General features: G+C 61.2%; 7 protein-coding genes and 1 long non-coding RNA gene across 8 annotated transcripts; 4 read left to right on the plus strand and 4 right to left on the minus strand.

Annotated features, from left to right (window-relative positions):
- Positions 1 to 8,155: 8,155 nt before the first annotated feature.
- On the minus strand, positions 8,156 to 9,805 carry LOC116496351. Its single transcript, XR_004254007.1, has 4 exons — positions 9,650 to 9,805; positions 9,198 to 9,227; positions 8,475 to 8,555; positions 8,156 to 8,175 (listed from the first exon to the last, which is right to left on the minus strand). It is a non-coding gene; the product is annotated as an uncharacterized LOC116496351 (long non-coding RNA).
- A 1,301-nt stretch (positions 9,806 to 11,106) lies between these two features.
- CRYBA4 (crystallin beta A4) lies at positions 11,107 to 12,199 on the minus strand. The gene is made up of 5 exons (XM_032199372.1): positions 12,159 to 12,199; positions 11,917 to 12,035; positions 11,612 to 11,753; positions 11,348 to 11,490; positions 11,107 to 11,254 (listed from the first exon to the last, which is right to left on the minus strand). Exons 1-5 carry the CDS (start codon positions 12,195 to 12,197, stop codon positions 11,107 to 11,109), a joined length of 591 nt encoding a protein of 196 aa, XP_032055263.1. The 5' UTR covers positions 12,198 to 12,199.
- A 1,988-nt stretch (positions 12,200 to 14,187) lies between these two features.
- On the plus strand, positions 14,188 to 16,549 carry CRYBB1 (crystallin beta B1). Its single transcript, XM_032199371.1, has 6 exons — positions 14,188 to 14,232; positions 14,807 to 14,945; positions 15,264 to 15,382; positions 15,735 to 15,867; positions 15,988 to 16,130; positions 16,369 to 16,549. Exons 2-6 carry the CDS (start codon positions 14,826 to 14,828, stop codon positions 16,547 to 16,549), a joined length of 696 nt encoding a protein of 231 aa, XP_032055262.1. The 5' UTR covers positions 14,188 to 14,232; positions 14,807 to 14,825.
- Positions 16,550 to 17,044: 495 nt separating this feature from the next.
- Positions 17,045 to 30,475, plus strand: TPST2 (tyrosylprotein sulfotransferase 2). The gene is made up of 7 exons (XM_032198993.1): positions 17,045 to 17,080; positions 22,781 to 22,853; positions 25,089 to 26,007; positions 27,380 to 27,578; positions 28,295 to 28,345; positions 29,390 to 29,438; positions 30,260 to 30,475. The coding sequence occupies exons 3-6, from the start codon at positions 25,172 to 25,174 to the stop codon at positions 29,417 to 29,419; spliced, it is 1,116 nt and encodes a 371-aa protein (XP_032054884.1). The 5' UTR covers positions 17,045 to 17,080; positions 22,781 to 22,853; positions 25,089 to 25,171; the 3' UTR covers positions 29,420 to 29,438; positions 30,260 to 30,475.
- Positions 30,476 to 30,764: 289 nt separating this feature from the next.
- On the plus strand, positions 30,765 to 38,624 carry TFIP11 (tuftelin interacting protein 11). The gene is made up of 12 exons (XM_032199368.1): positions 30,765 to 30,955; positions 31,081 to 31,234; positions 31,890 to 32,046; positions 32,549 to 32,676; positions 33,154 to 33,306; positions 33,930 to 34,439; positions 35,143 to 35,249; positions 35,469 to 35,637; positions 35,843 to 36,086; positions 36,819 to 36,961; positions 37,232 to 37,397; positions 38,185 to 38,624. The coding sequence occupies exons 1-12, from the start codon at positions 30,765 to 30,767 to the stop codon at positions 38,538 to 38,540; spliced, it is 2,478 nt and encodes an 825-aa protein (XP_032055259.1). The 3' UTR covers positions 38,541 to 38,624.
- Positions 38,625 to 39,476: 852 nt separating this feature from the next.
- On the minus strand, positions 39,477 to 41,661 carry SRRD (SRR1 domain containing). Its single transcript, XM_032199043.1, has 7 exons — positions 41,537 to 41,661; positions 41,406 to 41,446; positions 41,124 to 41,257; positions 40,623 to 40,721; positions 40,390 to 40,544; positions 40,139 to 40,184; positions 39,477 to 39,869 (listed from the first exon to the last, which is right to left on the minus strand). Exons 1-7 carry the CDS (start codon positions 41,659 to 41,661, stop codon positions 39,645 to 39,647), a joined length of 825 nt encoding a protein of 274 aa, XP_032054934.1. The 3' UTR covers positions 39,477 to 39,644.
- An 82-nt stretch (positions 41,662 to 41,743) lies between these two features.
- Positions 41,744 to 54,695, plus strand: HPS4 (HPS4 biogenesis of lysosomal organelles complex 3 subunit 2). The gene is made up of 13 exons (XM_032199044.1): positions 41,744 to 41,751; positions 41,887 to 41,977; positions 42,599 to 42,742; positions 43,421 to 43,528; positions 43,619 to 43,735; positions 43,853 to 43,947; positions 45,498 to 45,567; positions 46,280 to 46,313; positions 46,857 to 46,953; positions 47,407 to 48,310; positions 50,756 to 50,888; positions 51,660 to 51,768; positions 53,294 to 54,695. The coding sequence occupies exons 1-13, from the start codon at positions 41,744 to 41,746 to the stop codon at positions 53,463 to 53,465; spliced, it is 2,082 nt and encodes a 693-aa protein (XP_032054935.1). The 3' UTR covers positions 53,466 to 54,695.
- A 208-nt stretch (positions 54,696 to 54,903) lies between these two features.
- Positions 54,904 to 60,603, minus strand: ASPHD2 (aspartate beta-hydroxylase domain containing 2). The gene is made up of 3 exons (XM_032198964.1): positions 59,696 to 60,603; positions 57,340 to 57,453; positions 54,904 to 56,088 (listed from the first exon to the last, which is right to left on the minus strand). Exons 1-3 carry the CDS (start codon positions 60,573 to 60,575, stop codon positions 55,979 to 55,981), a joined length of 1,104 nt encoding a protein of 367 aa, XP_032054855.1. The 5' UTR covers positions 60,576 to 60,603; the 3' UTR covers positions 54,904 to 55,978.
- Between the last annotated feature and the right edge of the window lie 345 nt (positions 60,604 to 60,948).

Genomic DNA, 60,948 nt, shown 5'->3' on the forward strand with positions numbered 1-60,948 from the left:
CACCCGAGGGGTGTCCCCAGCTGTGACACTGAGGGGTGTCCCTGAGCAGGAGTTTTGGGACAGCCCCGGCAGCCCCATGGGCGGGTCGGGCAGTGGAGCTGCAGCCCAGCACGCTGCCCGCGGAGCAGTGCAATATTCATAGGGGAAGAATTTTTTTAATAGGGCCCCATGGAGACATCAGAGCAATTTTCAAGGAGGTTTGAAGCCACCAGGAAGCTTATTAGATCCGTTCTGCAGAGTTAATTTGATGTTGGTAATCAGTGAGCAAGTTAAGCAGTTAAGGAGGCAGTGGCTGCGAACAGTTCGGCTGCTCAGCCCGCTTGTAAGCAGCGGTTACTAATGAGCGCCTCATGAATATGAATGAGAGATGATTACAGTGTGGAAAGGGCAGTCAGCAAACCGTAAACTTAATTTTAATCTTTTTATTATCAAAGTCACGTTATTAATAATAGACTTTACATTAAGACCGGGCTTCATCAGCCAATTACCGCACTGCCCGGCACCCCGGCCCCACGCTGCGCCAGCACCGGGGCACCGGCCGCTTCCCTCAGCACCTGCCCACGGCCCCAACGGGGCTCACGGGGCCGTCGGGATGCACCCTGGGGCTCCCGGTGCCCGAGGATGGGGTGCAGGTGACCCGCACTCAGCGCCCTCCCTGCAGCACCCAGAGGTGCTCGCCGAGGGACCAGGCACCACAACAAGCTGTCCCCTCCCTTTGTAGCCAGCCAGGAGCATCCTGGTCACTGCCACCACACTGGCACACCACGGGTAACACAGCCCCTCACCCCCCATAAAAGGACGATCCTATTGTCCCGGTGTCTAATTAATTGTAATTATTTTCATATGACACCATCGATTCGGGCTGCTCCTGTAATGAGGCAGCAGTTCCGGTGTGAAATGCTGAAGCAAGGAATGTAGAACATGTTAAAAAATATTAATCTACAAATGAAAATGATTTTAATTGGATTCTGCCTTTGGGGTCGGGTCACTGTTACATTTTCAATCAGAGTTGTCCAGTCAGCAAAGCAGGCTGCACAGCCCCTTCAAATGGAAACGGCGAGTGGCTTGCAGAGGTTAATAGGAATGTTGGAAAATAAATAGGTTATTGATTGATAATAACAATAAGCTGACTCCAGTTCTACCTTGGTGACCTTCCCTCACCCAACTTAGAGAAAACTCAGTTAGCATCTAATTACGGAGCGCCTTACAATCCCACGTATTAATGAGAGCGTGCGGCAGCATGGGCCGGGAGCCCGGCCTGGATGGAGCAGGGATGTGGGGGGACACTGGGGGGACACCGCGGGACCCCGGCCCCAAGCCCTTCTGCTGCACGGAGCCGGCGCTACCCAGGGGCCGCTGATATTTCCTGGGTTGATAGGAATTGGGTTCTTGTCTAAATGGGCCTCTAACTTGTTAATAACCAGCCCGATCCATCACCGAGCATCGATTGCCTGGCCGGGTGACCAAGAGGCTTTTCTTCCCTGCGTAACCCTGCCAAAGGGGCACGAGTCCCCGCAGAGGTGGCCGCAGCTCTCCCAGCTGCTGTCAGCACAGCTCCGTGCCCCCGGCTGCTGGGGGGCTCAGTGCGGGGGCTGCTGCCCGGCCCAGGCAGAGCCACCGCCTCGCTCCGCATGGGTGGAGGAGAAATGCTGCTGGCTTTGCACACATGCAAGTTTGTCGCCGATGTTTTAATTGCTTCAAGATGTGCCAGGGATCTCCTGCCTGAAGCCTCGGCTCTATTCATTATTTCACACTCGGCTTTCGGCTCTGCTTGCTGTGAGATACGAAGCAGCCACAACCATCTGGAAAACAAGCGGGTTCCTCTCGGCCGGCACGGCACCCACAGACAAGCACCAACGCCCTGGGTGTAAATGCCCAGGCACTGATAACGTGCCCAAAGTGGTGTCTGTCCTCCTGCACCACCCAGCTTTTAACATTTTCAGAATATGAACTCGGTGCAGAATTAGTTGTGAGAAGGAGAAGTGGCCAGAAATAAATTATGCCGGGGAGAAGCAGAGTTTGGGACTTCATGATTGTAATTAGTATTACTTCCACCTTCCTAATGAGGTTAGGTCAGAGGCCGCCTGTGCAGTTGCATTTCATTCTGCACCACGACACTCGGGCCAGACAAAGTCTCCCCCTGGCACCCCGCGAGGTGCTGGGGGCTGCATCCGTGTGATGCTGCGCTCTGGGACTGCAGGAAAAGCCTCACGGGGGTCCCTGCGATGTGTGCTGTGAGCTTACAGCCCCTGGGCCTCCTGCCTCAGCCAGACACCTCCCGAGCCTGGGGGCGACACATCCCTGTGAGCACAGCTCTTGGAGCGCACATAGGGAGGGGAAAAGAGGATATTTTATTTATTTATCTTTTAATGTCATTTTCACAGACCTGGGACCAGAGACTCCAGACCCCTTCAGTCCCCCCGGTGCAGCTGGGACTCGCAGCAGAGCTGCAGGCACTGGGATGTTTCACAGCTCCCGACACTGAGCCACGTCCAGCCCAGCAGCTCCCCCGGGATGTGCAGCTCACAGCCACAGCGCCAGACCCTGGGCATCCGCAGGGACACCCGGGCAGCTCCAGGGACCCCTGGAAAGGTTGGGCAGGGCAGGAGAGGGCTGGGGAGGGGGGAACAGCCCAGGAGGCTGGGGAGTGGCGTGCCCAGCAGTGTCCTGCCTGCCTCCTCTGGTCCCTTGGCAGCTCCACAGCCAGCACCGGGGTGCTTTGGGACATTGGGGGGCACTCGGGGCGCCCACAACCCCTACAGGCTGAGTCCACCCTCGTGGGAGCCCTCGGTGGCTCCTGGCTCACGGTGCTGGAGGAACCTGCGGTACCTGCAGACGCGAGCAAAATGCCACATATCAATTTCACGGAATCACTTTGCAATTTGATGCAAATGAACAACATTTCTCCTGCTTGTACACATTTTCTGTCAACACGTGTTTGAGAGACTTGCTGTGACATGTCAAAATGCTGCTTACCGGGGGGAAAATAAACACGGCGCTTTGGTTTGGCTGCTTCCCTCCCGCGCTGCCTGCAGGGGAAGGGACGCACGGGGCTGGTCTGCACCCACAGCACCCAGCCCCGAGCCCCGGGGCAGCAGCACCCTGCCAGGAGGGGCCAGGAAAGCTCCTGGTCCTGCTCGCTGTGCCTGGCGTGCCCGAGCGGGAGCCGTTCCCCGTGGGCACTGCACGAAGCGGCTCCTCCGTGGGCGCGGGGATGTCCCCGTGCAGTGTGCGCTGCTTCTCCCTGCGGGCTCCAGCAGCTGCCCCACAGCTGGTGCCCCACACCAATTGTCCCACACCAGGTGCCCCATAGCAGGTGTCCCCAAACCAGATGTCCCACACCGTGTGCCCCGCACCGGGTGTCCCCGTGCCCCCCCCCCGCAGCTCCCGGCTCGGGGCTGGGCGCACCCCCAGGACCCCGCCGAGCCCCGGCCGCGCTCAGCCCCTGGGTGCCCCCCCCGCTGCCCGGCACGGCCGGGGGGCTGCGGGCTGGGTGCGGGCTGGGTGCGGGCTGGGTGCGTGCTGGGTGCGGGCTGGGTGCGTGCTCCCCGCGCTGGGTTCGCTGGAGCGCGAGCTCCACCTGCTGCCGCCCGCATCCCGCATCCCGCACCCCCGGGTGGGCTGTCCCTGGGCAGGCTCCCCCCGCACCCCGGCTCCCCCCGCACCTCCTGCGGCCCCCTCGGCTCCAAAAGCCGCGATCCGGGTGCCGGGGGGGGGCTCCTGGAGCAGGGCTCGGGGCTGCGCCCGCTGCCAGCTCCTGAAGCGCACCCGGCACGGGGCTGCCCGGGGGTGTTGGGGGGGCGCTGGGTGTGCTGGGGGTGTGCTGGGCTTGCTGGGGATGTGCTGGGGGTGCTGGGTGTCTCTTCGCTCCAGGTCCATCCTCTGTCGGTGCTGGGGGAGGTGACACCCTCTCATGCCCTGCCCCATTCACTGTGGGACAAAGCCTCTGTCCTGGGACACCCCCCAGTGCCCCCCAGGCATGCCCATCAGCCCAGCACCCCTTTTGCTCCCCATGGGGTGAGGGAGCTGCTGAGCACCCCTGGCCTGCGGCTGCAGCAGCTGGGGGCTGGCGCCTGCGCCCCCTGCCCAGGACCCCCAGGGGAGGGGTGGGAGGCAGAACATCCCCCCCCGGCATCCCCAGTCCCCCCCGCCCCACAAAGACACCACACACGAGGTGTTTGCACACTTGCCATGTTCACAGCAGACATTACAGGCAGTAAGGACATCCTCGGCCCCTCAGCCCTGACCCCGGAGCGCCCTTGCCCCATGCCAGCACCGAGAGCCGCGGCGCTGCAGGACCGTGGGGGACCCTGCGGCACCGAGGGGGGCTCTCAGGGATGTGTCCTGCCCCAGCACCCGGTGTCCCAGCCCCGGTGCTCTCCCACCCATGGGCCCTGCGAGGCACTGGGCACACCACAGCCCGGGCAGGAGGGAGGTGATGCAGGGGGTGAGGATCTCACACCCCGAGGCGAGGGGCAGCCCGCGGCCGGTGTGCTCTGGGCAGGCTGGGGCACCCCAGGGCCAGGCGCTGTAGCCAGGACCCCCGCCCCCATCCCTGCTGGGACCCCCTCTTGGTCACCACCCTTCTTCAGGAGGGTCTCAAACAGGGATGGACGGACAGACAGACAGACAGACAGACGGACAGACTTCTCCCAGCTGGGACAGGGACTCCTGAGGGGACAGGGCAGAGCGAAGGAGCCACGGGCTGCTCTGTGACACCCCTGTCACCCGCTGCCCTCCTCTGCTCAGGGGGTGGCCATGCAGGGGAGCAGCCCCCCAGCGGGCACCAGCAGCCCCGTCCCCTCAGGGGGGGCACAGCGGGCACTGGCTGCCCCTGTGGGTGTCCTCGGGGCCGTGCGGGTGGCGCAGCCTTTGGTCACCCACCCGGGAGGGTCTCTGGGCAGGGGTTGGGCTGGAGGGCTCTGGGAACCTGCTGGGGACCCCTGCCCTGTGCCGGACCCCGCTCCTCCTCCTGCCCTCCTCTGCCCCCTGCTCCTTCTCCATCCCCGCTCCTCTGTTCCACCTGCAGAGCCGACTCCTGAACCCCTCAGCACCACCCCCGGGTCCAGAAGGGGCAGGCACCCTCTTCAACTCAACACGTCGGCATCAGCCCAAAAATTCCTCCTGGCCCCAGTGTCGCTGAGGAGGGGAGGGGCACGGTTAGTGGGTTAATGGGGAGGCCGGCAGCCGCCTGCCCGAGGGTGCTTTGGCCACAAATTGTGCACCCGAGAGGCTGGGGCTACCTCTGAAGGTCACCAGCAGCGGGTCAGTGAGCACAAGCAAAAACCATTGGGGACGGAGAAAGGGAGCAGCTGCAGCTGGGTGCTGGCCCCTGCTGAGCGCATCCCCTCGGCCCAGCGCCGTGCCCCTGGTGTCCTGCAGGGCCGTGTCCTGCTGCACGGCGCTACCCCGCGTGCCCACCCAGGGGGGTCCTCAAGCCTCCACCTCAGCAGGACCTGTGCTCGTTCAGGAGTTTTACCTAATTACGGACCTATGGAAGCAAAGCGGGGGCTGCCGACCAGCCCCAGCATTAGCAGTACCCTCACCCTGCCAGGTGGAGAGCGGAGTGCCTCTGGCTGGCACTCCCTGTCCCACTCCCTGTCCCTGTCCCTGTCCCTGTCCCTGTCCCTGTCCCCATCCCTGTCCCTGTCCCCGTCCCTGTCCCTGTCCCTGTCCCTGTCCCTGCCTGTCCCCTGGCCGTGTCAGTGGCTGGGAGGATGCTCCAAGCACCAACCCGTGGCCAGCCCCGGCCCCGGCGCCTCATGTTAGTTAGGACCAGCTGCTGGCAACAGCTTCCCGCATGCAGCAAGGCAGGAGGCAAACTGTGGAGAGACAAAGGGGGTGAAGAGAGCTGGGGAGCACCTGCACCCGCTGCAGCGATGCAGGGCGGCAGCACGGGGCCGTTCCCGTGACAGCTGAACTGGTGCTGGGGGACTCGTGGCAATGGTGCTGCTGGGGGGCATCTCTGCAAACTGGGTTTGCTGCACTTCTATGGCCACTGCCAATTGTTAACAGCTTTGGCGTTTTTCTATTTGCACTCGACATCTTTTCTTCGTTTAACCAAGTGGTTTTCTCAGAAGACAGAAGGCCAATGGGGAAATTTGGGAAGCCCCACAGCCCGAGCACTGTCCTCCAGGAGGCACCGGGGCAGCAGCGCTGCTCGGCAGCACCGGCGGCCACGAGTCCCCTGGGCAGGCAGGAGGCCGCTGTTCATTTGCCAAGATGAACAGCACCAGAGTTAAAGTGCAAAGAACAGTTGTTAGTAGCAATAGGGAACAAGAACGGCAGGGTTAGTGCAGGCGGTTAGTAAGAGAAGCGTGGCATCGCCGGTCCTACTTAGAGAGCACACAAACTGCAAGAGAAACGAAGAGAAAAGCAGCGACGATTAGTTTGTTTAATCCAGTTCAGGAATGTGTTAGTGACAGAGAGATCCACTGGCTTAAAAAGGAACTGAAAAGCTTCTGCTGATAAAACCATTTTGGGCTGCCAGTCAGCAGCAGAACCCCCACGGGGCCCTGGGCATCGCCACCCCCCTGCGGCAGCGAGCGGCCCCTGTGGGCACCCTGCACTGCCCACCCTGCACTGCCCTGGGCTACCCTGCGCTGCCCACCCTGGGCTGCCCACCCTGTATTGCTCTGTGCTGCCCTGCTCTGCCCTGTGCTGCCCACCGGGGTGCCACGCTGCCCAGCCCTGCGTTCCCGCAGCCGTGCCGTGCCGCAGCACCCCGCAGCACCCCGCAGCACCCCGTACTTACCCAGCTTTTCCGTTCCCCTTTAAGGACAGCGCGGGCTGCCCGTGGTTAGTGGGAGGTGAGACAGGAGCGGTTAGTAGGGCATGCGCCGGGGCTGGTTAGTGGGTTAGTCACCGCGAGGGGCCGGGGGCCCTGGTTAGTGCGTTACCGACGCAGCAGGGCGCACGCATGCACAGCCAGGCCCGCTCAGTCCCCCATGGCCACGCAGTGCCCTGCGGGGTGACAGCGTCCTAGAGCAGGAGGCGTTTTGGGGCTTTGCCACCGGATCGAGGTTTGGGAGGGTGTCAGTGGGCGTTTCGGTCTGCGTGATGGAACCTTCCTGAACAAAGCGCTCTGCGGGACCTGCCGCTACCGCCCGACCCCCCCGAGCAGCGCTGCCCTGAGAGCCGTGCTGCCTGGCCCTGGCACCAGCAAGGATGAGACGGGCTCTGAGAAGGAGGCAGCCCCGGCAGTGCTGGGCCTGTGCCTCAGCATCGGGAGGCTCCAAGCAGGGGCAGCTCAAGGGCAGGGCTTCTGCAGAGGCATCCGCTGGGGCCTGCAGCGAGCCCACCAGCCCACGGAGGGAGGAGGAGAAGGGCTGGCAGAGAAAACCATGACTTGGGTGGGGGCAATGTGCCCTGGCACCGCGTCCCCTCCCCGTCAGAGGCCGCCTCTCCGTGGGGCCGGGTGCTGAGCCCGTGCTGAGCAGTGAGACAAGGCTGGGCAGGGGCTCCCAGGCACCCTCTGCCCCTTGTCGCCCCCAGGTGCCCTCATCCCACAGGGGCCGTGTGCCCCCTCGGGCCCTTCAGCAGCACGAATGCTGCAGCCACATATGGGACATGCCTGGTGCTGCCATCCCCGCACGGCCCCACGAGGGATGCGCTGAGCCCTGCTCCCCTTGAGGCTCCGGGCTGGTCCAGAAACCTGGCGTTTCCCCAAAATGCCCCCAGTGCAGAGCCAGGGTCTCACCAGGACAAGGCAGCAGTGGTGCGGGGCACTTGCCGAAAGCAGCAGGGCTTTGCCGACAGGCAGAGGGATGGGGCAGAGCTGCTGGGGCTGGCGGGGGGCCCTTCTGGCTCTGGCCATCGTGTCCTCCTGGGGGGCCGAGCCAGCTCCTCGCCCGTCCCCTTCCCCTTCCCCTGTTACGCTCAGGGAGGGGGGCGGCTCTCATCCTGCCCATGCCCTCCCCGTTGCCCTGCACCAGCCCCAGCACCTGGCAGGAGGCAGCCCCGCGTCCTCAGCCACCGCCACCGCCGTCTCCTCGGCTGTGTCCCCGCGGTGGCCGGGCTGTCACAGGGTGGCTGTGCGGGGTGGGACAGCTCCGGGGCCGGGCAGCTGCGGGGTCCCCGTGCTGGCAGTGCTGGCAGCTCCCTGTGCCCCGGCTCCCTCGGGCAGGGTCAGCCCGGCCGGGCAGGAGCTGGGGCAGCGCCCCGGGGCTGGCGGTGCTGGGGGAGCAGAGATGCTGTTAGAGCCCTGGCAGCGCAGCATCCACCCCCTCCCCACCATCGGGCACCCCTCGGAGATGCAGCCCCCCCCCCATAGAGGCAGCCCCTGGACGGGGTGAACCCATGGACCAAGCCTGGGGGAACGGTGAGGGTTTTGCTCGGGGTGTGCAGGGAGTGCAGGGGCGCACTGCGGCTGCACTGACCTGTCCCAAATCTCGGGGTGTGGGCGAGCACGGGGCTGCCACGGCCGGGCAGGACTGAGGAACATCCACAATCCCCCCCCACCCCGGGGGTCCTACCTGTCGTCAGCGGCTACGGGAGCGCCGTGCAATGTCCCCTTGTCCTGCCTGGCTGCTCCGCCGCGGAGGCTGCGCAGGGGACTGTGTGTGAACAGACCTCAGTCAGTCAATAGCAGCTGCAAAAGAAAGCAACCAACGCAGCAAGAGAGCAAGGCGCAGCACCGGCGGGGGCACCTGGGCGTCCAGGCACAGCACCCGGGTTCACGGGCACGAAGCCCCCCTGGCGGCAGGGGGAGGGCGCGGGGCCACAAACTGCAGCACGGCAGGAGCGGGGAGGCAGCGGGCACTGAGCGCGGTGGGCACGCTGCTGCCGCCTCCCCCTGCCCGCAGCAGGACCCCCGAACCCCGCTCCCTGCAGCCCCCACCCCGGCCCCAATGCTCCCCCTCCGTCTGCTGTGCCCACCATAGGGGTGAGGGGGGGGGTCCTGCGGGTTGGGGCTGCCGCAGGGTTTGGTTTGGGGGCGCCCCCCTGCCCCCAGGGCGAGGTGTGCCGCGCACAAAGGGCGGCGGAACAATAGCGGGAGAAAATGGCTCCCCAAAAGCAGGCAGCACCAAGGGCTAAGGCTGCAGGGGGAGGGCTGCTGGCCCCAGCCCCTCCTCTAGAGCCCCTACCTAAAATCACCGGGCTGGGGAGAAAATGGTGGGTCCTAGACAAAGAAGTAACCCATCATTTTGGCTAACTTCCTTCCGGGAGCACGGAAAATTAGGCAAGAATCCATTTACCTGGCTCGAGCCCTATTCTTGATGAGGTTTCTGGAAAAAAAAAATAAAAAAATACAAACAGGCGGTGCCGCAGTTAGCAGGGGTGGTACCGGGGGTGCTGGGGAGGGGGCTGCTGCCGCCCTGGCAAAGGGGAGGGGGGGGGGGGGGGACAGCAGCACCCCCGGCCCCGCAGCGCTGCTGAGAACTTGGCGGCTGCTGCAGGGCCTGGGGAGGATTCACAGCCGGGGGGGGAGGATTTCTGGGGGAGGATTTCTGGGGGAGGATTTCTGGATTGCTGTGGGACTTGCAGCATTGCTCCTCGGGAGCGGTGCCGCAGCAGTGGGTGCATGGGGGCATCGCACCCCAGGGGGGGGGCTCCCAGGGCTGCACCCCACCCCCCAGGCACACGGCAGCGCCCGGCGAGCGGCCGGGTTTCCATCCAGCAGAGCGCAGAAACACCAGGGTGGCTTTACCTGATTTCCAGGCGGTGGCCGGGCTCGGGGACGGGCAGGCTCCGCTCGCTCGTGGCCGCCGCACGGCTCCTTTGTGCTGGAGCCTTCCAGAGAGGATCCCCGAGCGAGACATCGCGGGGATAACTCCTCCCCCCGCAGCCCCCGCCGCCGCCACGGCCCTACCTACGGCGCAGGAGGATGCTGCAGCTCCCACCCAATTTTCATGCTGGAAACGTGGCCGAGTCACCTTCACCCGCACCGTGGCCACCGGTGATTTGGGCGTGGGACAAGGTGGCCCTGTAGAGTGGGGGGGGGGGGGGGGGGGCGTGGAGCCCCCCAGATTGTGCCTGGCAGGAGGGGGCTGCTGGAGAGGCACCCCCAGAGCCCTGCCCTTTGCACCGTGGGTCTGGAGCACGGGCAGGTTTGGCTCTGCCCGAAGCCACCCGGAGCCCCCGGAGCCAGCTGCAGCCCCTGGTCCCTCTCATTGTTGTCCCGGGTCCCTGGGGGTCCCTGGGGGCCCAGCAGCACAGGGCTGGTCCCAGCAGCAGCTGCTGGCCCTGCTCCCGGCTGCGCTGCCCCCAGACGTGGCATTGTCCCCACCGTCCCCAATGCCCAGGGGACGGGCACCAGCTCCTGCAAGCGACAGCCCCAGATGTCCTGGGGCAGCCGCAGGGTTTCCCTCAGCCCGTCCCAAGCTGTCTGGTCTTCCTCCATTCTGTCCTTTTAATTGTTGTGTCCTGCGAGGAGAATTCTGTCCCCGGGAAGCATTGTCTCCGAGGGTGGTCTTTCTTTTGCAAATGTCAGGAATGGGACATTTTAATCACACCAAACCTTTTTTTTTTTTTTTTTTTCTGCAGAGTGCTTCTGAAATGAGAAACGTTTCCAAACCAGCTTTTTCCTGCCACACTTCCAGCTCCAGCTGGCCACCATTTTCCTGCTTGCCAGAGCAGGGGTTCAGCGGCTGGGAGGAGCAGCGGGGGGCTGCACTGCTGGGGGCGCACGGGGGTGTACGTGGGGGTGGGGTGCATGGGGGTGTGCAGGGGTGTGGGGGTGTGCGTGGGTGCAGGACGGGTGCACAGCGTGCTGCTGGGGCCTGCCAGACCCCATGGACCTTCCTGCCCAGGCTCAGTGGTGCCCACAGTGTCCTCCTCCACCTTGGTGGGGCCGAGGGACACCCACTGCACCCCACTGCTGCGGGAGCTGGGCAGGGGCCTCGCCTGCCTGTGACAGGGACAGGTAGGTGGCTGTGCCATGGCAGGACAGACTGACAGACCCCCATCCATCCCTGCCCCGCCTGGGCACATGGCACCATCTCAACAGCACGCCCGCGGTGACACAGCCTGCACGCCTCCCCCAAGTGCGAGCGCACCGCCTCGTACAACGGAGCTTTATTGAGCTTTGGTGCCGGCACCACGCCGGGCAGGCAGCGCCCGAGGGATGGGGACAGGGCCGGGGCCGGGTGGCCGTGGCGCGGGCGGTCACTGCTGGACCCTGCGGATGGACTGCACCTGGCCCGTCTGCGCGTGGGAGCCCCACTCCCGCACGTGCTTGTACTCGCCGGCGCCGCTGTCGCTCTCCAGCAGGTACTGGAAGCCGCGGTACCCCGGGTACTGCGAGCAGACCCACCTGGAGCAGAAGGCAGCGCGTCTCAGGGCTGGGGGCACCGCAACGGGGCCGGAGACGCCCGGTGCCGCGGGTCCCGCTGCCCCCGCTACTCACGCGCCGGAGCAGACGAGGAAGGAGCCGACGGCGCTGCTGCCCCAGCCCAGGGCGGGCAGCGAGGGGCAGTCATCGCTCAGCTCCCCCCTCCTGCCCTGGAAGTTCTCGTGCTCAAACAGCATCAGCCGGCTGCGCCGGTGGTCCTGCAGCGAGAGGGCACCGCGTGGGCACGGCCACCCCCTGCCCCCTGCCCCCTGCCCCCTGCCCTCTGCCCATCCAGGGCCATCGGGGGTCCAGCACAGCCCCGTGCCAGGCCCTACTCACGGCGCAGGCGATGGGGCGGAAGGAGCACATCCTGTCCACGCGGTAGGCGTTGCTGCCGCTCCACGCCTCCCAGCACGGGTACTCACCGCGCTCCAGCACGAACTGCTGCCCCTGGAAGCCGCAGTGCTCGAAGCCTGCCCAGCTGCCGGGGAGGTGGGGTGAGCGCCCCGCGGCACCCAGCGCCCCCAGCACCCAGCGCCCCCGGCAGCCCCCAGCGCTCCCCACAGGAGGCAGCCGCGTGGTTTGGGTGGCAGAAGGCGCCCGGTGCCCCCGCCTGCCCCTGCAGCCCCCCGCCCCGCACTCACGCCCCGCTCTCGATCTTGAAGGAGCGGACGGTGCTGAAGCCGCGCTCCGGGGTGCTGTAGCAGTCGGCGGTGAACTCGTGCCTCTTGCCCTGGAAGAAGGGCTCGTCCCACACCACGATCTGGGGAGCACGGGCGGATCAGAGGCGCTGCAGGCGCAGAGGTCCCCAGCAGCCACTGCGCCCCCGTGCCCGGGTGTCCGCGGGGCTCAGCCCCTGCTCCTGCTCCTCCCCGGCCTCCCGCACCTTCCAGAGACCGGAGGCCATCCTGCGGCGCTGGCTCATGGTGGTTCTGTGCAGGAGAAGATGAGGCTGGTGCGGGGCTGCTGGCACACCGCTGCCCGGCCCCGGGGCCGCGCGCTGCCTCCTGCGCTTACCGGGGTGAGGAGCTGCGCACGGAGAGGTGGCGCGGCCGGCAGCCCTGGGGCAGGGTTTTTATAGCTTCAGACAGAGCCAGGCCGGGAGGGCATTATGGAAAGCCCTAACTCAGCACACGGCGGGAGGAGGGACCGGGAGGAACAAAGGCAGGGCTGCGGAGAGGCTGGAGAGTGGGGGCACCAGGGCTCCCAGTGACCCCAGACCTGTGGAGCTGGGGTATCGCGCTGCAGCCTGCCCTGCTCCCGAGGGGAGCCCTTCCCCTGCTCCAGGTTCTTCTGGGACCATGACCAGAGGTGTCCCTGCCTGTCTGCACCATGGGCATTTGGCAAATGCAGTGCAGGGCAGCAGGCCAAAACTGTGTGTGGAGGAGCTCGCTGTCCGTGGTGGGGCAGAGCAGCTCTCCCCAGGGGCCAGGGCAGCTCTGAGAGGCAGCAAATGCAACTTAAAATAGAAATACGTCTAACAAACATGAAAATGAATGCAAATTGAAAGCCGAGAGCCACGAGAGCTGGCTGCCGTGAGGTCAGGGAGCTGCCCCTGGGGGTGCCGGGAGGTACGGGAGCACCGCGTGCACCCGGCCGTGCTGCTGCAGGAACGGCGGGCGGCCGATAAAAATGCAGGGAGAGGAGAGATCGATGAATGCTTGGTGTTTTGGGAAGCATCCCTGATGGTGCAGCTGAGCCGTGTGGCTGCGAGTTAACACTTCACCCCCGGGGGGAAGGAGGGGACGGCGGCCGGCAGCCCCTGCGTGGGGCTCCGCGCTCAGCGCGCCGCTCGGGGCGTTGCTGCTGCCCGTGCTGAGTGCTGGCACGGCGGCAGGAGCACCAGGAGCCTTGGAGTCTTTGACAGAACAGGGAGGAGACAAGTGCCCGGGTGCTGCAGGGGCACCAGCACCGCTGCTCAGCACCCTCCCGGCACCCACCGCCCCTCCACCTGCCTTGCCGGGGGCTGGCACAGCACCGCGGCGCTGGAACCCAGCGTGGGACCTGGTGCCAGTGAGCTGTAGGAGTAGGAGCGGTAGGGAACGAGCACGGCACGTGCTGAATGTGCTGAAAACTCGCTAACGAGTGGGGCTGGCAGGCAGGGATGGCACGGGCTGGCCAGCTGGAGCATCCTCAGAGGAGAAGGCTGTTTTTAGGGACTGAGATATTCAGAAAGTGTCGGCTTTGATTGCACATCTCCAGGGGAAAACCTCAGGAGCAGCTCTTGAAGCATTTTGAAGCAGTGAAGTCTGGCATCCTGGCATCCTCGGGGCAGAGCACTCGGGCGCTGGCCGGTACAGAGGGAAGTTTAAAGTGAGATCAGTGGAGTTCAGAGGGGAAGTGAGAAAGCAGACGGGCTGACCCAGGGCAGGGTTAATGCAAAGCCAGGCTGGGGAACCTGCAGGCGCTGCCCCCAGGGCTGAGCTCTCCCTGTGCCAAAAGCCGGGGGTCGGACAGGGGGGGCTGGGAGCAATCCCCGGCTCTGCCCAGCTTGGTGCCAGCACCGGGCTGGGCTCCTGCCCCCGGCGGTGGGCTCGGGGCAGGTCTGGGGCTGTTTTCGGGCCAGCCATAGGGCACGGGGCTGGTGCGCCATGCCCAGCCGTGGCACTGCTGGAGCTGGGTGCTGGAGCCGGGTGCCGGTGCGGGTCCGTGTGCGGGGGCTATATATGCCCTGCGTGGGCACATGGGTGCCAGCACGCTGCAAAGTGGCACGGTCAGGCCTTCTGTTGTGCCGCGGGCACAAAGGAAAGTGCTGGGTTCAGCAGCTGGGCACGGGGCCGGGGAGAGGCTTCCAGCGCCGTGCGGGATGTGATGACGGGGCGGCCGCGCAGACACTGATGAGCTCGCACTTCCTTTGTGCGCCCGCCCGGGGCCTGCCCTTGCCAGGCTATAAAGTGGGGGCCCCGCTGCACCCCGAAACACAAGCCCGCTCACTCCAACAAGAAGCAGCAGCTGCCCAGGTAAGAGGACCAAGTGCCCGCGCTGCAGCACTGGCTCCAGCTGGTCCCGAGGGGGGGAGAGAGAAACACAGGGGCTCGTCCGTGCCCAGCACCGTGCCACTGCTTGGAGCGCCCTGAGCCCATCACAGAGCTCTGGCACCCCGCTGCCCTCTGTGGGGGCTGCTGGATAACCCTAAACCATGGTGCCACCATCGGGGTGCCCCTGGGAGGTCCACACACAAAGGGGGGTGCGTCCTGCCCGCCCCACGCACACCCGTGCGGGACAGCCCCAGTGCAGGATCAGGCCCTGGGGAGGGCAGGGAGTGGGAGCGGGGAGCTCAGGGCACCCCCGCACGGTGAGACCATGCTGGGGGCTCTCCTGGGCACAGAAGGGGAGCGTGGTGAGTGCCACCTCCTGCTGCCCATGCAGGACCCACTGCCTCTGCCCGGCCTGCTTGGGGGAGCCCCCAGCTCCTCACCCCACGCTGCGCCCCTCCCCACCCCAATGCCACCCCAACGCCACCGTCCCTTGGGCCGGGTGGGGTGTCCCACGGCCGTGCCCCCACTAACCTGCGGCTGGCATCTCTGCCCCCAGACCTGAGCTGACCACTGCAATGTCTGAGACCACGAAAACCGCCGCTGCGGAGGACAAGGAGAAGGCACCGGCTCCATCCTCCGACCCCACACCCGTCACCAACAGCAAGGGCGAGGAGCCCGCCGCAGAAGCTTTCCGGGTAAGCCCCGCACATCCCCGCACAGCACCAAAATGCCGGGGTGCTGCTGGGGAGCTGCATCAGGGCTGGAAACGAGGGGCGAGCTGTGAGGGTGCCCCGTGACAGCTCCACGGTGCCAGGCACAGGGGGCACGGTGCAGGTATAGCCCCTGGCCCCACAGCTCCATCCCAGCCCGGCTGCACCCACTGCGGGGGCACCAGCACGGGGACCCCCGGCGTGGCCGCGGCACCCAGAGCAGGGAGCGGCTGTCGGGGGGGACCTCGGTGTGCCGGGACACGCGGCCCCGTGCCCTGCCCGAGCCCTTCCCTCTGCCCCCAGATCACTGTCTTCGAGCAGGAGAACTTCCAGGGCAGGCAGATGGAGTTCACCGCCGAGTGCCTGAACCTGGCCGACTGCGGCTTCGAGCGGGTGCGCAGCGTCATTGTCAGCTCCGGACCGTGAGTGACCCTGCCCCCGAGGGACCCGTGCCCGTGGGGACACCATGGCCCAGGGGTGCAGGGTGATGTGTGGGCATCTCCTGCAGCTGGGCACAGCGCCTGTCCCCCCCCCCCCGGTGACAAGGGCGGTGGGCGCGGGGTTGGCTGCTGGGGCCGAGCAGCAGTCACTGTGCCCAGGGGTGTGTGAGCTCCTGACCCCCCATGGGCTGGGAGAAAGGCAGGCACAGGGTGGTGGGCTCGGTCCTGGCACCCATGGATATTTCGGGTGCTGGGAGCCCAGCTCGGCCGCCCCACGGGCTGGTGGAGCAGGAGAGGAGCCTGACCCCTCGCGCCTCCCTGCCCCTCTCCCCAGCTGGGTGGCCTACGAGCAAGCCAACATGCGCGGGGAGATGTTTGTCCTGGAGAAGGGTGAGTACCCTCGCTGGGACACCTGGTCCAGCAGCTACCGGAGCGACTGCTTCATGTCCATGCGTCCCATCAGGATGGTGAGTGGCTGGGGAAGGAGCCGGCTCCGGCTGGGGCTGGGGCTGTGTCCGTGCCGCGCGGTGCCCGGTCACTGTGAGCACCGGCCACCCAGCCCAGCGCCTCCCTGCTGTCCTCCCCAGGAGGCTGAGGACCACAAAATCTGCCTGTACGAGTCTGCTGACTTCAAGGGCAACAAGATGGACATCCAGGAGGACGACGTGCCCAGCCTCTGGGCTTACGGCTTCTGCGACCGCGTGGGCAGCGTGAAGGTGCCCAGTGGAACGTAAGCCGGGCTGCAGCTCCCCCAGCTCCCTGCACCCGCACGGGCCGCTGGTGCTGGGCTGCTCCCTGCCCACCCCTGGGTGCGGGGGGCTCCGCGTGCTGCCTCCTGGGTGCAGGGGGTGTCCCGCAGGCAGCGGGGCACAGCCGGGCAGCGGGGACCCCGGGCAGGGTTCCGTGGTGGGGACGTTTGTTGGTGGGTTCACAGCTCGGCGGCTGACGCCCGTGTGCTCTCCCCGCAGCTGGGTCGGGTACCAGTACCCGGGGTACCGGGGCTACCAGTACCTCTTTGAGACCGGGGACTTCAGGCACTGGAACGAGTGGTGCGCCTTCCAGCCGCAGCTGCAGTCCATCCGCCGCGTCAGGGACATGCAGTGGGAGCAGAGGGGCGCCCGCCCCGGCCCCACCGCCCCCTCCGACTGAGCGCCCCCCACCCAAAACGGGCGGCCCCGGCCCCGCGGTGCTGAGCGGAGCCTGGCCCGGGGGCAATAAAGAGTGAGACGGTGCCGGTGGTGCTGCCAGCTGCGGGGGGGGCGCTGGGAGATGGGTGCTGGGTGCAGGGTGAGCAGTGCGGTGGGTGCCGGGTGCCGCCCGCGCCCCCGCCCCGCACACGCCGTCCGTGCACGCCGTTTGCACGCACACACGCGGGGCACAAGCGCCCCCCGGGGAGCACGGGCACGGCGCGGGGAGGCGCGGGGGGGGCGGGCGGCGGGGCCGGGCCGGCAGCCGGTACCGGTGCCCATACCCGTGCCCATACCCGTTCCCGTTCCCGTTCCCGTGCCCGTTCCCGGTGCCGGTGCCGGTGCCCGCCCCGTGCCCGTTCCCGCGCCCCCCCCCCGCCGCAGGACGCATGCGCAGCGGGGCGGCGCGGGGATCCCGGCCCCTCGTGCGCGTGACGTCGCCGCGTCCCCGCCGGCGGCACCGGCACCGGGCACGGGCACGGGAACGGGAGCGGTGAGTGCGGGGGGGGGGGAGGGAGAGGGAGGGGGCGGCGGGCACGGAGCGGGCGGCGGCGGCGGGGGGCGGCCGTGCACGGTGCCCGGTACCCGGTGCCCGGTACCCGGTACCCGGTACCCGGTGCCCGGTACCCGGTGCCCGGTGCCCCCGGCAGCCCGCACCGGGCCGGGCAGCGCCGAGCCCCGCAGCCCCGAGCAGCCCCGTTCCGCAGCCCCGCGCTGCCGGTAGCGCCCTGCCCGCACCGCGTCCCCCTGCCCCCGGGGATGGGGACGGGACGGGATGGGGACGGGATGGGGACGGTGCGCACCGGGTGGACCCTGCCCCACATCCCCCCCCCCAGCCCCAGCCCCCCCGCACCGCGCACCGGGCCCGGCTGCCCCTCGGCCGTGCCCCCCCCGGGGGCTGGGTGCGAGCCCCGGGCAGGCGGGGGCCGGGGCGGGGGTCGGTGGGCGGCCGCGGGTCGGTCCCGGAGCTCTGTGCCCGCTCCCCATGGAGCTGTGGCCGGGAGCTGCCCGCAGCCCTCCCCACGGCATCGCAGCACCTGCACGAGCAAACCTGCAGGCCTCGGGGATTTATGGGGTTTATGGGGTTTTATGGGGGTTTTATGGCTCATCAGAGGTGTGGTGCCAGCGCCGTGCCCTGTGCCCGGGGCTGCAGCCAGGAGTGAGCCAGGCCCGGGCATCGCTGCCACCCGCACGGTGCTGGACGTGTGCCCCTGCCCCGTCCCTCCCTGCTGCTCCAGACGGGGTGGGAGCTGGGCAGCACCCAGAGCTGCTGGGCACCAGGGGCTCGTGGTGAGGCAGTGATGCCCCAACGTGTGCCTGGGGACGGCTCGGGGCTGAGCGCAGCACTGGGAGCTGTGGGAGCACTGGGAGCTGCTGTGGGGTCCCCGGGTGCAGTCTCTGCGTGCCCCCCCGAAGGGCCGTGGGGCTGCTGCTGCTGCTCCCTGCCTGCAGGTCTCACGCACAGTAACTCCTGCTGCCGTGTGAAGCAGCTGATCCCCAGGGCGGTTTGCGTTACAGATGTGCTGAGCCTGTAGGGATGTGTGGGATGCGGGAGCTCTGCGAAGCGCGGAGCCTGTCAGGAACGTTTCTGGGGAAAGGAGGCAGCCCCCAGCAGGTGGTTTTGCGCTGATGGCTCCTGACGAATCTGTGATGCTCGCAGCAAGCCTCAGCCTCCTTCCTGCCTTAGCAGAGCTCGCCGTGCTCCAAACCCCACAGCCCTGCGAGCGCAGGCAGCGAGCAGGCAGGGCCTGCGGGAGCAGCTTTGCCCCATCCCCAGGTGCTTTAATTTCGCTCTGGCTGTGGCTCTGTCCCTGTGGTGCAGCCCAGCTGCGGGGCACCCACCCGGCGGGCAGGACCTGGCCCCGGGGAGCTCTGCCAGCAGCAGGTTGCTCAGCGGGTGCCCTCGGGGCAGGGGGAGGGCTGCTTCCCACCCAGCGCCTGGGTGCTTGCCCTGCAGCCACCGCCAGCCCTTCGCTTTGGGCCTGGGGGCTGCAGCCCTGAGCTGCATGGGGCAGGCTCTAGGCTTTGTCCTGCTCCTGCTGGCAGCACGGGGCAGCCATCCCAGAAGGGCCCCTTCCCATTTTCATCCATCCACGGTGCCACGAGATGAGCCCCTCCTGGGCCGTGCCTTGGCAGAAGATATTTGCCCGGGCTCTGGGCGCTGCCCGAGCTGCTGGGTGGCAGCGGGGCGCTGCGCCTGTGTGAGGGGGGCTGCGCACCCCCACGGGGCTGGGGTCGGGGCCAGGCTGCAGCCGGTGCCCCCTGCCCGCACCTTCCTCCTTCGGTGCCTTCGGGGCCAGGGATGGCTGGTGTTGCTTCATAGGGAAATAAAATATTTTGATTTTGTTTCTTAAGCAAATTTGAGGTTTTGGGGTTTCTCTTGTAGAAACAACCTTTACTCTGCAGATCCTGATCTTTGTGCGTGCAGGAATGGAGCTCGTTAAGACTGACGGCTTGGCACGGGGACTTGGAAAATATTTTTTTGAAGATGCTCGGTATTTTTTCTAGCAGTTCCTTTGATTTCTTTCTCTCCCCGTTGCATGGCAGGCTCTGACCACCCACACTTGTGGGGAATGTTTTGTTCAGCGCTGGGAGTGCGGAGCCAGGTTTGCAGCGAGGCTGGAGCCTGAACGTGCACACCCCTGCCCTCGGCAGCAGGACTCTCCCCTCGCCGGTCCCTCTGCAGCTCGCTGCAGGACAACCTGTGGTGCTTTTGGTTTCACTTGCACAGCCCGCCAGGACGCAGCCTGGAAGGAATAACTGCCTGCATGTGAACTGTGCTGCCCCGGGCCCTGCTCCTGCTCCTCCTGGTGTCAGCAGCCTCAGGAGTGAGTGTGGGGGCGAAGCAGGAGCAGCGGAGGTGCCAGTCCGTGAGCTCTCAGCCCCAGTCCTCTGGGGTGCCTGTGGGGCTTTGGCTCTGCCCCCCGTGGGAATAACCACAATGTAATTACAGCCGTGGGCACGGAGGAGCTGTGAATGGGAGCTGTGGATTGATTAACCGTCAGGAAGGTCCCTCTGAGGCTCCGAGCTGCTGGCCTGGTTTCGTGCACCGCGGATGCTCCCCGGCGAGGGCCGGTGGCTGCGCTTTGCCCGCTGGCCACGTCCGTCACCGCACGGGGGTCTGCGAGGGGCTCCTGCTCGCCAGCCCTGGTGCGTGGTGCTGAGCAGGAGAGCTTTCCTCCCTGCGAGCGTCCCTGAAGCAGCGAGTGTTGTGAAATGAGATGTGGTAACAGCCACTTCCCCTGCGCTAGCCAGAAATCTGCTGGCTCCTGGTGCTGCCCTCGGCTGTCCCGGCACGCCAAGGGGCGTAGGGCCGGTGGGCCGGGGGGGCTTCTGGCGGCGTGGGTCCTCCCGGCGAGCCCTGCTCCTGGCCCTGCTGCCCTCCCCGTTCGGAGGAGCGCCCTGGGAGCAGCACACGGGGCTGGGCCTTGCTTGGGCAAGGCGGTGGGCAGGTGGCTCCCCGGTCCCCATGGCCACCGCAGCACGTTTGGGGCCGTTTTCCTTCCTTTTCCCTGAGCTGGGCTGCTGGGGGCGTCAGCGCCTGAGGCAAACGAGTGCATGTCATCAGCGGGGTTGCAGGGCTGGGATCCTCACTGGGGCTTTGGCCAGCACATTGATGTTGGTGCTTTTAATTGAGGGAACGCTGGGCAGGACCCGCGGGGGCTGGCGCAGGTGGGGGAGCTGCAGGGTGTGCCTGCGCTCTGTCCCCGCGCTGCTCTCACCGCTGTGCCCGGGGTGGCGGTGCTGTAATGCAAGCCACAGCGCTCTCTGTTCTATTTGGGGATTCTCAAAGGGATCCATAACCCCAAAGTGGCCTAAAATCCCTGTATTTTTAGTGGGGTTGGCTTCTGGTTCCTGTAGATGCTCCTGGCTTTGTGGCCTTCAGCACATCCCCAGCCTTAGTAAGCAAAAACGCCCTGCTCTCGGCACTGCTGCTCTTGTCACGTGGTGCCTTGAAAGCAACTCTTTTTTTTTTTTCTTTCTGTTTTTTTTTGATTTGAACACTGTCAGTACCCTTCAGCTGCACATCCGAGCCCTTCTCCCACCGCCTGGCCCCGCTGTGCCGCGGGAGCTGGGCGCTGCCACGCTTCATCGGCCGGGCCTGGGGTGCGGCAGCCGAGGGTGTTCCTGCACTGCACAGAGCCTGCGAATTAATTGAAGGCTATCAATTAAGTAATTAAGTTTTGCTGATTTGCAAAGATGCCAGTTAGATGCATTAGTGTGTTTTTGCTGACCACAGCTGCTGTTGCACCGCGGGGACGCTCGCAGTTCCTCATCCCTTATGAAGCACCAAGGATTTGAGCTAAATTTTTCCATGCCCCACCTCAGGCTTTTGGGGAAGCTGCAAAGACGAGCAGCCATTTCTGGGAATGATTTAAAAGAAAAGGCATTTTTTGATCACATTACGCTTCTTGTAGAAACGGTGCTTGTTGTCTGTAACCCATCCCTGCTCTGCACAATGTCCCCGTGACATCGCTTCGCTGCCGATCGCCTGCGCTTGGGGTGCAGCCGTCCCTGGGCGAGCTGGTGCTGGGGGGCTGCACGTCCTGCTCCAGCGCTGCTTGGTGGTGGGCTGCTTGAGCTCTGCACCGCGTGTGGGGAGTTCATCGGTGCAGAAGCATCCCCGGGCACAGCACAGCCCCGTGGTGCAGGGCCTGGTGATGGGCAGCACGGTTGAGCCGTGCCGTTTGTGTTGCACGGGGCTGCGGCGTGGTGCCTTCCCCGCCAGCTGTGCCTTCAGCAGCACGAGTGGCTGCTATCACACCCCACACCCCACACACACAATGCGTCCCCTCGGAGCTGTGTGTCCCCTCGGAGCTGAGTGCCCCTGCCTGCTGCGGGACCCCTCTGGTGCTCGCCCCCTTCTCCGGAGGCTGCAGGGTGCTGTAGGGGCGCTGCGGGAGCCTGGGCGCGCTCTGCAGCGGGAGGTGCAGGAAGGAAGTCTGCAAGCGTGTGTGAGCGTCTGTGCGAGGGCAAGAGCCGGAGGGTTTCCGGAGCGGGGCGGCTGTTAAACCGCTGCTGCCGCGTGCACCAGGCGGCTCGTGGGGCTGCACGGCTCGTGGGGCTGCAGGGCTGCACCCGGGGATGCGGCTGGTGCCGCACAGCCCTGCAGCCTCATCCAGACCTGGAGTCCCGTGGGCGGTGGGGAGACACTGTGGGGAAGGAGGGCGATGCATGTGCTGGGCTCTGCCCCGCTGCGACGTCCCTGCCGGGTGGAGTTTCCCTCTTGTTCCTAATTAGTGCTAAGGAACAGAGAGGGGCCGGTGACGTTCGAAGGCGGCTGGGCAGGAGAGGAGGAGACTCTCGGGGAGCTGGAATAACAACCGGCGTCTGCGCTTCAGATGTGCTCACAGACATCCTCCAGGGCTGGGACAGCGTCACACGGGGGGGAGCTGCGTGCAGGAGGGCTGCGGGGCTGCTCCAGAGCCCGTGGACAGGCACGGGCAGCGCCGTGTCCTCGGGGGCACCCGGCGGGTTGGGTCCTGCAGCCACCAGGAGCTGGAGCTGCGCCGGGCAGCCGGGAGCACCACGGCAGGGCTGGGGCTGGCCCTCGGCCTTGAGCCAGCACCGGGGGGATCTCAGCTTCAGGCAGCTCCGTGGCATTGCTCTGGTCCTGAGCTCTGCGTCCCCGTGGCCTTGCTGGGAGCGTCGAGTTTCAGGGCCTGGGTGCGAGGTGTCCCCTGGGCTCCCTTGGCTCTTGCTGCCTGGGGAGCTCTGGCGCTGTTCTGGCTCCTGTCTGATTCCTGCGTTTGTAACAAAGGCTGCGGGGAGCGAGTCTGAAGCTGCTTCCTCTGGGACGGGCCGTGCTGCTCCGGCCACTTGTGTGCAGTGGAACCGTGCCATGTCCGGCGGCTGGGCCCTGCTTTTAGATCCTGCAGCTGCTTCTGCTCCTCTGCGGCTTCTCCCGGCCAGGGCACCGGGTTTCCTGTGCGGAGCAGCCACCGTCCTGCCGCCCCTCTCCTCCCTGTGCTGTCCCAGCTCTGCCAGCACCAAAACGCAGCTGGGCAGGACGAGGGCCAGAGCTGTCCCCAGGGGTCAGGGCCACCTCTCCCGGGGCTTGGAGGGAGGTTTTGGGCAGGAGGCGTGCGTGCGGAGGGGACGGTGCCAAGGAGGAAGAGCAGTGCTTGTAACCACGCTCGTACCTATCTGTGACCAACAAACAAATCGGCCCTGTGTTTTTCTTCCCCATTAGGTATTTCTGCAGCCACCTGGGGGGGTATCGGCGTGACACTCGGCTAGCAGCAAGATGAGCACGCGGGGAGAAGGTAAGCCAGCGTGGAGAGCTCTTGGCAGAGCGGTTGATTCCCCTGTGGTCCCAGCAGGGGAGGGATGAATATTTCATACGGCTGCCCACACCTTCGCTGATGCTCCGTTAATATTTTATTGCTTGCAGCAGCTCGCGAGGAACGCTCTAAGCCTTATTGATGGCTCAGCAGCATGCAAAATATGGAAGGCGCTTTGCCTACAGGGCCTCTGGTGTCCTTGGTGGTCACCGCTTTGCTGTCACTTCCCCACCAGCCCGCTTCTTCCCTCTCCCTCGGCTTCCTGCAGAGCCTTGAGCTGCCTGCAGCCGGGCACAGCCCTGTCCTGCTCCCCGCTGTCCCTGCTGTCCCCGCGTGCCCCCATGGGGAGCCAGGGGCAGGCAGGGGGAGCCCCCACACAGGTTCCCTGGAGCCGAGGGATGGTGCGGGCGGGCTCGCAGCCAGCCTGCCCCCCGCACAGCAAAATGAGGGAATTCCTTTGTGCCAGGGAGCAGGGCGGTGGGAAACGCTCCCTGTGAGCCTGCAAAGAACAGAGCACCTCTGTGCTCCCGGCCTCCTTGTGCACTGCTGATCTCTCCTGCTAATTAGCCTGTCTTGGTCTGCACAGCGCTAATTATTCCAGTTGGCCTTGAATCCCGAGTGCTCCAGCTGCAGTGCATCGCAATGGGTTCCGCGGCCTTCAGCAATTATTTTTAGGGTGAGCATTTGAATTCATTTACATGACTGAAGCAGCTCGAGGTAGCAGGGCGGAGCGGGCAGGGCTCGGCTGTGCCGTGGTGCTGACTGAACGCCAGGGAGCTGCGTGGTGCTCCCTGCGACTCGTGGTCGGAGCCAACGTGCCCGCGTTGGGCTTCCTGACACTCACACGGTGCAGCCGTGTGCCTGGCACTGCCGACCCTCGGTACACTCACAGCAGGCAGCACAGGCAGCGGCACGGCCACACGGATGGTCCTGGGGTGGGAAGGCTCCTACCTGGCCGGGCAGACGGGCGCTGCCTCACCGGGTCCGGCCCTGGTGCTGTGCGAGTGCAGCCGGGTGCTGCGAGGCCGGGCCTTGGAGAGGTGCCCTGGGAGCAGCGGGCAGGGGAGGGATGGGGATGGGGCAGGCACGGTGCCACCAGGAGCCGTGCCATGGGGACAGGCACCGTGCCATGGGGACAGGCGCCGTGCTGGGCAGGCTCTGCTGGCTGCCCCTCTCCTAACCGCGCGCTTGCAGGAGGGTTGCAGCGGGGAGGCTGCCTTCCTGAGGCTGTTCCAATGCTTGTTGGGGAGCTGCAGTGTGTGGACGCCCCTGGCCTCAGCTCCTGCCCAGGCCGTGTAAGCACAAAGAGCTCAAAATCCCTGCGTGACCCCAGGAGGATTGCAAAACCTGCGCTCGCAGAGGGAGGGAGAAGGGGGCAGGCAGGGGACGGTGCCAGCTCTCCTGGGAGCTGCCGCGGGGACGGGCAGCCTGCTGCCAGCACGTCCCGCGGAGCAGGCACCTGGCCTGGGACCACGGCACAGCTCCGGGGACGTTGCTGAGGTCAGCCTGGGGTGCAGGTGCCGAACGCAGACCGCGCGTTGCCGTTACTGGCGCGTTACCCCTGAAATTGGTTTAATTTCTCAGCTGGTTTCGTTCTATGGGTAATTGCTTCTTCTGAGTCAGGCGCTTCAAATTTGCATGAGATGCTTTTGGTTTTCTCTTTATTTCGGCCTTCTCCCTCCCCTGTGGCAGCACGCGTACAACTAAAGCCATTGTGGGAAGGAGGCAGGTGGCTGGCGGGAGGGAGAGCAAGGAGGTGCGCTGGGCACAGGGAACCCGTGCTGGAAGGAAGGAGAAGGGTGGGAGCATCGGGTCTGGGATGGAGCAGGCTCTGTAAAGGTACCTTACCCTGTTGGTGGAAGTAAAGCCGGAGATTTTTCTCCTACCCGAACACACGCTCAATCCAAAGGAGTAACTGGATGAAGGCAAAGGCGGTCGGTGCCTTAAGGAAACAGTTCTGTCAGAGGTGGGCGAGTGGTGGCCTCCCCTCTCCAAAACATCCATGGAGCTTTGCTCCAGCCACAAACCCGAGGTTCTGGGTGCAGAAAACAGTCGAGTAATCTCTTTGGGCGTGCTCTCAGGCGTGCTTTAATTACGTGCTGGGTAGAAGACACCTACCCTGAGACGTGCTGATAGGTAAGGGCTGATGAAAGCCGGGGGGTGGCGCGGGCGTCCCGAGGAGCCCTGCTCACCGGCGGCTCTGTCTTTCTCTTGCAGATGCCCGCGGGGCCGGACGCTCGCTAGCCGCAAGCTGAAGCGTGGCCGCCTGTTGGTCTGCAGCCCATGCGGAGCGCAGCAGGATGCGGGTGACCATGAGGCGGGTGCTGCTGGCCGTGGGCTCGGTGGTCGCCCTGATGGTGACTCTGCACCTTGGCCAGCAGGTCCTGGAGTGCCAGCAGGTCCTGAACAAGAGGAGGCACCGGCTGATGAGGCCGGAGAACGAGGAGCTGGTCATGATGGACTCCAACCACGTGGAGTACCGCTACAGCAAGGAGATGCCCCTGATATTCATCGGCGGCGTCCCCCGGAGCGGCACCACGCTGATGAGGGCCATGCTGGACGCCCACCCCGAGGTGCGCTGCGGGGAGGAGACCCGCATCATCCCCCGCGTGCTGGCGATGCGGCAGGCCTGGTCCAAGTCGGGCCGCGAGAAGATGCGCCTGGACGAGGCGGGGGTGACGGACCAGGTGCTGGACGCGGCCATGCAGGCCTTCATCCTGGAGGTGATCGCCAAGCACGGCGAGCCGGCCAGGTATTTGTGCAACAAGGACCCCTTCACGCTCAAGTCCTCCGTCTACCTGTCCCGGCTCTTCCCCAATTCCAAGTTCCTCCTGATGGTGCGAGACGGCCGCGCCTCGGTGCACTCCATGATCACCCGCAAGGTGACGATCGCGGGCTTTGACCTGAACAGCTACCGGGACTGCCTGACCAAGTGGAACAAAGCCATCGAGGTGATGTACTCCCAGTGCCTGGAGATCGGGCGCTCCCGCTGCCTGCCCGTCTACTACGAGCAGCTGGTGCTGCACCCCGAGCAGTCCATGCACGCCATCATGAAGTTCCTGGACATCTCCTGGAGCGACGCCGTGCTGCACCACGAGGAGCTGATAGGGAAGCCCGGCGGAGTGTCCCTTTCCAAGTGAGTGTCTCGGCCCTGGTCTCTGCTTCCCGAGGAGTATTTAGTTACACAAAACCGGTCGGGGCTAAAACTGGGGGGCAAAGATCCGTTGCCTGTGTCCGCGTGTGCTTTTTAGGGGTAGGAGCTGCAGCACGTCCAGTTCTATAGATTTGTGTTTCTGAGTAAAGGACTTGATGGTGGCAGCCTGTTGTACCCCAGAGAGCAGCCTGCCAGACGGGGATTTTAGGAGCGGGTGGCTTTTATTCAGCTTCCTTGGCAGTGCAGAAGTGACATCGATCTTTAATTCGAAAGACCTGCTTGCTCAGAAACACGAGCTCTTTAACGTGGCTTTTCTCCACCCATCCTCAAACCTCCCTGCCGTGATTGCAGTCGTGCTGCTATGACTCACGCCGTGGTATGCCGTAATTCCGCTGGTGCTGGTGTTGCAGAACACAACGAATGCTCTCCTCCCGTGGAGACACACCCAGGCCCCTCCTCGCTGGCTCCCCATCTCTGTGCTCGAGGAGGTGCCTGCCTTCGCCCACCTTCTTTGGGTCTTTTAACGCTCTTCCTTTCCTCAGGGAAGCCAAAGCCTGCCTTAGCAAGATGTAATCGGCCGTTTATGGGAACCATCCGAGCGGGCTTTGTATAAATTCCTCTGGCCTGCAGCAGCCTGATGCACCCAGAGCAGTGCTGTGGGGAGCTGCAGCGGGGCACGGGGACGCTCCTCTCCTCGGGGACAGCGAGGGGGTGGAAATGCTGCTGCCAGCGGGGCTGTGGCACTGCGTGTGCCTCGTGCCTCGCCGCCTGGCTCAGGGCTGCAGCCGCTGTGCAGGTTGACCCGTTCCAGCGCGCGGCACTGCCTCTGCGGGGCTGGGTGTGCCTTCCCTGGGCTGCAGCTGGGCTGTGCTGGGCGTCCTGTCCTCCCCACGCAGGGCAGGGCGGGAGGGGAGCGGTGTCTGCAGCGCAGCAGGGCGCCGTGGCTGGCTTTGCTTGTTGGAGCTGGTCCTGCCGGGTGTAGTGGCCAGGTTCCATCACAGGATGAGCGGCTTGTGTGGAGCCACGGTGCTCGTGGGGTCTGGCTGGAGCAGCAGCAGGCGAGGAGGCAGGCGGGAGCTCACACAGTGCCCCTGTGAGCGCGGTCACGCAGGGACCCAAGCCCCAGGGCTGCAGGCACCTTGGCTGCCCCCAGAGCAGCACCACAGTGCCTGTGGGGGCTCTCCCTGCACTCACAGCAGGAGCAGCATTTGAGCCACACGCTTGTCCTGACAGCAAAACGTGCAGGTGGCTGCTGGCCCAGCTGAAGGCTCTTCCGTCAGCCCGGCGTGTCTGCGAAACCCAAGGGACAGCAGCTTTAGTGCCTTGTTTTACCTTCTTCTTTATTTTCTTCCAGGATAGAAAGATCCACAGACCAGGTCATCAAGCCGGTGAACATGGAGGCGTTATCGAAATGGATCGGGCACATCCCGGGGGACGTGCTGCAGGACATGGCCCACATAGCTCCCATGCTCGCCAGGCTGGGCTACGACCCGTACGCCAACCCGCCCCACTACGGCCACCCGGACCCGCTGGTGGTCAACAACACGCACAGAGTGAGTGTCGCTGCCAGGAGCATGGCCAGGAGCTGACGGGGAGGGCTCGTGGCGGTGGACTGCAGGGCTCTGCACCCACACAGCCTCCCGAAGCGAGTCAAAAAAAAGAGTGGAGACACAAAGCTCTGCTCCGTGTGGGAGCCGCAGCAGTTGCAGTGCAGTCACGCCAAGGAGGCTCGCAGTTACACGCGGTGCACGGAGCCTGGCGTGGCTCGGGCCGACTGCACTCCCTGTGATTTTGTGGTGGGGTTTGTTCCTCTGTTGTGGCAGATACTGACCTGTCCCTCCCTGCTCCAGCGCCGGTCCTGACCCCAGCCGTGGGGGTTGGTGGCGTATGGCAATGTTATCGAGGTGGGGGGGTGGCACTGGGCACTCTGGTCTGGCCCCTCGAGAAGGCTCGGGCTGTGCTGTGTCTGCAGGGAGCTCGCCAGCCAGTCCCGCAGTCCCATGAGGAAAGTGACCGGAGACTCACAGTGTCTGGGCAAAACCAGAAGAATTTTTTTTAGAATATTGACTCGTGTCTGGATCAGAACGGGGAGGAAGGAGCTGCCGAGCCGCAGACAGCAGTTACTGGAGAGGGAATTTCTCAGGCTGTGGGGTGACCGGTCCTACCCGGACACCCACGCGTACCCAGCCACACAGCAGCTTGCAGGGTGGACTTGATGCTCGTACAGTCGCTGTCCAAGAAGTGGTCAGTATTTTTTTCTTTCCCATAGGTTTTAAAAGGGGATTATAAAACTCCAGCCAACTTGAAAGGTCACCTGCAGGTACGTCCCATGTCACATCTGAGCACTTCGCCCTGGGTGCCTGGTCCCTTGCTCCCTCTGATGGGCGTTCGCAGGCTGGGCAGCCCAGCTGGGGAAGTGCTCCTGGGGTTGCTGTGTTGTTCCTGTCCTTCCTGCTGTGCCCCCTCCATCCTCCCAGCTTTATTTTGACATCCTGCCTCAATCACAAATCCTGACGTTGTTCTGTGCTGCTCAGAGCCTGCTCCTTCACCCGTCAGTGCTTTCTGTTCTGCTCTTGTGTGTGGGTTATTGCTGTACAGCTCTGCGCTCACTCCTCAAACTCGAGTTCTTCATTCTCTTTTGAGACACTTCCACCTTGCTTCTGTCCTGAAACTCATTTTTTGTTGTTGTCCTGGGTCTTGCCATGTTTAGGGAAGGATTGCTTGTCTGATTTCAGGATAGAGGTGGGTCTTCTGGTTCCTGTACCTGTGTGATTGTATTCCAGTGTCAAACGTACGCTGCATGGCTCCCTCCCTGTAGAGCGGTGTCTGAGAGCAGTTGATGACCATCTTTTACACTGCAGAGCTGTCCAACAGCCAGCAAACACAGACTTAAAAATAAAATACTTGACTCCGCAGAAGGCACTGCCTGCCTGCACAGGAGGTGCGGTGTGTTGGTGTGGAGTCACACAGATGTTTTGATCAAAGGTGCCAGTTGGACCTGTTCAGCATGGGGACTCCTTACGCAATCAGACTGATCTGCATTGCCACTGCCACGTGCAAACACACACAGCCAAACCCCAAAGTGAGGAAATGGGGCTGCTGGGGGAGCAAGCACGCGCGTGTATTCGCTGCAGGAGGTGTCACTTGCAGTTCCTGAGCAGCCACCCCGTGTGGTTCGTGGTGCACGTACAGGAGGGAAGCGAGAAGCTGCAGGCCCCTGGCCCAGTCTCATGGCTCCTGGTTCTGCACTGTGGCACTGTTTTGTCCTGGCCGCTTCCCTTTCCCGATACAGGGAGCGCATTGGGAATGCTTGGAAGTGCAGGTGGTGACTTAAAACTGATCTTCTGTTTCTTGGTTGTTCTAGGTGATGCAGAACACATCATCTTCTCACTAATAAAATTAACGATTTCCAGGTAAGACCTTGTAGTTTAATGCGGGACCATGCAAACTGCCCGCATTGCTCCAGGGCTGGCATTTTGCTGGTTTAATTTCTCGAGCCCGTGGATCAGCCAGGCTGCTCCAGGCACGCTCGCCATGCCCAGGATCTCTTTCACAGTCGCTTTAAGTTTTCAGGGCAATACTGTTACGTGAGGTGATTTGTCAGGAGTTTGTATTTTTCCCCTGAGCTCTGCAAGAGGCTCCCTTCAGCAGAACTGCAATCATCCACTTGGGAGCGTTATTACTGAGCACCCTGCGGGGAACACGGAGCGGGGCTGTGGGAAGGGGGGGCTGTGGAAGGAAGGGGTGGGAGTGGGGGGCTGTGGGGGGCTGCGGGGAGCTGTGGGGGTGCTGAGCTGCCATGGGGAGGAAGGCGAAGGCCGTCCCGGCTGCTGTCAGCTCGGCAGCCCTGGGCTGCTCCCCTGGACTTCAAGAGCGGCTGTCAGTGGCCGGATGCCTTTGTCTCTTTGCAGGCAGCCTCTGTGCTAAGACATAAGCGGCACTTTTTTTTTTGCCGAAATTTACACTTAGAACTTTGCAAATACACGCTTACAACTCTCCATTTCAAAGCAGTCTCTGGCCAAAAAAATACAAAATAAACACAGGAGCCGGGGGTGGGAGCAGCCGCGTGCCCTGAGCCGGAGCTCGGGGTGCTCCTGAGGGGCTCCTGCAGGGGGACAGCTCGGGGGGGTCCCGGTGCTGTGGGGGCCGCGCCGGGGGCACCCCGGGGCCGCTCCCCGACACCGGGGGGTGCCCCAGGGCCGCCCCCCGACCCCGCTGCCCTTCTCTCTTGCAGGTTGCTGCGGACAGCGCCGGGAGGCGGTGGCAGGAGGCTGGCAGGAGGCTGGCAGGAGGCCGGCCGGGTGCTGGCGGCGCTGCCCCGGCCCCGGGACCCCCCTGGGACCCCCCCCGGGCCCCCCCCGGGACCCCCGGTGCCGGTGCCGGGCCCGTTTGGGGCAGGCCGTGTACAGACTGTATTTAAGAGTCAATTAATATATGCTGTGTTACTACACGCGGCCCTGTGCGGGCTGTGGTTGCGTTCATTAATCACTAATTGAGGCGCGCGTTAATAAGGGGCGACCCCCCCCCCCCGGTAGGACCCGCGGCTGGCCCCGCCCGCACGGGGGCGCGAGCGCGGCCTCTCCTTCCGGGCGGCGTCTCTATGGTGGGGGGGCGGTACCGGAAGAGGACGGCGCGGCTTCCGGCTACCGGCGGCTGAGGGGGGCAGCGGCGGGGGCGACACCGGGAGCGGGCGGGGGGCGGCGGGGCCAGGCCGGGCCGGGGGGGGGGGTCGCAGCGCCATGTCCATGTCGCACCTGTACGGCGCGGAGGATGGGGTGGAGCTGGAGCGCTTCGAGGTGTCGGACTGGGACCTGCACAACGAGTTCAACCCGCACCGCGCGCGGCACCGGCCCAGCAAGGAGGAGGCCACGTACGGCGTGTGGGCAGAGCGCGACTCGGACGAGGAGAGGCCCAGCTTCGGCGGGAAGCGGTACGGGGGGGGTGGGGGGGGATAAGGGGGGGGCTCCCGGCCGTGGGGGCCGGCCCCGGGGCTCCCCGGGCACCCCCCGGTCCCGGTGCCGTTCGCTGAGCGCCCCCCGCGCGGTCCCGGTGCAGCTCCAGGGATTACTCGGCCCCCGTGAACTTCATCAGCGCCGGGCTGAAGAAGGCGGCGGCGGAGGATGGGTCTGAGGAGGACTCCGAGGAGGACGAGAGGCCGGCCAAGCAGGAGGAGGCGCCCAAGGAGTTCGTGCCAAAGAAGCTCAAGACGGTGCGTGGCCCGCGGTGCTCGCAGCTCTGTGCGGTGTGCTTGGGGAGCTGAAGGGCTCATGGAACAACGAGGGGGCACCAAGGAAAGACAAATAACTAAAACCAGGGAGCCGCACGGTTGGGTCTTCCGTTAAGGGAGAGGTTCTCTCTCTGCTCACAGTTATTCTGATGTAATGTTGTGTGCCCTTAGGAAAATCACCCCCTTGTGGGCTCTTTGTCTTCCTAAATGATCCCTTTGGTTAGCTGAGGTTAAACTAAAAGCATGCATTTCCATATGATGCATGTTTCCTTTCTTTGGACAACCAAAATTCCAAATTTTCTTAATCTCCCTGAACGATATGACTGATCTGAGCGTCTCACAGATTAAAACAATAAAATACTCATCTTCAGCTCTCAAATTCAGTAAGAATCAGGAAACAGCTCCAGCTAAAGCCAGTGACAGAGCCTGATAACTAGCAGCTCGAGTGGGTTCCTGCATGGCAGGCAGCTTCTGTCGGCACAGACGTGGCCCCCTGATGCAGTGAGCAGGGGAAGCAGCAGTGCGCTGTGCTGACAGCTAAATCGCTGCTGGGGAGTTCTGCCTCTCCAAGAGACACTCAGCGGGGCTATTGCAGCTCCTCAAACATCTTCTGTGTTCTGTTTGTGTGTTTTAATAGGGCGGTAATTTCAAGCCTAGTCAGAAAGGCTTCGTAGGGGGCACAAAATCTTTCATGGACTTTGGCAGCTGGGAGAGACACACCAAGGGCATCGGGCAGAAGCTCCTCCAGAAGATGGGCTACGTTCCGGGAAAAGGTCTCGGGAAGAATGCACAAGGTACTGCCATTGTGTGGCTGTTTCTTGTTGAGTTGTGGTTTGGAGGAGGGATTGAGTTCTATAAAGAGCTCTCATTTGAGGTGGCTTGCAAATGAGCTCTTGTTTCTCCTGCAAGAGATTTGGGTCCACATTGCGAGGTTCAGTTGTATGTAACTTATCAAAGGCTAATTTTGTGTTCTTGCTCTTCTGCAAGCGAGAGCAGGAGGAAAGAAGGGAGACAAAATGCCAAGGGTTGGCAGCTCACAGAAAAGGGGGTGTTATTTTATGTGATAGAATGAAAAAGCAATAAAATGCAGCTGTGAGTAACGCTGTGTGTGTGCACCTATGCAAATCGGTGGTTTTGTAGTCGCTAAGAAATAAGTGAAGTGGAGAAGGATACCACAGTAATGGAGGGGGAGCACGAGGCTGGGTGTTTGTGCTGATGGGATAATTAAGGTACTGTAAGAAAAGTATTCTCCCTGTTAAGCTGTTCTTCCTCCTGATCTAACTCCCGTCTTGTTAGGTATCATCAATCCGATTGAGGCCAAGCAGAGAAAAGGCAAAGGAGCTGTGGGAGCGTATGGCTCTGAACGAACCAGCCAGTCTTTGCAAGACTTCCCTGTTGTTGACTCAGAAGAAGAAGCCGAAGAGGTATTTATGATTCCTGGTACACCTGCTTTCCCTCTTGTGCAGTTTCTACAAAATTCAGTTCTAGTATCAGCTTCCGTGTTAAAGAAAATTGTCTGAAGTCATTTTAGATAAGAAGTTAGAGATGTATCTAAGTTAAATTCATGTGGTATTTATTCTTGTCCTTGCAATGTTCTTTTTGTTGGTTCTGGCCCACTTTTTTCTGGTGGTCTTCCTAGAACCCCATCCTCAAACAGTCCCCTCCCAAATAAGTAGTTGGCTTTAGCTTAGAGGGGAAAAAAAAAAAAGGTAAGAAACATTCTGCTAGCATTGAGAGTAAGGTGGTTGGCTGAGCCAGCTGGCTGCTCTGCTTTACCTCTTCCCTTGTTATTCTGCTGCACATCATTCTTCATTGATCTAGTGGTTATTTTTTCCATAGAAAATAGACAATTTTGGGGTGAGACGGAGCATCAACAATAACTTCATTTTGTTTTTGTTTAGGAATTTCAAAAAGAGCTCAGTCAGTGGCGGAAGGATCCCAATGGAGGCAAGAAGAAGCCCAAATACAGCTATAAGACAGTAGAAGAACTGAAAGCCAAGGGCAGGATCAACAAACAGCTTTCAGCCCCTCAGAAGGAGCTGTCTCAGGTCAAGGTAAGGCTGATACCCAAGTGGTGGTATCTCTGGAAGCCAATTCATCCACTAAATGTTGTGAGGGTTTTTTTAGCCATCAGTAACCTCAATAGAAGGCAGTTGTAAAAAACTGACTGTCTACAGCCTCGTGCAAATCAAGGCCTCAGACTCATTATCAACTCCTTTAATAGACCACAACATCACCTCGGACGTTGGGGTTGTTTGCTTTTGCAAGTTGTCTCACATTTGTCATAGCTCACATAGCTTAATTAAGATACTCACCTAAAATTAACATGTCTTTAAAAAAAAGTATTAAATTAACAAAGACTTCTGTACAACAACAAACAAAATACTGCGTGCATCAACACAGTTTGCAGATTAGCTCAGCGGAGCGGTAAAATTGAGTTCAGAGGCAGAGTCCTCCAGCTCTGACTGCAGAATGTTTTTTATTCGTTCTAAATCTTCAGGCCAGCAGTGGGCCTTGTTAGAGGTAGCCTCCTGTTGCCTGTCAGAATACCAGATCTCGTTACTAGCCTGCAGGAGTAATGAAGGTAGTTGAAAATCTCCAATTTTGTAAGGGATTTCCTCCTGATTTAATATGAAATACGTTTTTTTAAGACATGTTTTTTCTTATTTGTTGGAAGGTTATAGATATGACGGGCCGGGAGCAGAAGGTTTATTACAGCTACAGTCAGATCAGCCACAAGCACAACATCCCTGACGACAGCCCTCAGCAGCCGCTGGGCAAAGATGCCAAGCCCCAGGGATTCGCCTTGCCTGAGCTGGAGCACAACCTGCAGCTCCTCATTGACATCACGGAGCAGGAGATCATCCAGAGCGACCGGCAGCTGCAGTACGAGAGGGACATGGTCGTCAACCTGACCCACGAGATCCAGAAGATGTCTGAAGTCCTCTCGCACGAGGAGACTGCCATCAGCAACCTCAGCAAGGTCCTGGACATGGTGGAAGAGTGCGAGAGGCGGATGCAGCCCAACTGTGAGAATCCCTTGACCCTGGATGAGTGTGCAAAGATTTTTGAGACGCTTCAAGACAAGTACTACGAAGAATACAGAATGTCTGATAGGGTGGACTTGGCGGTGGCAATAGTTTATCCCCTCATGAAAGACTACTTCAAGAACTGGGATCCCCTCAAGGTGCGTGTTAGTTTGATTTATCTGCAGTTTTTATTTGACGGCTTAAGCTTTTTTATTTTAACTTTCCCCTCCTTGCCCAGAATTCCTGTCCACTTTGGAGAGCAAATAAAATAAAAAAAAAGAGACAGAGCCCCTTCCTCTCACCTGGCAGGAGAAAGGAAGGCTCCAGAGAATGCTCCCAGCGTTCATGTCAGAGTGAGATAAGCGTGCAGAAAGATGGATCCACCCTGCACACGTACCCAGACACTTCCTAGGGCCCAAGGCCAGTGTTGTGTAGAATGGCCGACAGTTTAGGGGCTTGTAGGATTAAAGTCAAGTCTTTTCATGGATGTTAGGAAGAAAAGGCAGATAAAAGCTAAATCTCTAGTCCTTATTTTTTGAAAAGCAGAGGGGTCTGTTTTTCAAGCAGTCAGGTATGCAGTGTTTGTTCCTAATGCCATTTAGGCTGTGGTCCATTAAGAGTCTGGATTCTCTGTGCACCCCTGAAAAAGTTCTGACAATCCTTCCTCCTCCTGGAGGTATGATAAATCCATACAGGGGGGGGTTTCCTCTTGTGGGACCTTAATACCTGCTGCAGGCTCCTAGCTTGTCGTCAGAGTCAGTGTGAAGCTGGCTGGCTGAGCACGCCGCTGGCTGTTCTTTGTAGATATCAGCTGAAATGAGGGAAAAAGGATAAAGACCACTTACACCTTATCGCTTCCAGGACTGTACATATGGCACGGAGATCATAGCCAAGTGGAAGAGCCTTTTGGAAAACGACCAGCTGTTATCGCACGGTGGGCAGGACCTCTCAACAGATGCTTTTCACAGGTAAATAAGAAATTAATTGCACTTTGAGTACCTTCAAATGCTGCTTCCTCAGTGATGGAAGAGAGAGAAGCGTGCTTTCCAGATGATTCTCTTGAGATGTCTGTTAAAACCCAGCTGTTTACTACATAAAAGGAAGTAGCTTTTAAATAAGTTGTCTGCTTAGTTTATCTAGGCTTGGGGCTACAGCTTTGAACTTAACTTTGATTTTTTTTTTTCCAGACTGATGTGGGAAATCTGGATGCCATATGTCAGGAACATAGTGGCTCAGTGGCAGCCGAGGAACTGCGGGTCGATGGTGGATTTCTTGGACAGCTGGGTGCACGTTGTTCCCGTGTGGATCCTGGATAACATTCTGGATCAGCTCATCTTCCCCAAGCTACAGAAAGAGGTAAAGTGGGAGAGCTGCGCTGGAATGCAGCCTTGCTCTGAGGCAGTGTTTCAATTTCAGCCAACTACAACCTCCACAACACCGGCCTGTTGCCTCTGTCAGTGTATTTAGGAACTGGGGGGTTACACTATGGCTCTTTCTGTATCTGGCAAGACTTGCTGGCAACAGATGGACTTATGAGTTCTCTTCTGTGTTTTGCCTTCAGGTTGAAAACTGGAATCCTTTGACAGACACGGTGCCAATCCATTCGTGGATCCACCCCTGGCTTCCCCTGATGCAGGCACGATTGGAGCCGCTGTACTCTCCCATCCGAAACAAGCTGGCGAACGCGCTGCAGAAATGGCATCCCAGCGACTCCTCAGCCAAGCTCATCCTGCAGCCCTGGAAGGACGTGTTCACACCTGGGTCGTGGGAGGCCTTCATGGTCAAAAATATTGTGCCTAAGCTAGGTGAGACAGGCCAAACAGTGCCGAATTCCTGAATCAGCTCGTTGCTGCCTTCCCCCTTAACCCCTGAAAAATCACGTGGGCACGATTGTCAGTGTCACTTCAAAAATTATTAGTGAGTTTAGACAAAGTTTGCATCTTCTTTTGTGTTACCACTACCATGCTTTTTTTTTTTTTAAAGGCAGACATTGTAGAAATCATGGGAAAGTCCTGTGATTATTCTCAGTGTTTTCTGTCTTTATTTTTCTAAGTCATCTGATGCCTCAGCTGACAGGAGTATTTGATGGCTGTCGGATAGGAATGGAGAGACAACTTATAGCGTGGTGCTCCTGTATTCTTAGGCCTGTGTTAATGCTTTCACCATGAGATTTTGCAATTCCTGTCAGCCATGCAACTTTGCTAAAAAGCTCTGTGGTTTAAAAAAAAAAAAACAAAAAACAAACAAACAAACAAACAAAAAAAAAAAAAAACAAAAAAAAAAACAAAAACAAAAACAAAAAACAGTTGAATGTTTTAAGGTTCTCAGCTCTGGCAGCAAATTGTAATTGTGGGAAATGGAAGTGCACTGTTCCAGTGTCAGGGATCAGGCAAAGAGTTTAAAGATCCCGAAAGTCTCATGGGGTAATGCTCAGTACCGTGGCTCCTCAAATCGTGCATGTATTGTTGTGAAATAGCTCAGGGCACTTGTAAGTCGCCTTCTGCTGTAACTCTTCTTCCTGTCTTCCTGTTTCCTAGGGATGTGTTTGAACGAACTCATAATAAACCCGCACCAGCAGCACATGGATGCCTTCTACTGGGTGATTGACTGGGAGGGGATGATTTCTGTCTCCAGTCTTGTTGGGCTGCTGGAGAAACACTTCTTCCCCAAGTGGCTGCAGGTGAGGAGCTTACCAAAGCTGGGTCAGACATGGTTCAAAGTGAAGTCTTTTACTGACTCTGACCTAGTAATTGCTGCCCCAGTGGCAAAATGGTTCAACTGCTACATGCAGCTGTTTCCATCATAGCTCCGTACCCAGGAGACCAGACTTTTTTCCTCAGACTGTCATTGTCTTTCTTTTACTGAAAGCTCAGTAATGAAGTAATGCATTATATGGACATTCTTTCATAATTGTGTCCAATTGAGTCTGACTGGTCCTGTTGTTTTGCAGGTGCTGTGCTCTTGGCTCAGCAACAGCCCCAATTATGAAGAGATCACGAAGTGGTACTTGGGCTGGAAGTCCATGTTCTCAGACCAAGTGTTGGCACATCCGTCGATCAAAGACAAATTTAATGAAGCTCTCGATATCATGAACCGGGCTGTCTCTTCCAGCGTTGGTAGGTGGCTTCCTGTGGTGGCTCCATTTGCTGTGGTGGCAGCACAGCAGCGCTTGGTTCTTGTCAGGCTGTGTTTAGGAATGGCCCTGCTAATCAGCACTGCAGCTGCTCCAGTGAGCGTTAAGAACCAGAAGGATTTTTACTTTGCTCTGCCCATAGTAATTATCTGTGCTTCAGTGAAGCACAAACTGTTTTTTATCTCTGGTGCCTGTGCCATTAGGGTACTGATTCTCTTTTCAGCATCGCCTGGATACAGGGTATTTTATGTCAGGAGAGAGCAGCAGAGACCATTACTTCAAATTGTTGGCCTCTGAAGCTATAATTTAGTGTGGGTTTATTTTTTCCTTCTCCTTAGCATTAGAGCAGTGCCCTTCCTTCCACATGACCCTCCCTCTGATACAAAAGAATTGTTAGGAATTTGCTGGAAATTAAACTGTGTAAAAAGGGAAAGAAATACCCAAGGGAGCAGTGCCTGAAATTCGTCCTGGTTTTGGGCCTTGAGGAGTACATTTTGTTGTTGCTGTTTGTTGTCATTTTCCCTTGTTCAGCAGGAGTGCAGCATCCTTGTGCACGCTCAGATTCAGTTGGGGATTATCAAACCCCGTCTCTTGCTGCAGGTCTCTGATTCATCTTTCTAGTCTGTTGTATTAACACTACCACTAAAACTGAAGCAACAAAAGCTGTAAGGGATGATTCAGAACGTTATGGCTCAACGTAAATAATATTTACTGTGTCCTGGCCCGACTTTGCCCAGGGACCTTGTTCTCACGTTTTGTCTGCCCACCAGGTGGCTACATGCAGCCGGGTGCCCGGGAGAACATCGCGTACCTCACGCACACGGAGCGGAGGAAGGACTTCCAGTACGAGGCCATGCAGGAGCGGCGAGAGGCCGAGAACATGGCCCAGCGAGGCATCGGCATGGCTGCCAGCTCCGTGCCCATGAACTTCAAGGACCTGATTCAGACAAAGGCAGAGGAGCACAACATCGTGTTCATGCCGGTGATCGGCAAGCGGCACGAGGGGAAGCAGCTGTACACGTTTGGGCGGATTGTGATTTACATCGACAGGGGCGTTGTGTTTGTGCAAGGAGAGAAGACCTGGGTGCCAACCTCCCTCCAGAGTCTCATCGATATGGCGAAGTGAGGCTCCTGCTTTGAACTGTGAAGATGATCTTAATGATATTTTTAGGGTAACTGTCATAAAATAAATAAGTTACAGGTTTGTAAATAACGAAGCTTCAGCTGTACACCGGGATTGGTTTCTTAGCTGCTCCGACAATGTCAAGAGGTGAGATTATTCATGGAAGGTGGTGCTGAGGAGGAGCCAGCAGTTCTGCTGTTGTGTAATTGCCACTTGTGACACCACTTCAGTAATGGTTTGAACCCATTAGACCAGTGGGGGTTAGAAGGGACCCCTGGTAGTCATTCTCTGCTCAAAGCAGGGCCATCGCCAACAGCAGGTCACCCTGAAAGGCTCCCCTGATGGTTTCAGAGCTGCTCAGCTGCTGCGCTGCCCTGGCAGTGATAATTGCAGTACTGATGCTGTCCCTCACACTGGGCCCTTCTCTGCCAGCTGCAGCCAGGAGCTGGGCACCTCTCCAGGGGTGCCGTGGGCTTGTTCAGCCTGGTCCCTGCCCCAGCCCTCGGGCCCTCGTTAGCTCCCAGTGCCCCTCTCAAAGCAGAGCTGGAAGGGAGATTGCTGTTCTAGTACATTCAGATGTGCTGTAGGAGCTCAGTAATTGTGGGCACTTCTTTCCCCAGAGGGAAATGCCGTGGCTCTTCAAAGAGGAATGTCTGGAGAGCTGGTTGTAGTAGCACTGAACAGCTCGAGTCCCCTGCCTGAAAAGAGCTTTTATAAGCCTGTGTTAGAACCAGCTGCTGCCACTTTCAGCTGCACATCCCTCAAATTAGTTGCCTTTCTGTGTATGTCAAAACGTGCATGGTGCAGGCGAAGGCTTTGAATTGCTCGTGACAGGGGAGATCAGAAGCGCAATCACCGCGCTCTGCAGCTGGTTTAAAAGGCAGCTCTCTGCAGTTACCCAAGTTTGCTGTAGTTGAGCATGAGTCAAAGCACAGCTTATTAAAAAAAAACACTTTTATTAAAAAACCACTGAGCTCCACAAATGTCCCACTGGGCTCAGCATCCAGGCACTGCTGCTGCAGGCGGGGGTGACGCTGTCTGCGCTTGGGCTTCTCTCGGCTGCGCTGGTGTTACCCTGGGAAGGACCGGGGCTACCCCGGGGCACAGTCAGGACTGCACTGCCACGGGGCTGTGCCCTTTACCTTCGTCCTCCTTCCTGATGATCTCCAAGTCCTCGCACTCCTGGTACGTCGGCTCCTCCAGGAACTCCCAAACCTCTGCGGAGAGCTGCTCCAGTTTGTGCAGGGGAAACCAGTGGACAGAGGTGTCGTTGAAGGTGTCCATGTACCGAGGGTGTGCTGGGAGCGCCACCTCCTCTGTCCCTTTTAAGATCTGTGCACATTGGAAAAAATGTTATGTACGGTGTAAAAACTGTTCTGTGAGGATGGGAACCGTGCTAGCTGTACCCGTTACCCCTGTTCACAGTGTCTTCTGCAGACAACAAAAAAAAAAGAGGATTCATTTTTATACTGTAGCTGACAAGACAGAAGGTTTTAAAACCAACCCCCTTCTTTACAGTTGCAATTAATTCCCTTTCTCATTAAAAGGTGCTTGTCAGCACAAACCAGTCACTTTAAAAAAAAACACACAGTGCTTCCTACCTTTGCTATGTAGGAGTAATCTCTCTCCAGTATTCTTGACAGCACTCTGCAAAACAAAGCCGTGAGGTGGCAGCAGGGCCGTGCCCTTCGGGGAGCTGAAGCCAGCTTCTCTGCAGCTGCGGGGGGCAGCAGGGGTAAGGGATGGGGATGGCCAGGCCTTGGGCACCACACAGACATCCCCGACAGAAGCGTTGGAAAAAGGCAAACACAGAGGGAAGGGAGCAGAGAGGGGAGCAGGGCGGGGTGCGCACCTCTCCTGCATCCCCTTGAAGCTGTTGCCGATGATGACCATGTTGGACAGCGCGGCCGGGGCCCAGTTCCTCCAGAGCAGGTTGTTGTACAGCGCCTTCCCGCAGTGCACCATGTAGAACAGCGTGGGCGAATCCCCGACCTGATGCTTGCCCTCCTGCGGGGAGCGGGGTGCTGGGGCCGGGCTGGGGCTGCACCAGGGGCCGGGACCCCGCTGGGTCAGGGCTGCCCTCACCTCGTTCTCCGGCAGCAGCCGCAGCCCCAGCTCGCCCAGCGCCGCCACCTCCAGCTCCGAGAAGGCCGGGTCGAACACCAGGCAGCGGTCAGGGGGCACCTGCGGGGACACGGGTGGGGACAGGGCCGAGTGTGGGGCAGGAACATGTGTGGGACACATGGGGACAGGGCCCTGGGTGGGTTGGGGGCATGCAGGGGGTCAGGGACATGCATAGGGATTGGGCTGGGGACACGGGTGGGGACAGGGCTGAGTGTGGGGCAGGAATACATGTGGGGGACACATGGGGACAGGGCCCTGGGTGGTGTGAGGACACGCGTGGGGGGAACACGGGTGGGAACAGGGCCCAGGGTGGGCTGGGGACATGCAGGGGGTTGGGGACATGCATGGGGATTAGGCTGAGTGTGGGGCTGGGGACAGGGCCGAGTGTGGGGCCGGGGACACGGGTGGGAACCGGACACGGGTGGGGTGTGGGCCCCGCGTGGGGCTGGTCCCGGGCCGTACCTCCATGCGCTGCAGCAGCAGCAGCAGGAAGGCCAGCTGGTGCCGGGCGTTGGGGCAGGTCCCGAAGCGGCCCAGCCCGTAGCAGACGCAGCGCCACGGCCGCCCCGAGCCGCACGGCGGGGCCCGGACGGCTCCTGGGGGGGGGGGCACGGGGGGGGCGTCAGGCACCGGGACACGGGGGGACACCGGGACACCGGGACACCCCTACACCGGCACAGCGGCCCCCCCGGTGTCCCCCCGACCCCCCGGTGCCCCCCCAGTGCCCCCCCGTCCCGCACGTACCGGTGCTGTCCTCCCAGAAGCCGGAGCCGAGCAGCTCGTCCCTGCGGGGGGGTTACCGGGGGGTGAGCGGTGCCGGGGGGGGGCTGCCCGGTGTTTGTGTGTGTGTGGGGGGGGGGGGGTCCCGCACTCACCGCGCCTCCCGCAGCCTCCTCAGCACCGCGCCCCCCTCCTCGGGCCCCCCCCGGCCCCGTTCCCGTCCCCATCGCCGCCGCCGCCGCCGCCGCCCCCCCGGCGGTTCCCAGGCGCCCTCCGCCATCGGGCCCCGCGCGGCCGCCGTCGGCGCCGCCGTCACGAGGGGGCGGGCACGGGACCGGCAGCGCCCCCCCCGCCACGGCCCCATGGCCCGGCCCGGCCCGGCCCCGTGGTGAGCGGGGAGGGGGGGGGGGGGGACGGGGATGGAGCCCGGGGGAGGGGGGGGACATGGGGGTCCCGGGGGGGGGTCCCGGTGCCGCCTGACGCCCCGGGGTGGCCGTGCCCGCAGGTGCAGCTGCTTCTTCCTCTACGACGGCTCCAAGGTGCGGGGCGAGGGCGACCCCACGAGCGCCGGGATCTGCTGCTTCCACCCCCGGCAGGTAGCGGGGGCGGGGGGGGCACCGGGGGTATTATGGGGGGGGCCTGGGGGTACCGGAGGGGGCTGGGGAGCACTGGGGGGGGGGGGCTGGGGGGGCACTGGGGGGCAGTAGGGGGAGCTTGGGGGTGTCTGGGGGGCACTGGGGGTACTGGAGGGGTCTGGGGGGGGCCTGGGGAGCTCTGGAGTGGGGCTGGGGGACACTGAGGGGACACCAGGGGAACTAGGGGGGGCTTAGAGGGGTCTGGGAGGCCCTGGGGGTACTGGGGGGGACTGGGGGGGAGCTGGGGGGGGCTTGGGAGCCTAGTGGGGGGGTACTGGGGGGCACTAGGGGGTCTGGGAAGCCCTGGGGGTGTTGGGGGGAGCTTGGGAGGGCCGGGGGGGGGGGTTTGGGGGGCGCTAGGGGGGCTGGGGGGCACTGGGGGGCTGCAGGCACCGCGGTAACCCAGGCCTGGTGCTGCTTGAAAACACATCTCAATCCCATTCCCCCCCCAATTTCCTTGTCCCGCTGCACCCACTCGATTCAGTTGTATTTATAATTAATTATCTCTGAGCGCGGTGTTGTCGCCGTCCCTCCGAGCCCCGTTAAAGGCCTAAAGCCGCTCTCTCCCCCCCCCCCCCCCAGACGCCCCCCGAGCAGCAGGAGCTGCTGTGCGGGCAGCTGGCGGGCGCCGTGCGCTGCGTGGCCGACATCTCGGGGGCTGCCCCCGGCCTCATCCGCCTGAGGAAGCTCAAGTTCGCCGTCAGAGCCGACGGGGACCACCTGTGGGTGAGTGCTGGGGGCTGGGGGCACCCGCTAAACCCATGAGAAGCCCCGGCAGACTGAGGGATTTTCTTCCAGGGGGTGTGGGCCTGGTACAGGGAGACCCGGGGGGAGCCTGCAGGGCTCGGCTCCTCGCTGCCAGGCCACGCAGCTTTGGGTCACTGCAGTGGGGGCATGTGCAGGGTGATCCCTTCACCCGGTTTGTAAGAGCCCCCCCTGCCCCTCTGTGCCCCCACGCCCAGTGCATCGGCTGGGATGTGCCTGGCCATGGCTGGAACAAGTCAGAAGGCCCTGGCACTTCTGTTTCTTCCTCGGCAGCTCCAAAACGAAATTAAACATCTTGGTTGCTGTAGATTGCAGGTGAATGTGAATGTTTTAAAGTCCTTACTTTCAGGAAAATGTTGGTAATGATTTAGAGCACTGAGCTAGGTCATCTAACGTACAATGAGAAAGGACAGCGTCTAAAACTGGCTTGCTGCTATCATTTACTTATCCTGGCTGTGCCAGGGCTCTCCTTTGGGTATCTTTGAAATTTCTTTTAATCAGACTTGTGAATCTGGGGAATGTTTGCCTGCCACCGAACTCCCTGTACACCCTTGATACTCACTTAAAAGCAGTAAGAGTTGCTCTCACCTGCTGTCCCTGGGTCGTCACGCTCACCATTTGTGGCTTTCTGCACTGAAGGTGCTGGGCTGTGCTGTTGAGCTCTCCGACATCAGCTGTAGACGGTTTCTGGAGCAGCTGATCAGCCTCTTCACCTTCTACAATGGGCCTGTGCAGCGCGCTTACATGGTAAGTAGAGAGCAGCAGCCGTGCTGGGTCTGGCTGGGAGCGTGGTAGGGCTCGGGGAGTGACAGCCACGCGGATTTTGGGTGTCCGCAGGAGTTTTCTCAGGAGGAGCTGGACAGGCAGTGGGACAGGTACATTGAACACATCCAGAAAAACACCAATGACCTCCACAAGATTTTTAATTCTCTCTGGAATCTGGACAAGAACAAGGTAAAAATCTGTCCTCTGCAGTGCATAGCTCTGTAAATGCCTCAGTTTTTGTTTTTATTTGCCGTTTTGAGCATTTCTTGGGGTTCTCTGACACGACCTCTGTTTCTCTCTGTCTAGGTGGACCCCCTGCTTTTACTGAAAGCAGCTCTCATCTTGCAGACTTGCCAGCGGTCTCCCCATGTCTTGGCAGGCTGTATTCTCTACAAAGGCTTGTAAGTGACCAGGCCTGGCCCTTAAATCTGCCCGTGCTCAGAGCTCCGATCCTGGGGTGCATCCAGGGAGCAGAGCCGGGGCAGCAGCTGTACACAGGGCTGCTTTCTGGTACTGGTAGGAGTGTTAATGCTTCAGGCAAGGGCATCCCTGTCTGCTGCTGTATTTCAGAGAGGATAAATGGTTCCTTGTGTCTGTAAGTGGGAAAAACTGAAGCATGAAGGAATTGAAGGTTTCAGTGTAAGGAGTAGTCTGCTCTCTTTGGTATTCAGTGAAACGTGAGGGCCTAACGAGTTAGACTTCTCAGGTGGAAGTCCCCAGGAGAAGGCAAGAAGTGTGTACGTCATTCTTTCACTCCTTGCTGTCTTGCAGAGCACACGAGTGCCCGTCCCTGTATATTTCTGTCTGCCTTGTAGCCAGGACCGCTCTCTGTACTGGTAGAAAGTACAGAGAAGAATGAGACAGAATTTCCTGTGGGAAATCTGTCATCTTTCAACTGCAGATAAATCACAGGTAGCTGAGGATGCTGCAGGTGTGGCTCTGAACGACATCAAGGAAAGCCTTGAATCCCGTGGGGGATTTGGAGAATCCCTTGGCAGCAGCATTCATTCCCTTTGACACGGGCTGTACCTGCAGCACATCTTACAAGCGCTGGAATTATGCCACAATGTGCGCTGCTCTCCAGGCCTGACAGAGGCTGGCCAGACGTTTTTAAGGCAATGATGTCACTTTTGCAAGCAGGACGCTGGGCGTGAGTCACTGCAGCATCCTTAAACCTGGCAGTGTTGCCCTGGAAGCAGACGTCTGACTGCAGAACCGGGTCCTGTCCTGTGTCTGCCCATCACCCCGGTGTGTCTCACTGCGTTGCTCTTCCCTCTGGTAGAGGTTTTTTTCCACCAAACATCATCAGAGTTCTCTGAACCTTGCTGCAGCACTGCAGAGGGCTTTGTGCTGGGGTGAAACTTCCCTTTCTTTAGAGTCTTTTGGAGAGTCTGAAGAAGGTGGATCTCAGCAAGGTGTACGTGGAGAGATCACACACCTTTCGAAGCCCTGTACGAGGGGCTGCATTGCAATACCTGGAGTGTTTGTCCTCCTGAATCTGCTCCACTGCTCACAGCTCTTCGGGGGGTGGCAGGAAACATTGCTAATATTAGGTCCTGACTTGGCAAAACCAGATTTGTTGGCCCAGAGGAAATACCAGCAGGGTTTGTAGTGGAACCGACCCAACAAAGAGAATTTGAGTCCTGACGGTCACCCAGCTTGTGTTCCTTTTGTGCTGGGTATGGTACAGCCCGTGTCTCAGGCTGGCCCTTCAACCCACGCAGAGTGCCTAGCACAAACTGGAGGGGTGGGTGCGGTGGAAAAGACCCCCCAGGGATGCCCTGTCTGGGAAATGGGGCCCTGCAGCCCAGGCAGGTCTGTGCAGAGAGCAGCCTCGTGTGAGCACCGCGCTGCCGCTGGCTCAGCCGGGACGCACCGAGCGATGAGAACCCACAGCTGACTGTCAGGTGATGCCGTGCTCATGGGTGGTGACTTGGTTTTGTGCTTTCAGGATTGTGAGCACCCAGCTGCCGCCTCCTCTCACAGCCAAAGTTCTCCTCCAGGGCGATGAGCCAGGCCAGGTATGCTGCTGAGCGTGTTCGCTGCGTGCAGGTGGGCGCTCGGGGGGTGCCCTCTGGGACCTCTTGTCCCACAGGTCTTGTCTGTGGTTGCCAAGAAGGACAAATATTGATGCTGTTAAGAGCTTTTATTACTTATGACTGAGGAAGGTTTCAAGACTTTTACACTAGGAATTTGCTTTTGCTTCAATATGAATTTATGAGTTCTCAAATACACGATGTTTTGATGAGCATGTTACCTAAATTTGGGTATGTAGTGCTCTATACCCAAAATGAGTATCCGAAAGCGATGAATAGGTCACTTTTCATTGTCATTAAAACTTACCAGAAGTAATTATTTCTGGTGTCCAAGATCTTCTCTGAAAATGTATCAAGATCCAGTATGAGGAATGCCTCTACTTTCTCTCTGGTGGAGAGAAGCAAGGGTTTGTTCCCTGAGTGTGCAGTAATGGCAGACTGTGGTGTATTTGTCCCTGCTTTCAGGTGGATTTGGGTTCTTGGGAAGTCCCCTTGGCCTTGAGGGCTACCTAAGGAATAAATCATTGCCCAGAGTGGTAACCTGATAACTGCACCTGCAGAAGGGGATGGTCTGGGGCCTGCTGTAGTCACAGGGAGGATACCTGCTGTCCTCTGAGGGGGCTGGGGGGGACGACCTGGTGGCACTGATGGCGAGTGCTGAGTCGTGCCTTGAGCTGATGGTTGGCTTCTCTTGCAGGGGGAGTGTGGAGGCGAGGAGCAGCGGGCACACGGTGAGCACCAGCTGCAGGGCGCTGAGATTTCCTGGGACTGTGTCAAAGCTGAATGCAGGAGCATCCCCGAGGGCAGCGCTGCTGCTAGTCAGCGTGTGCCAGTGGGTGTTGTGTAATCAGAGCTAGTTCCTTCAGCTAAGCACAGGAGTTTGCTCTTTTGGGTTTAGTCATGAGTTCTGCAGATTCCCAACATGAATTCCAGTTACCCATGTGTCTGCTTGGCCACTGATGGAACCCTGAAAACAGATGGCTGCTGCTTTCAGTCATCGTTTTTGAGCATCAGTTAATAAATATTCTGCCAGGACAGTTGGAGGGGGAAAAAAAAAAAAAGAGGGGGAGAACTTTAACTCTGTCAGGCACTGAGTGTATGAGGAGGATGGGGAGACGCTGCCTAGTCAGACCTGGAGAGCTTCTGATGCCCCTGCACACAGGGTGGTAGCATGCCGCCTCCTCTTCTGGAGGGCTTTGTGCTGAGGAGTCTGGCTTCTGTTCCGTGTGCTGGGACATGTTTGTTCAGCTCTCAGACCTCCGTTGCTCTTGCAGGTTCTCCGTTGCCGCAGGGTGTCCGTATCATCCCCGTGTTCCTGACAGAAGACGAAGTCTCAGTGCTCCGAGACTTCCCAGTGGAGTGGATGACGAGGTGGGAAGTCACTGGGACACCTAAAAAGGCCCCTGCAGCTGGGAGTTAGCGTGGCACTGTGTCCTCACCAGCCACTGCTGTTTCCTCTGACATGAATTCAAACTCCGGCACCTTTCTGCTGAAGGGGCCTGAGGTCTTTTAGGCTGGATGGAATCTGTGGTGTCCATATCTTTGTTGTGAAGCAGCCTAAAGCACGGCTGTCTCCCAGGACCAGCTGTGATGCTCCCTCAGTTCCTGGTGTTGTTTTAAGCCTTTGTGCTCTGTGAGTGAGGCAGTGACGTGCCCAGCAGTCCTCAATGTGTGCGGCCCCTGCTTTTGAGCTGTGTTAGAACTTACCCCATCCTTTGCCGAGGTGGATGTTCTTTGTAGCAGGAAGTGAGCTATTATATACTTAATAATTCTCTATAAACAGATCCTGCTTAGCAGTTTAATCAACTTGTTACCTCTTGCTAGGTCGCCCATGTCCCCAGCAAGCCTTAGAGGAGAGAAGAATGCTCCTGGCTCCCAGGCAACTCCAGAACCACCAGGAATTCAAGGAAACCAAGACCTGAACGATACCTCCGTGCAGGATCCCCCCGAGCAAGCCTCAAGCACACCCACAGCAGCAGATGGCAGCCTCGCAGACACGGGGGCTCTGCAGAGCTTCCCCAGGATGGAAGCCAGGGCAAAGAATTCCCCAGCTGCAGAACCGAGCTGCCTGGATGACAGGAGCTCAGAGCTCGGTGGAAAAGCGTCCTTCTTATCCGACAGACCCGTGAGAGAGCTGCCGAGCCCTTCCAGGCTGCGTGCTGCTGGGCACGCTCAGGCTGCGGGTCCGTACCTGGAAGGCTTCTCCTTCCCAAACCCCTACACGCAGGAGAGGCAGAGCACGGGGGAATCTCTTGAGGACTCGGATGTCCAACAGTGCAGTTCCCAGAGCTGTCCTGCAGGCAGCACCAGTCCAGCCGTTTGCTCTCCTGCCCAGGAGCTGAGCAGAAGGAAGTCGGGTGAAGAAGACAAGGAAGAGACCCCGAGCCCCGACAGCGTCTCTGGAGAAAGTGGTGCCACTGGTGGTAACTGGGGGGCAGATTGTCCAGCCGCTGGTGTACAGCCAGAGCTCAGCAGCAGGGGGGAGCTGCCAGCTGCAGGCGCTCAGGAGAGCCTGCCCGGTGACCCAGCAGAGAGCACAGCCCGTCCCCAACCCGGGGACAGCACCCAGCCTCGGGAGGGCACTCGGGGAGCCCAGGGTGGCGCAGGGACCGGCGGGCACGGCAGGGTGGTTCAGATGAGCTTGTACGTCCACTGCATCAAGGGGCTGGTGCTCGCCCTGCTGGCTGAAGATCGCCTCCGAGCTGACCAGGGCTCCATCGAAAATGTGGTGAGTAGCAGACCCCTTCAGCACCCGCAGGTCCTCGGCTGCGGCCGCTCCTGTGGTGGTGGCGGGGCAGGACGGGGCGCGGAGGCGCAGAGCGAGCAGGGAGTCTGCTCCCGACTCTGTCCTCACCTGCTCTGTGGCACAGAAGGCAAAGCTGTGCGGCGTGGCGGGAGCCAGCACCCCCAGACAGCGCCGAGAGGTGTGAGCGAACGTGAGGAGCCAGCCTGGGAGGTGGGAGCTGTCACGGGTCGCTCCCGTAGCTGCTGCCGTCTGTCAGCACCAGCGCAGCGCTCCTCAGCACGGCGTGTTGGTGCGAGACAGCCCTGCTGGCTGCCAGGGGCTGAGCTGGCTTTGGGATTTGCTGGGCAGCCCCGTTGGGATCCCTGGGGCTGTCTGCAAGGCAGGGTGTGCTCGGTGGGGAGCCCTGCTGGGGCAGCAGCTCCCCGTGGCGCCTCTCCGGATGGGACCCCAGGATCCCCGGCCTGCCTCCCCCTGGCCCTGCTGTCCCTGGGGGAGCTGTGGCAGGACTGGGGGGTGCCCTCTGAGCGCTGCCTGTGGGTGCTGTGCCGGGGTGATCCGAGGTGCCTCCTGCTGCTGGGTGTGCTGCTGTGTGCAGCCTGCCCCGCCGGTAACGATGCGCCCGTGGGTGCGGGGGGAGGACGAGGCTGCTCCGGCGCCTCCCTGTGAAGGATGAGGCTGCAGAGCTGCTGCCTGGCCTCGGCCTCAGCTGGGGAGCTGAGTCAAAGCTGCAGAGGCCCGTTTGATGTGCCAGTTGCCATAGGAACAACCTCGTTTCTTCAGCTGTCAGACTGCAAGGTGGGGGAGAGCGCAGGCTGATGCCGGCTGCCAGCAGCACAGCCTCAAGGGCACAAAGCTCAAGATTTGGTTCTGAGCTCTGGGGCTCAGGCGGCTGTGTCCGTGACCCCCCTGTGCCCCGGGGGATGCACAGCCCGCAGGGGCTGGCTTGCCAGGGAAGGGGTGGATGCAAAATCAGCCAAGGCCAGGACGCCTTAGCCTTCTGCACCAGAAATGCCAAATCATCGTCCCCTTCCTGTTCCTGCTCATCTTGAACAGGCAGCCATGCAGTGGCCCTGCTCCATCACGTCTCTGGGGCAGGAGGTGGGGTGCACACAGGGAGGAACGATGTGCTCGAGAGCTGGAGGACATTGGTGCTGTGCAGACGCCCTCAGCTCCCCTCCATCCCACAGCTCATGTCCAGGAACCTTGTCTGGACACCAGCCTCTGCTCTGCCTGCTGCCCGCAGCCCCACTCGCTGCTGAGAGGGAACATCTGAGGGCCATAGGCCCATGTAAATGCCTTGGGGTTAGTTCTGCTCGTGGCAGGCACGCGTTGCTCCTCCTCCATCAGTCCCTGGGCTCAGCCAGCAGTGAGCAAGGTGGGCCTGTCCTGGCTCAGCTGGTCGCTGGGCTCACCACATCTCGAGATCAGCCCCCCTGTGAGTGCTGTGCTGCCTTTGACTTGATTTCCCTTCGTGTGGCCCCAGTGCTGCTCCGTGCAGGTTGCTGTCTCCTCAGACCCGCTGCTCCCAGCGTGCATGCTTCTGCTTCGGATCTCCTCTTGGCAAACCATTACCTCTGCCCAGCTTTATTTTTCTCCTGGTTTTCCTGGCTACAGCCTTCCTCCTTGGAGCAGGTGCTGTTATTTCCTGGAGCTGTGCTGCCCGTCCCGTCCTCCCAAGGAGGGGCACCTTGCTGCAGGACACGGAGCTGGGAGCGTGGAGGCTCCGCTGCTGGCGGCGCGCTGGGCTCAAGGCACGGCCGCAGCTTTCTGAGCTTTTGTTTATCTGTGGGTTACAAATGACCCTCGGCTCTCAGGGATGTCAAAGCTTGCTTGTAATTAATTTATCAAACGCTTTGAGGCCCCTGAATGACACCAAAGAAGGGTAAAATATGCTCCTTGCGCGGCGGCACAGATCACCCCGGGCAGAGCAGCTCCTGGTGCAGACCTGCGGCAGAGCAGGCGGGCTCCCATCCCGCTGCGTGTCCCGGGGTGGGAGCCGTCCCCTCCCCTCCTCACCGGAGAGAAAAGCAAATCTGTGCTGGGGCCAAGGGCAGGCCCTGCCCTGCTGCTGGGTGGAGGCGTGATCCGCTCAGCAGTGGAGGAGGGAGCGGGGGAATTAGGGAGTTGGGGATTAGGGAGTTAATCTTGGGGCCAGCAGGGGCTGCAGGCTCGGTGCCGATCCCATCCATCCTCCAGGCTGCAGCCCCCGGGCACCAGGCCCGTGCTGAGCTGGGGGAGCTGCAGTTACAGGCGTTGCAGTGGCTCCTGTTGGGGTTGGGGTGCCCCGTTCTGGTCCCCATCTCGCTGCTTTCCTCTGCCCGAGTTACTGCAGTTCCTGGCCGGGGGCCTGGTCCCTGCCCTGCTGGCAGCGGTCACCGCTGCTCCCCCCGGGATGCTCTGACCTGTGCCTCCTCCTGCCCTGTGCAGTACCACAGCAGCCTGGCTTCTCTGAACGGCCTCGAAGTTCACCTGAGGGAGACCCTGCCCAAGGACTCTGCGTCCTCAGCCAAGGCGACCTACAGCTTCACGCACTACGACTGCATCCAGAACGTGCTCACGGGTAAGCCCTCGCCTGCTGCTGTCACAGCAGGAGCTCTGTGGGGTCTGTGGTTACCTTCCTCACAGCTCAGAGGTGTTGCTTGCTAAGCTGTTTACAGTTACCCTTACGAAATGGCCCTGTTGTACAGCCCAGCCGAGGAAACTCCATCGTTAGCGAGTTTGTAGCCTGCTGAAGGCTTGCTGATCACACCCTGTGGCTCAGAGACAGGGCCCGTGGGGAGATGGAGCAGCTGCCACTGGCACCTCGCTTGGAGAGGTGTTTGCTCAGGGTTTGTGAGCTGCTGGGCCCGAGGACAGGACTCGACACCCTCTTTGACCACGACCTCCAGCCCCCCGGCTCTGTTCAGCCCTGGTGTCAGCCTCTCCTCCACAGCAGGCAGGGGCTGGGAGCAGGCAGGAGGCCCTGTGCAGGTGCTGCTGCCGTTCATTCTGACCTGCCCCGTTCTCTGGCAGCCTCCCAGGCAGCGTCCCGGCTCTCTCCAGCCTAGAGGAACCCCTCTAGGGAAAGGGGAGGCCCGCTGACTGTAGGGAATCCCACCTCAGGCCTCCCTTGTCGCCCCTCTGCTCCGTGTACACGTGGCAGAGGCACGCCGGGCTTTGGCTGTGCGTGGCTGAGCACAAATCAGCCGCTGCCTGTCGAGATCACGCTGAGACCGAGGCTGTTGTGCAGTCTGTTCTGCCGTACCCAGGGACTGGGGGGAAATCCCCAGCCTTTTCCTGCTCAGCTCTCCCCAGCGCAGGCTCCTAACGCCCCCGTTGCTCTGTTTGGCAGCCAACCTGCCCCCTACACCTGGCCCCCTGGACCGGCACTTCCTGAGGGCTGCAGCGCTGATCCACTCGGACTTCAGCCAGCTTCCGACTGCCTCCGAAATGATCATCAGGTAAGGGGGGGTCGTCGCTCCCTCCTGCGGGCACGGGGCTGCTGTGTGGCTCACACAGTGGGCAGAAGGGGGGAACTCCTTTTGTACAGCTCGCTGAGGTGTGGCACGTGCTGTAATCGTGCTGGTGGCTCTCGCCGCGGTCAGTGCTGTCACCTCGCTGCCTGAAGTCTGCTCTTCAGAGGCAGGCTGCTCAATATTCTGCCTGGGGCTTGATCTGGGGGTTGATCAGCTAAAATGGCACCGGCACGGGTGAGCTGGAGGCGCAGCCGAGCTGTGCCCCAGGTCTGAATTCAGACACAATACTAGAACATCGCCGGCTCCCGGCACCGTAAGGTTCTAAGACGCAGTTTTAAATATAGCTGTTCCTAATAATTTGTGTCTCGGCCGGGAGCCAAAAGCACCCAGAATTGGCAACCTAGATTTTGTTTTCTTGCACGGCTTGTTGGGCTGGAAACACGCTGTAACGTGCGTGGCAAACTCGATTGTACTGCGCCAGGCAGGATGGCCTTATCGCAGGCAGCGCTCCGCACGGCCCCTGCAGGAGCTGCTCTTGTGCTCCAGCGCTCCCATTCCCGCAGCTGATCTCGGGCAGGGTGCTCCTGCTGTGTGTGTGCAGGGTTTCTGCTTGCTTGGCCGTGCTTGTTTGTCCAGAACGTGATGAAATAAAGATGCTTCTGGGAATTACTGCTTCATTTCTGTCATGCTGCCTGCCAAGGGAATGTGAATCATAGGCTTTAATGCTGGAGAGCTCCGTGGTTAGCGTTAGCTTGACTGGCTCCTTAAATCCTGTGCCGGGTAAGCTGGCGCATTCTGTGTTGCCCCCAAAAAAAGCAACTCAGTGTGTGAATCAGCCTGAGTAACAAGATGACTAAAACTGCTTGCTTTTATGGAGAGTTGTCACAGAAGGGTGTCAGCAAACATATCAGCTGCTGCTTTCCGCTCTCACGGAGGAATACAGAGCCCTTTGCTTTGCTTCCTCGCATCTCTCCCAGGTCAGTACTGACGGTGGTTTTTAATGAATGGTTTGAGCTTCCTGCTGACCCTGTCTGACCCATTGCTGGGCTCATCACACACAGCTAACCTCATGGGTCCTGCTGCAGGGGTGCTGTGCTGGGACTGCCGTATGGGAGATAGGTCCCTGCAGGAGGACGGGGCGTTGGACACGAGGAGTATTTAACATCAGCTTGTGTCCTGGGCTGGTCTGCCAGGGAGGTTCTCTGCGGATGGGCAGCTGCACGGGTGTTGATGCTGCTGAAGAGGTTCCAGACCGTGAGGGATGAGACCCTTTTTCCTTCAGGATGCCCGGACCCTTGAGAAGGAAGGAGGGTCTGGCTCCCTGTGGCCTTTTGGCAATACATCGCAGGGGTTTGGTGCCCGTTTCAGCATCGTGTTCCTTTGCTGAAATAGACCTCAGTCCCTCTCAGTAGCTGGGAGCACAGTGCTCTGAGCTGCCCAGCACTGGGAGCTGAAGGGGATCTTGCACAGGGCTGCAAACCCTGACTGCTGCTTCTCCCCTGTCCTCCAGGAACGCCTCCACGGCCGTGTACGCCTGCAGGAACCCCGTCCAGGAAACCTACTTCCAGCAGCTGGGTGCTCCGCTCCGCAACTCGGGCGTTCCCAATCCTCACGACAGCGCGTTCAGCTTGCCGGGCAAGGCCAAGCAGAAGCTGCTGAAGCACGGAGTGAATCTGCTCTGAGCTCCGAGGCAGCGTGTCCCAGCCCGTGAGCAAAGACGGTTCGTCTCCAAGAAGCAAAATCTCAAAGCCATGTTTTCTGTAGGAGGCATGGGGCTCCGTGCTACCTGTGGGGGCTCCAGCCTGCCTTGCCCTGATGAGGGGCACCCTTGGTGCCCTGTTCCTGCAGCACCTTTTGCTCTACTGCAGGATATCATTGCCATTAGCACTTACCAAAGACTGAAGGTAGCAAATAGCTGTTGGGGTGTTTGGTTTACATTGACTGTAATCATGGTGCTCTGCTGCCGCGGGCAGAGGCTCCTGGGGTGCCTTGACCTAAAGAAAAACCTCTTTGTGCTCTAAGCTACGCAGGACACTGGGTTGTTGGCAGTACTGGCTTTCAGAGATGACAGCCAGCCACTGCCCCTGCCTGCAGTTCTGTTACTATCCTTGCCCTGGTCAGCCTCGGGCTCTATTTATACCTCTTCATATACAGCAACGCTCCCCTGCTGCACCTTTGTGCCTTACCTTGCTTAACAGAGCCTGCGCGCTCTCCTGCTAACGGGAACAGAACAAGCTCTGCAAACCCCCAGCCCTCCGCCAGCAGCTGTCTGTAGCTTTTCATTCTGTAGCTGGATCTGGGAGATCCTCGCCCCTCCTCGCGTGCCTGCTCAGTGGCTGTGAGGTGTGGTGCTGCTTTCCAAGCCGCCCACCAGCACAGGAAGGTGCTGTGACCTGCTGGGGGGCTGTGACCTGAGAGCTCGACACCCTGCTGCCTGCTTCACCCCTTGCTCTCGCTGCTCAGTGTCTGCGCTCTGTTGGCACAGGTGAGTGGGGGCCCCTTAAGCTAACGGGACCAAATTGGGGCTGCAGCCCCTGGGCACGCTGCTGGTGCTGGGACAGGCGGTGATGGGTCCGAGGGCTGCGTGCCTGCCTCCTGGCTCTGCTGTGTTTTATGACTGCTGCTGTTCCACACACACATCACTGTGAAAATAAAAGTTTGCAAGACAAGACCTGGGTGTTGGCTCCTGCAGGCTCTGGTGGCCCTGTGGCCGAGCCTGGAGAGCGCTGAATCAGCGCAGCAGTTCCCAGAGCCTCTGCTGCCTTGGGGCAGGCGTTGTGCTGGAGGCGAAGGCTGGGGGCTGCTGCCTGGCTGTGTGGGGTCAGCACAGCCCCAAGGGGTGCGAAAAATGCGGGGAGGTGATAAGAGGATGCCCCCGGGGTGCTGGCAGCAGGGGCGGTGGCGATGCCCTGGGTGGGAGGCTGCGGGGCTGGGTGTGCAGCACGGTGCCCTCACGGCATCACTCATCGCGGGCCCCTCACCTCCTCCCACCCCCAGCTCCCGTTATTCTCAGCATTTTGCTCCGTCCCAGCCGAGCTGCTGAGGCCTCGGGAGGACAGGCTGCAGCTCCGCCGCGTTCTGCCTTACCCTGGAACAGTTACACCAGCAGGCAGAGCCCCGTCTGTTTTCAGCACAACGGTTTATTGATAATCTTTGCTTATCCACTGTATGAATGTTACCAAACTGTAAGACAGTTGCCAAGCCAGCCTGCTTCCTCAGAGTCTGTTTCCAAGTAATCAATGCATGTAGAAATCATGGTAGAAATCATGCACTTCGGATATTCGGTAACAAGACAGGTGTAAAAAATATCTTGGATGTATTTGAAATCTCTGCCTTCCCTTGCAATCTGATCACTCAGGAGTCTGTAAAGAAGTCGCTGCGGAGCTGGGCTGCGTCCCCCCGGGCAGGGCAGGGGGTGTGGGAGGCACCCGGCCCCTCTCCGAGCAGAGGAGCAGCGCAGGGGCAGCACCCACGGTGCGGTGCTTCAGGCAGGGGCACGGCAGCACCGAGCCGCCCTGCCCTGTGGCTGCAGCCCCCCCAAAGCCAAACGCCTCCCTGCCCCTGCGGGGGCTTCCCAGCCTCGACTCGTGGAAAACAAGGGTCGCCGATAACACAAGGAGGGCATTTAGGCAATGGGTAACACCTCTGGCAAGGTCAAAGAGCAGAGCTGGCCGTGCCCAGTGCTGGGTCTGCCCCCAGGAGGTGCTCGGTGCCTGCTGCTGCCCGTCCGTCCGTCTGTCCGTCCATCTGCACGGCCCCAAAACGGGACAGGGGCAGGCTGAGCACCGCGCTCTGCTGCTCGGCTGCTTCACTGTGCTGGCACAGGAGCGTTGTCCTTTGGATGGCCACGAGAAATTGTACACTATCACACTCAAACAAACACCCCGGAAACTCTACTTCTGAACACTGCAAAACACGGTAGCAACATAACACGTACGGGAGTGGTGCTGCGTCTAACCACGGAGGGAAGGAAATGCACCGGCGTGGTGGAGGGGGATCCCTGAAGCCAGTGATGGGCGGGAGGAGATGGGCGTTGAGACACGTCGACGTTTCCATTTACAAGACCCCGAGGGGAGCCCCCAGCGCCGTGCCGGGAGCGGCCTCCCGGGGCGGGCGGCGGCGCTGGGGCTGCGGTGGCACCGCCAGCACGAAGCCGGGTCCCGGCTGCCCTCACCCCCACAGCGAGGCAGCGCCCTCAGCGTCCCGGGGCGAAGATGAAGTCGAGGGCTTGGCGCTCGGCGGCCGCCACGTTGGGGTGCCACAGATCCACCATGAAGACCACGCGGGGACCCTCCTCCGGGGGACCTGGGAGGGACGCGGGAGCGGGGTGAGGCGCGGGGTCGCCGTGCGCCCTGCCCTGCTCGTGCCGGAGCGAGCTGTGCCTGCTCAGCACCAGGACGCCGGCCTCTGCTGCAGAACCAGGCAGCCCCACAGCTCGGGACCCCCAGAGCACGGGCAGCCGAGGCACTCGGTGAGGTCACTGCGTGCACCCCAGCATCACACACACAGCATCATGCCCAGCCCTGCACAGCTCCAGCAACCGCCCCCCAGCTGCTACTGGGAGCCCAGTGCCTCCAGCACCCAGGGCCGGGTGCTCCTGCAGGGTCCCAGCCCCGCTGTTTGCCATCCCACACCGTGTGGCTCCTCGGGGCAGCGGGCACGGCGCTCAGCTTGCCGTTCAGCAGCAGCCGTGCTCGCAGCTGCGTCTGAGCGCGGTGCGCGGAGCCGCTGCGGCGCTGTTCTGGCCTTCCCCATCCCCACGGCTCTGCAACGAGCTGCATTTCCCCCTTCCATAGCAGGGTTTATGTGGGAGCAACAGCTTTTGTTCTCCCACCCTCTTCACACGCTCTCCTGCAAAAAACAGCTCTGCTTGACGCTTTGTGCCATCGGCACTAATGCTGGCTAATCCGGGAGAGCTGCTGCAGAACGGCCCCGCGGGTAACGGCGAGGGGCAGCAGAACCAGCCTGACCCTGCTGCCTGCTGCTGTGCTCGCCTCGGGAAGCACAAATTCACCCTGCCCAGTGTTGCAGCTACCGAAAGGTTTGGGCTGGACCGAGCTCTGCAAATGGGGGGAGGCTGGGGAAAAGCCAGAGGGGCTGGGACCTGATGTGGAGAGGCACCAGGAGCTCCCACGGAGAGCCGGGGGCACGACGGGCGGCACAGCCAGCCCTGAGGGTCAGGGAGCGGGGTGCTGGGGGCTGGTGAACAGGGTGCTGGAGGCTGTGAAGCTTTTCTCCCACCGATGGAGGAAAATGCCCCGGGGGCACACCAGGAGCCTCGTGACAGGGCTGGCTGCAGCTGGCAGCGCCGCTGTGAGCCGGGGGCACGGGGCTGCCAGCATCAGAGCCTGGGCAGCCCCGCAGCACTCAGGGGTGAGGGAGCTTCTCGGTGCTCAACACAGGGTGGGGAGAGGCCGGAGGGTCCCCAGGGCTGGCAGGATCCCAGCAGGGATGCGGGGTGAGGGCACAGAGCACCCCGGGGAGGAGAGGACTCCAGGTCAAGGGGGCAAGGGAGACCGGGCAGGCACCGTGTGAGCCCCGTGGCTCTGCGCTTACCTTCGTGAAAGGCGGTGTGCAGGAAGGAGTCGTCGAACAGCAGGCAGCGCCCCTCCGCCCAGCACTGCGGCTCGCCCCCCACCACGAGCTCACAGTTGCTGGGGGTCTTCAGACCTTCAGGCACAGAGGAGAGAAGAGGGGGGGGGTCAGGGCTGCGCTGTGCTCCCCGCAGCGAGGGAGCCCCTCGGGGAGCAGTGAGCGCCACGCCAGCTCCACGCTGCTGCCCCCCAGGCAAAGTGGAGCCCAAGGGGTGCCGAGGGGCTGCTGCCCCCCAGGAGCAGGAGCAGCAGGGCTCAGTGGGGGGCTCAAACAACACCAGGGCGCTGGGTTTACAGCCTGAACTCCCAGGCTGGGTGCAGCTCGGCCCCTTCCCTCTCCCTCCTGCCCGTCCTGCACCCAGAGCTGTGGGACCCCCCCCGCGGTGCCCTGCTGTACCCATCCCGAGCTCAGCGCCGTGGGCACCCTCTTTTGTACCCAGCACGGCTGCCAAGCCCCAGGCGTGAGCTGTGTGCAGGAAGCCAGTTTCCTGGTGCATTTTTGTAGCTTCGGGACCAAAGGCAGAGCCTGCACGCTTATCTTCCTCCAGCACTGGTGTGATTACACTGCCCACTGCAAGGCTGGAGTGGGAGGAAAATGTTGCACTTAAGGGATGGGCTCAATGCACAGCTCTGCCCCTGCTCCCCATCTGACCTTGCACCATTCGCCATGGTTACCTCCTGCATTCGCGGCTGGAATTAGTTCACCTTAAGGTCCCTTCCAACCCAAAGCACTCTACGTTTCTAGGACTGTGTGCCTCCTCACTTGGTCACCCAGCCGAGATGCTGCCACAGCAGTGCCCCACCAGGCAGCTGCCTGGACAGAAAATCAGGGGGCTGCAAAACTGCCCTAAGGGGAGAGGCTCCATGAAGGACAACGCTAGGAATAAAATGGGTCTGTTCCTAAAGGACTAGCACAAGTTGGGACAGCTTGGTGAGGGCCGATCCCACCGCCCCGTGCATCAGAAACACCACCCGTGGCACAGGGCGAGTGCTGCAGCAACCTGCCCCCAGGTGCAGCCTGGAGGGGAAGGGGCAGCTCCCGTGACTTCCAGGTGGTGACGATGCTGCTAACGAGCAGGAAGGGGTTTCTGTGCCAAATCCAAGCAGGCACAGCAGGGACTCCCAGCTGCCCAGGAGAGCTGGGAGCATAAAAGCTGCTCTGCTTTCCTGATGAACATTTCAAAGACAGCAAAGCCCAAACCCATTTCCCTGCACAGTGGCCTCAGCTGGAGTCTCTCCAGCTGGAAGGGGCGAGCTGAGCAGCCAGGGGAGGCAGGAGGAGGAGGTGGCAGCTCACAGCCTTCCCTTCTGGGCCAGCGCTCTGCAGGATGCGTCCCTGCCCTTGGAGCAGCAGCACTGGGGCTGTGCCTGGCCCCAGGTGCTTGGCAGAGCCATGGGGGCGCTGGGGTAAAACCCAGGAAGATTCAGCTCTGTGCCTGCTGTTCTGGCTCTGCAGGGCACGCTGACCTGGAAGCACTGAGTGTCTCACAGGTGACCACGGCCTGGGCACAGTGAGAGCCAGGACAGCAGCACCGAGGTGGGGACGTCACCGCGCTGAGCAGCTGTCGGCACACCCCGGGCACGGGGCTGTGTCCTGGCAGGAGGGCCAGCAGCAGGAAGCAGATGGAGCAGGATTTTGGAAATGCAGGACAAGGGGATGGCCCACATCGCTCGTCTCCCCAGGGCATGCACGCTCCAGGTGCGAGCTGGCCTCGGCTCTGCGCTGCCATCACCTGCAGCAGGCTGAGCCGTGCCTCGCCTTGCGCCCAGGAGCTGTGCCCTGCCCCTTGCCTCTCCCAGGAGCTCCAGGGGCTGGCTCCTGCCTCACCCACGGCTCCCCAGGGCAGGAGAGCTCGTCAGATAGCTCAGAAGCCCAGCTCCCCCTTGCAATTAAATGGCCAGTCGCAGCCGGCGTGTGTTTACCCGAGAGGAGTTGGCTGAACAATCGCGTTCGGTGTTTGCCAGCAGGGCCCGTGCGGTGCCTCCCCCGGCGCGATCTGCGCTGCTTCCAGCGTGGCAGAGTCCCGGCCATCTGTGCCGCGTGGGCTCCCCCCTTCCCGGGCACCCGCAGGGCGGGGAGCACCGCGCCGCCTGCCCAGCGCCCCATCCCCTGGAGGGGACCCCCAGAGACCCCCTCCCTGCCCTGGGACCGGCACTGAAGCAGCGCCTGGCCCTGCTCTTGGCAGTAACTGCGTCCCTCACAGAGCACCCTAACACCCAGGACCCGCACTGGGAGGCAGCTCGGTGGCCGGAGCAGTGCCCCAGGCTGCCCAGAGCAGGGGATGGCGAAGGACGCACGGCCCCCGCGGGGCACTTACCGAGGTGGCAGCGGATGCGGATGTTGGTGGGTCCGTAGTGCTCTGCAATGACGGTGCCCGGGCTCAGCACGGAGATGCAAGCGTTCCCAAAGACATTGTTCCCAATGCAGGTGCGAAGGCTGCCGAGCAAGCGGTACGTCCGTGGGCATCTCCTGCAGTTCCTGGGCACGCACATGCCCTGGTTCACCAGGTAGAAGGTGAACCACTCCCCGCTGGGCGTGCTGTTCATTTTCCATCCTTGCGGGAGGCTGCAGTTTGAGAACGCTTTGTAGAGGGTCTCAAACTCGCACAGGATGGTCTGGAAGTTGCGCTCCAGCAACTCCACGTCGTGCTTTTGAGCGTCCCGGGCGAAGTAGGGCATGGTCGGCAAGTCCGGCAGGAAGAAGACTTCTGGCTTCTGGATGGACGGCCGGCTGTTGAGGTAGCGGCCCTGCTCGCGGATGCCCTTGTGGATCCTGCCCATGCCGGACCAGGAGTAGCGCTTGGCGTACTCCTGCAGGTTGTGGTAGAGTTTCTGGTTGAGCCCGTCGTGGTGCGTGCAGCGCACGCACTCGGGCGAGTGGCAGTAGACGTACCCGTTCTGCACGCCGTTGGCCTCGGCGCTCTGCATCAGGGCGTTGACGGTGGCGTAGGCGCGGGGCTGCTCGCGCCCCACGTGGTAGCAGTACCACACGAACAGCACCAGCAGGCAGGCGACGGCGGCCAGGGCGGTGGCGTCGCAGTCGCGGAAGGACTGGATGCCCGTGGCGATGAAATCCCGGAGGCCGTCCAGGGACCAGCTCCAGTCCACCAGCCACTCCACGGACATGTTGGCACAGCGGGTGGCGCGCAGGGGGGCCCGGCGGTCAGTCCTGGCGCTCCTCAGGGGCACCCACACCATGCAGGTCTGCCATGGGGGAGCGGAGCTGCGGCTGTCCCCAGCGCGCCCGGCACCTCCGCATGGGCAGCGGCCACCAGCGGCTCGCGGGGAGGCCGGGGGGAGCCAGAGCCACGGTGTCAGCAGTGATGTGCCCAGAGGGTCCCCGTCTGCGCCCCTGGGTGGATCATCCTGAAATGCAGCACCCGGGAGAATCTGGGGAGACAAATCCAGAGGTGTTAATGGGGTGTGGGCTTCTCCTGGGGTCTCTATGGGGGCTCAGCCTGGGACTGTGGGGGGCACTGGCTCCTCATGGGGGGAGAGGGGATGATTGACGAGGAGCCCTGCTGTTTGCTCAGCAGCCCAGTGCTGTCCCACGCTGAGAAAAGCCTCTACC

The sequence above is a fragment of the Aythya fuligula genome, chromosome 17 (assembly GCF_009819795.1).
Source record: "Aythya fuligula isolate bAytFul2 chromosome 17, bAytFul2.pri, whole genome shotgun sequence".
Taxonomy (NCBI): domain Eukaryota; kingdom Metazoa; phylum Chordata; class Aves; order Anseriformes; family Anatidae; genus Aythya; species Aythya fuligula.

Bases quoted from the DNA above. Each gene is read 5' to 3' on its own strand.
- CRYBB1 (XM_032199371.1), top strand. From the start codon at position 14,826: ATGTCTGAGACCACGAAAACCGCCGCTGCGGAGGACAAGGAGAAGGCA. The intron at 14,946-15,263 runs GTAAGCCCCGCA...CTCTGCCCCCAG, and splicing joins CCGCCGCAGAAGCTTTCCGG to ATCACTGTCTTCGAGCAGGA. The intron at 16,131-16,368 runs GTAAGCCGGGCT...CTCTCCCCGCAG, and splicing joins GTGAAGGTGCCCAGTGGAAC to CTGGGTCGGGTACCAGTACC.
- TFIP11 (XM_032199368.1), top strand. From the start codon at position 30,765: ATGTCCATGTCGCACCTGTACGGCGCGGAGGATGGGGTGGAGCTGGAG. The intron at 30,956-31,080 runs GTACGGGGGGGG...GTCCCGGTGCAG, and splicing joins CCCAGCTTCGGCGGGAAGCG to CTCCAGGGATTACTCGGCCC. The intron at 37,398-38,184 runs GTAGGTGGCTTC...TCTGCCCACCAG, and splicing joins GGCTGTCTCTTCCAGCGTTG to GTGGCTACATGCAGCCGGGT.
- ASPHD2 (XM_032198964.1), bottom strand. From the start codon at position 60,575: ATGGTGTGGGTGCCCCTGAGGAGCGCCAGGACTGACCGCCGGGCCCCC. The intron at 57,454-59,695 runs GTAAGTGCCCCG...CTGTGCCTGAAG, and splicing joins CCGCATCCGCTGCCACCTCG to GTCTGAAGACCCCCAGCAAC. The intron at 56,089-57,339 runs GTAAGCGCAGAG...CGTCCCTCCCAG, and splicing joins GCACACCGCCTTTCACGAAG to GTCCCCCGGAGGAGGGTCCC.
- SRRD (XM_032199043.1), bottom strand. From the start codon at position 41,661: ATGGCGGAGGGCGCCTGGGAACCGCCGGGGGGGCGGCGGCGGCGGCGG. The intron at 41,258-41,405 runs GTACGTGCGGGA...CCCCCCCCCCAG, and splicing joins CTTCTGGGAGGACAGCACCG to GAGCCGTCCGGGCCCCGCCG. The intron at 40,545-40,622 runs GTGAGGGCAGCC...CGCTCCCCGCAG, and splicing joins GGCTGCTGCCGGAGAACGAG to GAGGGCAAGCATCAGGTCGG.
- TPST2 (XM_032198993.1), top strand. From the start codon at position 25,172: ATGCGGGTGACCATGAGGCGGGTGCTGCTGGCCGTGGGCTCGGTGGTC. The intron at 26,008-27,379 runs GTGAGTGTCTCG...ATTTTCTTCCAG, and splicing joins GGCGGAGTGTCCCTTTCCAA to GATAGAAAGATCCACAGACC. The intron at 28,346-29,389 runs GTACGTCCCATG...TGGTTGTTCTAG, and splicing joins ACTTGAAAGGTCACCTGCAG to GTGATGCAGAACACATCATC.
- CRYBA4 (XM_032199372.1), bottom strand. From the start codon at position 12,197: ATGAGCCAGCGCCGCAGGATGGCCTCCGGTCTCTGGAAG. The intron at 12,036-12,158 runs GTGCGGGAGGCC...CGTGCTCCCCAG, and splicing joins TGGCCTCCGGTCTCTGGAAG to ATCGTGGTGTGGGACGAGCC. The intron at 11,754-11,916 runs GTGAGTGCGGGG...CCTCCCCGGCAG, and splicing joins TTCAAGATCGAGAGCGGGGC to CTGGGCAGGCTTCGAGCACT.
- HPS4 (XM_032199044.1), top strand. The intron at 43,736-43,852 runs GTAAAAATCTGT...CTCTCTGTCTAG, and splicing joins GGAATCTGGACAAGAACAAG to GTGGACCCCCTGCTTTTACT. The intron at 46,954-47,406 runs GTGGGAAGTCAC...ACCTCTTGCTAG, and splicing joins CCAGTGGAGTGGATGACGAG to GTCGCCCATGTCCCCAGCAA.